The sequence below is a fragment of the Phlebotomus papatasi genome, chromosome 3, assembly GCF_024763615.1.
Source record: "Phlebotomus papatasi isolate M1 chromosome 3, Ppap_2.1, whole genome shotgun sequence".
In the NCBI taxonomy this organism is placed as follows: Eukaryota; Metazoa; Arthropoda; class Insecta; order Diptera; family Psychodidae; genus Phlebotomus; species Phlebotomus papatasi.
In genome coordinates this window covers 762,191-834,279 of record NC_077224.1, presented here as the reverse complement: position 1 = coordinate 834,279, position 72,089 = coordinate 762,191, and the positions used below count along the sequence as shown (strand labels likewise).

The 72,089-nt window shown below is 34.3% G+C and overlaps 2 protein-coding genes across 3 annotated transcripts in view; both read right to left on the bottom strand.

Annotated features, from left to right (window-relative positions):
• Nucleotides 1-11,079, bottom strand: part of LOC129806330 (ubiquitin carboxyl-terminal hydrolase 16) — an 11,893-nt gene extending 814 nt beyond the window's left edge. Inside the window, exons 1-4 of one of the 2 annotated variants that reach the window (XM_055854856.1) lie at nucleotides 10,924-11,079; nucleotides 9,682-10,470; nucleotides 4,536-5,233; nucleotides 1-606 (exon numbers count right to left, since the gene is read on the bottom strand). The exon at nucleotides 1-606 is cut by the window's left edge and continues 814 nt beyond it. In XM_055854856.1, coding sequence (XP_055710831.1) covers nucleotides 1-606; nucleotides 4,536-5,233; nucleotides 9,682-10,454 — 2,077 coding nt within the window. In that variant the 5' untranslated portion in view covers nucleotides 10,455-10,470; nucleotides 10,924-11,079. The remainder of the gene's footprint in view (nucleotides 607-4,535; nucleotides 5,234-9,681; nucleotides 10,471-10,923) is intronic. The other variant, XM_055854855.1, reaches the window with a different exon arrangement.
• A 13,325-nt stretch (nucleotides 11,080-24,404) lies between these two features.
• On the bottom strand, nucleotides 24,405-66,453 carry LOC129806343 (frizzled-3). Its single transcript, XM_055854894.1, has 3 exons — nucleotides 65,775-66,453; nucleotides 31,776-32,006; nucleotides 24,405-27,935 (listed from the first exon to the last, which is right to left on the bottom strand). Exons 1-3 carry the CDS (start codon nucleotides 65,949-65,951, stop codon nucleotides 26,730-26,732), a joined length of 1,614 nt encoding a protein of 537 aa, XP_055710869.1. The 5' UTR covers nucleotides 65,952-66,453; the 3' UTR covers nucleotides 24,405-26,729.
• Between the last annotated feature and the right edge of the window lie 5,636 nt (nucleotides 66,454-72,089).

The window sequence follows — 72,089 nt, the reverse complement described above, 5'->3', positions numbered from 1 at the left end:
TACATGCATCGCAGCCTACTTTGTTATTGCCCGTCATCAACTCAAGTGCTGTGAAGTTATTCAAGCACGATTGCACCGAACATTCACCATCTTCACACTGATACCTCATGGCCAGTGTCGTATTCCAATCTGCATGACTGATTGTCCTTGTCCGCGTCTGCTTTCGCCTCAGCGATACACTCTCCTCCTCCCCATCAGCATCAACGCCCTCTTCCTCCTCTTCGTCCTCCGCATCCCCATTACCACCCTTCCATTTAGCATTCAACGACAAACCCTCCATCTCTCCCTCAAGTCCACTTGTTCGTGTCTTACTACTATTCTGTCTCACTAAACTATTTGCCCCATCTTCACTTATTCCCACCTCCACCAAAACACTCCGCGTCACATCCTCCTCCGGTTCATCTTTGTTGGGATTCTCCGGAGCATCGTCCATCTTCTCCGGATTCACCGGACTCTTGGCCGTGTCATTGCCATTTGAGTCATAAACCGATTGATTGCGTGTCGTTGAATCCTTCGATACTTTCGGTACGTCCTCCAGGCAATTGTCCTCGACATCGGCGTCCGATTGTTCATTAGAAGACGACTCGGCATTTGAATCATCATTCACTGAAACAACAATGAAAAAAAAAACCAGTGATAAACCCAGATACTAGTCCCCGGCGAGTGACCTTCAAAGTTGAAGCCAATTTCTTAATTTCACATACAAATGCGTATGGGAATTTTTCTGCACTCGTGATCCTTATGCTAAATATTTAAAAAGTGAGAAGTTTTTCCGTATTATAAGATACCTTTCCGTATGGAGGGATAAATATACTAAATTTTAAGTTTAAGTTTAAGTTTATTGAAAAACCACGAAATAGGTTACAATCCTCTTACAATTGCGTGGCAGGGAAAAAGAAAAGAAAAAAAAGAAAGTGAGGAAAAAAATGCGTCAATACTAAATTTGAGGAAGAAATGATGAAGAAAGCAAAAATATTAGAGAAACCCAGCCTGGAAATGCCTTTGAATTCCCAAGCGAGAGTCACGAGCCTCACGGGGAAGTGCGTTGTACAAAGCTACTCCTTTAACAAAAAGAGTGCGGTAAAAGGTTTCCCGCTCTGCTTTAGGCACAATGAATCCCTGAACCCTTGCCGAACCCCCCCTCGTCAAGAGAGAGGCCAAGTATTCCGGAGTTCCAGTCGAGACGAGACGATTAAGAAAGACAAGGGCACGCATTTGAAGGAAGGATGGTAGGTCGCACCCGACAAAAAGTCCCTATGCGGACTAATGTGATCACGGGGGCCTAGAGCGCAGATATACCTTACACAGTTATTGAAGGCTACTGTCAAACGATGCATCGTCTCACCATCTGCTAAAAAGAAGAGCTCAGCTCCATATGAGAAAATGGGTTGAAGTAGCGCTCGTGAGAGGAGCTGGCGGTGTGATGTCCCGGTAGCGTCGGAGGGTGTACAAAGAGTAGTTAATTTTTCGACAAATTGAGGTTGTATGATCAGACCAAGATAAAGTTTTGTTAAAAACTATACCAAGGTTTTTCACCTGATCTGCATACAGAATAATTTCTCCGTGTAGGAAAAGGGGAAACGAAGGAAAATTTAAAGATCTTTTGGAAATTATGAGGGCCTGCGACTTATTTGGATTTAAGAGAAGTCCATTAGTGGACGACCAGTGCTCGATCTTGGATAAGTTCTCATTCATGAGCTCAAAAGCTGAATAAGGGTGTAAGGGATCGCCCTCCACGTTTATCTGCAAGTCATCCGCATACAAATGATACGAACAGCCATGCAAGACAGACGGGAGGTCGTTTATAAATAGTGAAAACATCAGGGCACCAAGGATAGATCCCTGGCAAATTCCCTTAGTTAAAGAAGCAGAAGAAGATATTTTATCAGAGTGCCTGACAACTTGGGAGCGACCGTTGAAGTAGGACTTTTTGTTTAAATAATTTTTTCTTCGGAGCACTGTGAGCTGAGTCCGAGATCAATTTAGGAATTGGCTTCAAATAGCTCCATATAAAAAGGCCAACTTGCCAGGTGTTTGCCCAGATAAGCTTATGGTAGCTGATATTCTTTACAGTCGACCTCTCGAAATTGTTGGAAACGCGAGCGCTAACTGGCGGAAATATTTGAAGATTTATTATGTAAGCCCTTCCGGCACATTTGTCAGTCTTTTTGTAGAAAGCGTGGCGTGACGTGCATTTGTGAATTTTCATAGGAAAAGAATTTGCGTAAGTTAGGATATTTCCTCATGTTAAAAATCTATTTAATTTAGTAATATTTATTGGTTAGATTTGGCTGAACTCCTTGGGAGACGATCAAGCTGAGTCCTGAGTCAGGAAAAAGAGTTATATAACTTGGTAGGTTCGATAAACGATTGAAAGAAATTTAAAATGGCGTCAGGATAAAAATTATTAATTGAATTACAGGTTGTAAACTTTCAAAAAGCTTGAGGTTGGTGGAAGCAAACGGAGGCCGTTTGAGATTAAAGTAAGGATTGAATTGTTTGAATTAAAGAAATGAATTGAAGTGTAGATTTATTTTAGGGACCACCAACATTCATTCATTCATTTGTAATCAGCCATTTAGTCATCGCCAAAGTAATCAAGTCCTTGCAGTCCGCCACGGGGAAATTGAGTTAATAAAAATAAATACAGTCCACTATCTCTTGATTTGTTTGACCCAGGGGACTTGGTTCCCAACAAGCCCGTGGAATCAAGTGCAGTGAAGCTCACTGGATGCAATCCGAACACCTTTAACACCAGAAAAATTCCTGGTGACCTAAAGGGGATTCGAACCCGGGACACTTGCATTATAGAGCGAGTGCTCTACTACTCGACCCATTGAGTCAAGAATCAGAATGTATCTGGGGGAATCGAGAAGGAGGATGGCACTTACCACCGAGAAGAGGAAGCACCGGACTGGAAGGTGGTTGCTATAGCCATTCAAAACTTGAAAACCTATAAAGCTTTTGTCGTGGATAATATCCCAGCAGAGTTGATAAAGTATGGAGGAAAAGATCTTTACAACTGCATTCGCGATCTTATCCGTGACGTCTGGGAGTCGGAGACGATGCATAGAGATTGGAACGTGACCACAATTATCTCAGTATAGAAGAAAGGAGACAGACTGGATTGTAACAATTACAGGAGGATTGCTTTTCTGGATTCAGTGTATAAAGTCCTGTCGAAGTTGATACAAATAAGGCTGAAATTGTACACCGAGAGGACTATAGGAGAGCACCAGTCGGGATTTCTACCTGGGAGATCCACAGCGGACCAGTTGTTTAATGTATGTCAAGTGCTAGAGAAATGCTGGGAGTACAGAATTACTGTACATCAGTTATTTGTTGTTTTCAGACAGGCTTATGATACAGTCAACCAATAGAGACGGACTGTCGCTGCTTTTAGTGGAGCTCGGCATTTCTGCAAAACTCACGAGGTTGGTTAGAACGAACTGGAATGTTTTGCCCTAGTATGTCATTAGAATCTTTGGATACAACCAACTGAACCAACGATCATGCATCCTATACAAGTCGTCACAGTTATTTGCATATACGGATGATATCAATGCCATGGGTCGGAGTGCGGTAGCGCTGAAGGAGACGTTCATCAATTTAGCCAGTTCCGCGGAGAAAGATGGGATTCTAAGTCAACGAGGGAAAGACAAAGTACATGGCAATCTGTTCTGCAGCACCATGATACCACCGGAACATAGCAGTCGATTCGTGGATCTTAGAAGTTATCATACACTTCAAACTCCTTCACAGAAGTAACAGAAGATTCACGTGTTCGTGTTATGCGAGTTAATGTGACGAACAATATTAAACGGTCATCTTGATGAAAAACACCGGAAGTAAAAGAAGTCATTGGAGAGAAAAAGGAGGCTTACAAGCTGCGATCATTACATTGAAGCGAGAAAGGCTGCAAAGTGGAAGAAGTTCGGTGAGAAACTGAAGCCGGACGGCAGGATAGCAAACAAGGCTTTCTGGGAAACGATCCGAAGGCTCAGAGGGAAGAAGAGCAATTCCATGCAATGAGAGGAAGAGGTCTTAAGTCGCTGGGAAAAGTACTCCTCAGAATTGCTGAATTCTCAACGCACTGATTGTAAAGGCAAGGAAGAAAGTGGTCCTTCAGAGAGTAAAGTTCTGTATGCGAGCAGTAAATTGAAGGATGGAAATGCTGAAACTCATGGGTGTAGCGACGGTCTATTTGCTTATGTGTGTCATTAAGGCGGCTTAGCAAAGTGGAAGAGCACCAAAGGACTGGTAGATAGGGGTCATCGTACCGATATTCAAGACGGGAAACAAGAACGCTCCTATGATAAGAGAATTTCCCTTCAAAATTCAAAGTGTATGCCAAAGTCGTTGAGAGAAGATGCCGAGACATGATCGAGCCCAGACTGAGTGAGGAACAATGCGGTTTTAGACCTAGTGGACCTAGTAGACCTAGCACCACGGAGTAGCTTTTCAACCCGAAGATGATTATCGAAACACATTTTGGCAAAGTCGGCCGTTCGGAGGCAATTTTTCAAAAGACCTACCTGCATTTGTTGCTGAATCCGCAGCAGCTGAAGCATCTCCTGCCACTGCATTAGCTTGAGCCTTCTTCCTCTTCTGCCGCTTAGCCTTTTGCTCCTTCTCGCGTTCCTTCTTGGCCCGATATTTAGACACGGTTGGTACCTTTTCCGGTTCCGGGCTGTTCTTCCGCCGAATCGGCGGCTGAGGCTTCTCCATGCTCACGGGCAGGGAAATGTCCAGGAAGTACTCATGGCGCGATGAGGTATGATAGCATTCTTGGCACATGAGAGTGGACACAAGAAAGCCCCGGAAGACACGTTCGGGCTTTAGAATACGATCAGCCGCTTGCTGCCCGTAGAACTTAATCTTCTGCTTCATATCTCCCTCAACGGTTTGCGGATCGACTTTGCTGCTGTAGCCGAGGGAGTGCAGGATGACAGTTTGATAGCGACGCAAATCCTCACTACGAACACTCTCAAGCAGATGCCTCAGCAACTCATGCGAATCATGCTGATCGCCGCCTGAGAATTGCGGCCACTTGGCAATGAGTTGACTGAGGAGTTTCCGTGGAGTGCACACTCCACCTCCGCTCCTCAGTTCATCAATGGTTTCAGCCAGAGTGGACGTGAGATTGCCCCAAGCATTGAGAGTGCCCGTAATTGGAGGTAGGTTCACCTCAGTTCCGTCTGTCAGCTTCAGTAAGCCGCCAGGAAGTTGAAATCTGGAAAATTTACGCGTTCGGATCAGATTGTTTTTCGGATCCTTAACTACGGTCCTCACAGTAAAAAAATGTGTAAAATTTTACTACTACACAGTAAAAAAATTTACAACCACTACGATTGGTAATTTTTGCACGAGCGCTATGGTTTTGAAGTTTGTGTATTGGAAATGTTGTGTATTGGCAAAGTTGTGTATTGTAAATTTTATAAAATGGCTTCCTGTCTATAATTTTGATTGTAGAGCAATTTTGTTCGGTTTATGTGTATTATCTGTGAAAAGTCTTTGTATTAAACAAAGAAAAAAAAAGAAAAAAAGAACAAAAAGAGAAAAAATATGAAGAGATGGTCTGAGACTTGAACCCATAATCTTTGCGTTGATGGTCTCGTGTTTTCTGCCTGCGCTACCGACTTGCTTACTTCCCTTCAACAAATGGCCAAGAGTTGTATCGTCAATTTTTCTAATTTACATGATGCTTCCTCTGTTTTCTGTTATTACATAATTATTCCTCATTTTTCACGACTGAGGCAAATTTTAAGAATCCAATGAATGATTCCAGAAGACAATTAGGCAGTTAAAAATGCAAAAACTGTCTAAAATCTTAGAAAAATTGCAATAGTAAACAATGAAATTTTGACAGTTCTCACACAAATTTTCCCATACACAAATTCCATTACACAAAACATAATTTTACTGCCATTATGTTAGTATCGTACCACAAATATGATGTAATTTTACAATTTACAACCATATTGCTTGTGAATTTACACAACTTTTCCCATACACAACTTTATTTCTCACACAATTTTTTACTGTGTATAATAGTGCAAAATCGACCATTTTAGCTGTTTAATTTAAAAATGTTTAAAAAATGCACAACATTTTGGTAATTTATTGTCACGTGATTGAAAATTAGCACTATTATAGTTGAAAAATTTTCAACAATATTGTTTAATTTGAAAATGCGTAAAATTTTAACACTATAATAGTGTGAAATCGGATAAATTAATTATTTAATTGCGATCTGTGTAAAATTTCTGACTGTTACAATCATAAAAATTTCTCAACAATGTTTCGTGATTTAAAACTGTTTGACAAGTTTTAAAAATTACCACTATTATAGTATGATTACAGTTTTTCACATTATTATAGTGTGAAAAAATACACAACTTTATGATATTTTTTGTCACATGACCAAAAATTAACACTATTATAGTTTGATCATAATATTTCACACTATTATAGTGTGAAGCCTTGTGTATTTCAACCAAATTTGTTGAATTTTTAAACAAAAGTTGTGTAAAAATTGTTGAATTTCCAATTAAGACTTATACTTCAGTCGAGATGCTTTTCATTGGGCAAAAGTCATATAGAACATCAAATATTTATATGCATAATAAGTATATCGTGAAGATCCGAGCATCAAACGTAATCATTTCGCATTAGGGAGGATCCCGAGTACAGGGAAAACCAATAAAAATATCTAAAAATCTTTATTACTTTGTTATTTGTTTTTATTCATCTTGGTTAAGCCGTCTTCTGTAAATAAAATGTCAAATTTGTGAATTTTCAGAAGGCTATCGCTAATTTACAAAAACCTGACACTCCTTTTTGACTTAGGTCTCGGTAATTTTTAAGTCATACACCTATACCTACAAAATGGGCCTAGTCCTATCTCTGGCGAAGTCTTAGACCAGCTCCCATACATTTCTGCCCATTGTCCTTTCTTTTCAAATCCATTTGAATTTTTTAAATGGAGACTGGGGCACATGTAAACATTTTCAATAGATGCGAATATGAGGTGATTTTCCAAGCACACAGTGATTTTTTGGAAAATATTTCTTAGCTCATGTTTTACACTTGGGTATAGGCAATACATCGAGGGTAATGCGGATGCTGGAAAACAATTGAGTTTTCCATAAAAGTAAAATTTGTGTCACTGTGCATTTTTCTCTTTTCACAAAATAGGGTAGAGTCAGTACTTTTTCGCCAGTAAGCCCTTTTTCGCCACCTAAATTAAAATCACATTTTAAGAAAATTATGAGTTTGTGGAACTACGAAATGAGTGTTATTTCGTGACCTCTAGCCAAATGAATCAGAAAACCATATCAGATGCTCCACCGACTAGATTATTTGTAAGTTAATTAAAGAAATTGTCGACAAGGTGAACAGTTACCAAAAAAATATGGAGTTCTTAATAAACTTGTCAACGCTCAGACAAATTGTCTTGCATTATTTTATGTTTTTTCAGTACAGTATTCGATATTTTTTCACTGAAAGTCAATCCGTTATTAACTAATCTTTGTTCTAATATCATTTTTTAATAACTTTTTTCGGCCGTGTAAGTACTTTTCGCCATTCATTTTTCCAAGCATTTTACATGTGGCGCACCTCGCGGAATTTAGTTGAAACAGGCGTAATTTTCAATTGATTTTAGTCGCAAATAAAAAATGTGCAAAAAATCATTCGAAATACTCTAATAATTGTCAATATCGGTGTTAAATAAGAAAAGTACTGTGCCGTGTATTTTTGTGGGTTTTCGAAAGCTGCTGTTTCTTAAAAGTCAGTTGAAAACAAGTGGCGAAAAGTACTGAAACATGCATTGTTGCAGGAAATGTATTTTTTCAACTAGATGCCCAAAAATTCCCGGAAAGTCTCCTGGTTCATTTTAAGCTATCTACACATTAGACAAATTATTGAAATAATAGCATTTCAAAGTGACATTGAAAAGTAACTTCAATATTGAAGCGAATATTGAAACCAATATTTCAATAATTGCCTACACACTGAACAAATTGACTTCAATATTAAAACTTCAATATTAAAAACACCAGTCTAGTCAGGGATTTACATATCTTCTGGGATTTCTTCCGTATTTTGTCAAGAACACGCAAAAATAACCAAAGTTGGTCTGAGGATTTCTGGAGCTTCTCCCAGGAAATCCCAGATCTTCTGGGATTTTCTTGTTCATTATGCCCAAAGCACTTCAGATACATTCTGTAGTCATAGGATTCCTGGAGCTTCCTCCAGGAAATCCCACTTCATATAAGTATAATTTTATGATAAGAATTGGAATCCTACAGAGGGAACGAAGGCTTGTGTTTATAGCCACACGGTATGATACGAAGCATGATCCTGAAAGTCTGTGAGAATTCAAGTTATTAATTCAATTTGGCTTTTGTTTCCAATCTGAAGTGTTTTTGACATAATATACAAGAAAATCCCAGAAGATCTGGGATTTTCTGGAGGAAGCTCTAAGAATCCTCTGACCACAGAATGTATCTGAAGTGCTTTGGGCATAATGAACAAGAAAATCCCAGAAGTTCTGAGATTTTCTGGAGGAAGCTGGTGATTACTGCTGACCAAATTGGGTTCTTGAGGAGATTGAACAAAATATATAACCAAACTCCAAGAATCTGGGATTTTCTGGAGGAAGCAGGAGATGTGTCTTGACTTGGATTTTGATCTTGGATGTGTTTTCATTCATGAACAAGGAAAATTCAGCAGTTTTGTGATGTTCTGAAGGACGAAGATTCCTGACCATTAAAAAATATTGAAGGAAATATCAAATCAATTTGATATTTATAATTTCTTTGAAATTTTATTTCAATGTAAAATTTCAAAGTCACATTGAAATGATTTGGCCTAGTTTGTAGCCATTCAAAATAATGAAATAAAATGTTCCATATTGAAACAAATATTTCAATTTTTGCCTACACACTGGACAATTTTCTTCAATATTGAAACATTTATGTCAATAAATCTTTGCAATGTGGAGGCAATCCTTGTCAATATTTGACATTGAAAAGAAGTTTTTCAATAAATTATGTCTAATGTATAGCCAGCTTTATGGCCTCTACACACTAGAGAAATGTATGTCCATATTAAAGTTTGTGTTACACGAACGTAGGGAATTTGCTTCAATATGGACATATTTTTTTCTAGTGTGTAGAGGCCATTAGAGAGACAATGCTTCAAAGCACTTGTACAGAAAATTTCTTTTTATTTCGACAAAAATTGGAAGGATTACAAGGGTACAAAACCTTAAGGTGGCGAAAAGGGCTTACTCTACCCTAAATCGACTCATTTCAATCTTGTGCCAGCTGGGTTCTTCACTAAAAATTTTCGAGCAATGATATTTTCGCTTATGACAGCTAGTTGATTGAAAACATTTATTTTCCTTGTGAAAAAAGTATTTTAAATCCAAAGGTTTAATTAAAAGTGAATTAGAGAAAAGGCAACCCAGTTAGTGCACGCTGACTTATTTCAGTATTATCATAATTTTATAAATTGTCTTTACCTAATATTTTTGATTTTTTTTTTTAATTAAACAATGTAACGTTTCGCAGATATTTTTCACAGGAATTCAATTAATTCCGGAAATATTAAAATTGGCAATCTTTGATTGGAAATATTTGGCTGAAAGAAAGGGCAATAAAGAGTAGGACTTACTGTTCTCCAGGCTCTGCTGATTCCTTGAGTATTTCGGCCAAGTAGGGCGTCTGGGCCAGACACTGCAGAACGGCATTGAAGAAGCACGTGTTGCCAAGATTCGTGAGGCCACGGACACGCGGAAGGTCATTGACGTTGCAGCTGCGATTGACAGAGGAGGACTGTACAGTGTTTTGGGAGGATGCTTTGGCTGGGGCTGATGCATTATCGGCAGAATCACTGAACAGGGGCCTAATTGTGTCCAGGGTAGCGTTAATCTTATCCTCAATGCTGTTGACTTTGGCCGTTTGAGCCTTGGCCGTCTCCTTCTTGAGGAAGTCGATGCAGTCGAAGAGTTTCTTGGGGCAGGATGGATTGACTTCGTTGTCACAGAGGTAGCACCAGACATCGAAGGTGGTGGTGTTGACAACGACGGCATGCTGGTCAGATCGTGGCGTCATGTAGTGCTTGAGGGCGTGCTGATTGCGCGATCGACCACACAGATGACTGCCACACTTGAGGCACATCCACAAAGACCTGTCGTACTCAAAGTCTCCTCCTTCGGCAGTGGAATTACCAGTGGATCCTTTGCTGCATTCACTGCAATCCTCCATGTCCAGACCATTGGCCTTCAGGAGCTTCCGCAGACGATTCTGATCCACAGATTTGGCTGCATGCGGACACGATGGAACAGATCCACTCTGATTGCAATTTATCTGCTTTTCATCGCAGGACTCCGTCGTAGATCCGTCATTGTCTACGACAGGGTCAGCTTGTCTTTTGTTTTTTGCCATTTTCACGGGTGGCAGACTGCAGAAAGATCGAGAAAATACGCGAAAAAGACAGTAAATTGTCACATTCTCCAAGCCCAAGCACTTATATAATATGCTCACGAAGGCAAAAATGCCAGAAAATGCAAAATTCAAGATAAAATGCGAAAATTCCATGACACTTGTCTCATTTCCCGTGGCTCAAAACTAGGGCAAAAACAAAGGGAAAAAAAGTTGAATTGAGGTTATGGGATAGCCCACCCTAGAGAGGAAAACTCCACGGTTTCTGGCACCTTTTGGCCCCACAAAAGCCAATTGCAGATAGAATATTTGTGTGGAAAACCTTCAACAGCCTGGCCTTTGCTCATTTATTGCAGTAAATGCGTGATTTTGCCAAATATTTGCATAAAAATTTCAGATCATGGCGAACGCACACGATGACTTGGATTTCTCACAATTACCCCCCAATAATCACTATTTTAGCACAATTTACTCACTTTCAGTGCCGTTTCCTTTGACAATGGAATATTTTTCACAAGTTTCTTGCAATCTGGTAGGAAGTATTTTGACTAAAATGCAGAAAATAGAGAACCATAGAAAAAATTAAGATTTCTACATCACACTGAAGTATTTACCAAATGAATTTTTTGTAAAAAGGTGTTGGGAGGAGCGCCATCTAGTGGATATCTTGAGGTCCACACTACACTGCATGAAAATAAATTTAAAGAAAAAACGTTAGATTACAGAAAACGTCTAACACACTCAGAAAAATTTATGTTAAAACACTAAATGGATGTAAAGTTTGAGGCCTCTATCTCTTATAGTTTCCGAGATAATCGACTTTAAAGATTTTCAGACACTTTCATGCATTTCTCATCCAATTTTTTTTCATTTTCAAGTGAAATTATGCACATCTCAAGTCTGAAAGAGGTTCTAAATGGATGTAAAGTTTTAGGCCTCTATCTCTCATAGTTTCCGAGATAATCAACTTTAAAGATTTTCAGACACTTTTATGCATTTCTCATCCAATTTTTGTCACTTTCAAGTGAAATTTTGCACATCTCAAGCCTGAAAGAGGCTCTAAATGGATGTAAAGTTTTAGGCCTCTATCTCTTATAGTTTCCGAGATAATCAACTTTAAAGATTTTCAGACACTTTTATGCATTTCTCATCCAATTTTTGTCACTTTCAAGTGAAATTTTGCACATCTCAAGCCTGAAAGAGGCTCTAAATGGATGTAAAGTTTTAGGCCTCTATCTCTTATAGTTTCCGAGATAATCGACTTTAAAGATTTTCAGACACTTTCATGCATTTCTCATCGAATTTTTTTCATTTTCAAGTGAAATTTTGCACATATCAAGTCTGAAAGAGGCTCTAAATGGATGTAAAGTTTGAGGCCTCTATCTCTTATAGTTTCCGAGATAATCGACTTTAAAGATTTTCAGACACTTTCATGCATTTCTCATCCAATTTTTTTCATTTTCAAGTGAAATTTTGCACATATCAAGTCTGAAAGAGGCTCTAAATGGATGTAAAGTTTGAGGCCTCTATCTCTTATATTTTCCGAAATAATCGACTTTAAAGATTTTCAGACACTTTTATGCATTTCTCATCCAATTTTCCTTATTAATAATGATAATATGTAAAATATCGTTGGAAAAGTACCCAGGTGCTGATATGACTGGTTTTACTCGACTACGTTATTTAAAATAATGTCTAAAAGAATGTTCTTACAAAATTCAATCATTTTTTAATACTGTTGTAGGTTGTCGTCACATAATTAAAAAATGTGTTCCAGAACAATTAAATTGAACTATGTTGACTACCGAGTAACCGATAAGATCATGTTTTGGGTCGAAATTATAGAGGACAATTGAATATTGAATAAACTGAATATTGAGATGTTTGATTTAGCACACAATACAAATGATAAAAATAAAGAAAACAAAAACACCTAATAAATTGCAAATTTTATCTAATTTGGGTTTTAAACAAGTGTTATTTTAACTCATAAAAAGCATTATTTTAACTCTTTAAAAGAGTTATTTTAATTCTTAAAACGAATTATTTTCACTCTGACAAAAGAGTTATTTTTCAGTCTTAAAATGAGTTATTCTAGAGTGACACAGTATAAAATCATAATTCGCTCTAGTGACACAGAAAAATTGCACACCCACAGGAAAGATTATAAGGTTATAAGGTTGGAATAAGTTACAGAAACGCCGTGATGTATGCAAAAATTTTGGCGCTCATTTTTCAGCCTATTTTCAGCGCCAACGATTCATAATGGCTCCGGCACACCTTTTAGATCAGGAAAATTTCATGAAGTTGAAATTTGGATCCCTTTCTTTCTCACATGTTTTGCATATGTCTATATCTTATTCTCTGGCACTCTTCTTCTTCTCTTAAACATCAATTTAAATTCAATTTAGCTCAATCGAATTTGGTATGAGAAAGAATGAGATAATCATATGCAAAACATGTGAGAAAGAAAAGCTTTTGAATTTCGATTTCATGAAATTTTCCTGATCTAAAAGGTGTGCCGGAGCCATAAGAAATGCATTTTAAATTCATGTTCAATGTTCACTTAAGCCGGAACTCCCTGTAATTTAATCAGCTGATCGGTAAATTTTGTAATAACTTGCGTTCTTAATTTCTCATAAGCATAACTATTTTTGTTTTCTAGCTAAAAAAATCAATTCAATTCAATTAAATGGATAAAATTAATGCGGTTTCAATCATTTTTTTTTTATTTCAAAGCATTATCCTTAAGATAAGTTACATCAATTCTTTCGGGCCAAGTCAATCTTTTTATCAATAAATAGATAAAATTTTATTAAGTGATTCAAAGACATATATCACCCAGTTTTGAACGCATATTAGCTAAAATTTATGTAAATATCATTAAAATTTTAATGAGAAAGTGTGATACCAAGTTAGATAATATTAGTCTTATCACAGACTTTTATAGTCTATCATACCCAAACGTTCGACAATGCATTCGATGTTCAATTTTGCGTTCAGATAAATGATTTCTTGGGGAAGATAATTAAATTAAACAATCAGTTTTACGGTTTATGGACATAAAATATTTATGACTGCTTTTATTGAGATTTCAATTTTATATGCAGGGATTGAAATCTTTGGAAAAAATAGTAATTAATAGTACTTCAATGAATTTAAAGTATTCATGAAATCTGAATATTGCTTCAGAACACGCGGATTGGACGCAAAAAAGTTCTGACATTAATAATATTAGTACGTATAACATCATATAATGTGTGTAGTAATCAATAAGAAGGAAGATGCAAACAAAATAAACAATTTTGAATATCTGACCGCCCCACCAATGTTTTTTTTTAATGCAATTTAATTCACTCTTCATTTATTTCTATACCATAGGCATACCTTTTGTTTCTTCCCTCTTCCTCTGATGCTCCTTTTTTGTATTTATTAAATAAAGGCAATAAGACATCATCAGCGTCGGCACCTTTCATCTTGGAGTCATTACAGTCTTTTATAATGGTGCTCTTCGTTTTTCTTGTGGCCTGTGTATTATATCCATATTATTTCATTATGTATCTCGCCTCGCCGCTCATATTTTTTCACGTTTCATTTTCACAGTTTTTTTTGTTCTTTTTTCCAGCATTTTCAACTGAATTTACTGTAATTTTATGGAGCCCAGTGGAGATGGCTTCACTTGCCAGAGATGCTTCACAAAATGCACAGCCAAATACCTTTAAAAAAAATCTTATGTCTCAACATCACCAAGCAAAAATTATAAAGTGTTTCGTTTCCCGTTCTTTCTCTTCCATTCAGATTTTTTTCTTTGGCGGGAATATATTGTTGAAATATTCATAAATGTTTTTTATAGTCCATATATTAAGTGTTGATAAAAAATTAAAATTTATATATAGTAAAACCTGCCGAAAATCACACCTCTTGACTACATTCCAACTAGATGAAAATTTACCTTTTTTTTCGTTAAAGCGGTATGCTCCAGGAGGTTCGAAGCAAATTACTTTTGTCGATGTTCGGAGGTATAAACACAAAACAGGATATTATAGGAAACATTAAAGAGCAGTAAAACTTCAGTGAAAAGAAAATATTTGTTTTGGACTGCAATAAAATTGTGTGCTGAGAATAGAAGCTAAACGATTTGAGATAGTCTTAGAATTTTAAGCAAACCCCCACATTAGTTGTTCTGCCCTAGACACACTTACGACTTAAGCCGAGAGACGAGTTAGTGGAAAATTATGAAAATGCACTTTAACCATTATTTCTAATATAATTACGCTAAGCCGTCTCTCGACTAATCCTCATCTTTGTCAAGACCTTCACACGCAAATCATGAATAAATTCCAAAATCAATAAAACCATTAGGAGGAAGTGGGGCACCTTTAAAAGTGGGGCACTTTTGAAATTGAGATTTTTCACCTATGTTTAACCCATTCAATAAATGTACCAGAAATACTTGAGATAGAATGTTCATATTTTGGGATTAGTTTCCTACAGACTAATAGATGAATTTTTTGAAAAGAAAAAAACCTTTCATGGGGGCGCGGGGAGCCCCTGTTAAACACACGTCTTAACGGTCGCTGAATTTAAATTCTGTGCATTAATTCATTACAAACTCTATTGCTTTAGATAGAGGAACTATCCAAGAAAACAAATTGGCAACTAGAATTCAAATCAGCAAAGAAGATGAAGGACAATTTTAACAAATTCGACAGAATGTCGCATTTTCCGTCCGCCATTTTGAGCAAAAATTTTGCATGACCTTCCGAAAACCAAGAAAACAATAACAAAATGTATTCCCATCTCTGTCGGACTATTTTTCTCAAGAAATTGAAGAACTAAAATTACTAAAAATCCATTCCCGACAGCAATTCGGATTAAAATTGCACGGGAATTAATCATCTAAAATCACTCAATTTGCGTATGATGTATAATACCATGGTAAGGAATGGGTTAAGTGGAACTGAGCCATATCATAAGATAATTTAGCTTCTCAATATGTTTGTGCAGCTAAATTATATCACGATAAGGCTCAATTTCATTTAAAAATAGGTGAAAAATGCCAATTTCAAATGTGCCCCACTTTCAAAGGTGCCCCGCTTCCCCCTATGCAATTTTTCGAGACGATGATTTTGAAATGCGGCTCGGCACATTCATTTAGATCAGGAAAATTTCATGAAATCAAAATTCACATCCCTTTCTTTCTCACACGTTTGAAATATTTCTATCTGTCTAGACATTACGACGGATATTTCCAATCACTTCACCCTTGAGGACTCCTTTTTTAAAAGTGAAAGTTCCTTAAAGTCTTCTAAATGTCTTTTTCAAATATTTGAAAAATTTCATCATTTTTTTTTTGCTTGTGTTCAATGAAAATGCTCTCAAGAAGCCTTTAGTGAAATCACAAAGTGAAATCTAAGTATTCGGTCTAGAAATAAAAATTTTATGCAATTTTACAGCGCGATGCAACTTTACAGATCTCGTCTATTAGTCTATTAACTTAAGAGATTTGCGATGCAACTTTATGAACGAGATGTCAAATCTCGTAATTTTATTGACAGGCTCTGTTCAGAACGAGATTTTATATGAACGAGATTTGCGATGCAACCCTGAGTGGTGAATTTTATAAAATATGAATTCCAACCTCAAACCTCAAAAACTCTCATTTTTGAGAGTGACCCTAAACCGGATTTGAATGGTTTTAAGTTCGAGGAAGCACGATGTTAACGGTGCTCCTCCTTCGGAAACTTGGAAGATTATTCGTTATCGTGGCTCTAGCATTTTCCCACTTTTTCGTGATTTATTGAGAGATTTTCCAAGTTTTTTCAGTGATATTCATCAGTGGGGATCCTTGGGCATTTCACTGATGTGCGGATTTAGTATTTTCCATGGAGAAAATAGTGGTAAGAGCAAGAAATAGTGTTTCAGTAAAAAGAGTGAAAAGTGTTTCTGTGAATAATTTTCAGTTTTTCCGGGAAATTCTGTAGTAGGTGGTTGGGTTGTGCTAAGTTTGGGAAAAAATGTACTGTAGGCACTGTAGAATATCTGTGATTACAAAAGCAATTCTGAGTGCTGTTAATTGCTTCCGAAAAAGAAAAGGAAGCACCTTGCGGGTTTTCCGGAAGTGAATAATCAAACACCCTTTACGCTTTTCTTAGCCAGTTAGAGACTCCAAAAGCCAGTATTCTGTGGTCTCCGGAAGCTGAGTATCTTAAAGGCGGGACGGGGTTCAACAAAGTGTAGCATAAAGTGTATAAAGAGTGTCTGGATCACAGTTGAGTACAATCAAGGAACACCGGGAGCTGTTGGTGGGAATTCCCCAGCATCTCCAGCGAGGATCTCCAGAAGGCCTGGTGAGTCCAAAGAGATTCTGCTTATACACTCAGTCCCGGCATTAAGTCTTTCGGGATTATGCACCTGACGGAATTATGCACATACAATTATGCAAGTTTACCTACCATTGGGAGTCAATTTATGAAATCATTTTTGAAATGATATTTTGCTACTTTTTCAGAATAAAACTTTAATTTCTTTTATTAAGGTAAATTTTTTTTAAATATTCTAACCATTTACTGAAGAACTCTGGCCAAAAATTACTGTTTGTTAATGTATTTCTATTAAACAGTGTTGAATCTTTTTGTTTGAACTACATTTACTCCGCGCGAAATTCGTTCTACGCCCGATTTATTGAAAAGATAGCCCCTGCGGATATGCAAATTTTCTCGATGTGTAGGGGGAAGTGGGGCACCTTTGAAATTGGGATTTTTCATCTATTTTTAAATATAATTGTAACATATCGCGATATAATTTGACTGCACAAACAGATTGAGAAGCTAAATTATATCACGATAAGGCTCAATTTTATTAAAAAATTGGTGAAAAATCCCAATTTCAAAGGTGCCCCACTTCCCCCTAATGCCATTTCGCGCGTTTTTTCGGTCCCGAAAATGTGTTTAATCCCGGAATTGAGTGTACCTGAAAAATAATTGTGTACTATTGGAGTATTCCTGTGATAATTTTGGGTCGATTTTCCGGAAAAATAAGTGCACTTTTTTCTTTCTTGTAGACTCCTAGTGACAGTGGCAGATGATCAACTAGGCCCGAGGTAAGTGAGAAAAAAAATCTTATTTAACCTTTCATTCCGGGGGAAAGTAATTACACCAGAGGCACCAGAGGTGTGCAAGAAACCGTTGAAACCGAATTAATGTCAAAATAAGTTTGTTATAGTAGCGTTTTGACCATTGATGTACATGTTTCATTTGACGTTAATTCGGTTTCAACCTTGATCGAACTTCCATTACTTCTTACTAAAATTTTTGTTTGTTCACGACTCCAACACTCCTTCTAGGACAATTTTCAGAAACACATTGCCATTTATTTTGACGGTATAGCCTAAAAACCTTAGTGGAAAGCGATAATTTGTCTTTAAGGAAGACCAGACCTTCAAATAAGGTGGTCCTTGACTTCCGGTGGCCATTAGCACGTCTAAATTATCGAATGATCTTTCCTTCAGATAGACACAATTATTTTGTTTGAACATTAATTGCTCAATTAAAAATTTTTCTTATCAGAAAAGATGACATTTCTGAAACTGACCACTAACGTGCAAGGGAATTTACTCTGTCGTCGATTGAGCATAACTTCTTTATGAGGATCGACGATGTCTCTTCATTTTCAGGATTTTTAAGGCCTCATATAGAGGTCCTTTAACAATATTTATTTCATGGTTATTTGCGATCTATGCGTCTCAGAGATCGTTTGATTGCAAATGTGACGCAGATTTTGTTCAATTTGCTTCTTAACTTTAAGGACGATGACTATGGAAGAAGCAATTTTTTTAGACCTTCATCCAATTCATCTTAAAATGCTGCTAGTGTCTCTGTACCAAGTTATGTTTCGAAAAACGGAAAGTTTAATTACATTCCGGTTTTGAAGAGCCGTAACAATAACTGCTTCTGCATTTCCTGCAAAATATACCGACATTAAATTGTCACGTTTGAGTTCCATTACGGTTTAAAAAAGTTTTACAAAATATTATCGAAAATGCTTTTGTAGGCTTTTAGCCAATAAAATGAACTACCACTATGCAAGATACGAAACCGCTGTCACCAGTGGTTTGACAGCTATTCGCTCTGAAAGTTGTTGCATTTTTTTTCAGCCACCCTGTATAGTGCCTTACTTAGGGAATTCTACAAGACTATTTTAAGAAAAAAATTGCTGCTTGGGTTGAATTTTGATGGTAAAGAGTCACGTCGAGTAAACTCAAAAGAGATTCAGTGTTCCCGACCATTTTCTGCATCTTCTGTTATTGAACACTCCATCAAACCAAAAGTCTTCCGAAAGAGCGCGATAATTGTGACAGATCGGCATGATCGGAACGATAATTGCGATTTTTAGGAGTGATTGGCGTAATCAGCCGATCATAGAGACCGATCGGCGCTGATCAGCAGATGTGTCACTCACGGCCAACTAGACGGTACGTTTCCTTGTTTCTAGTATGACACTGATGAGATAAATCCGAAAAAGTTAAAATAACATTCCGGAAATGTTAATTTTATCCTGGCATTATTGATACGAAATCGGTGTAAATATTATGCTTATTAGGTGTAGTATGGGTTAAAGTTACCCTTTTTCATGTTCATTTTACACTTATAAAAAGGTATAAAATTAACATTAAAAAATGTTGATATATTTTTTCACGTAAAAAGTGTTAAAGTTACGAGGAAAAAAAGTTAATCTCACCCTCTTTTTTTTCTCAGTGTGTAGGTTTCTTGATAAAATATTTTAAGATCGAAAATACATAGAAATTAACCTTTAATGTCTGTATGAGACATAAGATTACCAGAAACATAATTCTGTACCAAGAAAAAGAGCGAAGAGTGGTGGAAGCAGAGAGAATAATAGGAGAATATATCCAACAAATTAATACACAAATTCTTCTTTGGAAGAATTTTTCCTTTTCGCGTCTAAGAAAAGATGAAGAAAAACGAAGAATTTACTTTGGGGCCTTTTGTGGGACGGTATCTTCTTAAAAGTCTGTAAAATTTATTTAACTTAAATGATACACTTTGGACAAATGAGAGGCAAAGAGCACACCATTTGGGGTATAAAGGGTACTGGGATACGATAATAAAAAACTTTAATGTTAAGATGTTCTTGTGCCACTCTCTATGAAACATTGATCGCACCATCGTGGCTGAAACTTATAATTATGGGTGCAATTACTGTGGTAATTATTTAGTAATTGCTTGGACACACTGGTAAAAATAAAAGGGTCAAATTGACCCTTTTCAAAAGGATGGATCGTATTTGACCCTTTGAAAGGTTCACTTTTGTATCACTTGCAATTTAGTATGCACATTTATCACGAATAATCATGTTTTATTGTAAACTTACTACTGATATCATATTTCTCTCATCTGAGCGAACACCAAAGATCACTTTTTCATTGTTTTTTTATTCGTTTATTCCGGAATTAAATAGATGTCAAAACCGTGACCCTTTCGAAGGGTTCCTGGTGACCCTTTCAAAGAGTCAAATATGATCCATCCTTTGGAAAAGGGCCAATTTGACCCTTCTATTTTTACCAGTGCACCTACCGCAATTATGCTGCATTTTGTTGTTTTTTTTTTCTTGCCCTGGTGAGTTGGGAAAATAAGCAATAATGAAAATGAGGAACTCCGAGACGAGTCTCTGGAATCGAATGATCTTGTCCGTGGGAGGTGTGTTTATCTCCTTCATGCGAGAGTGATGCGTTCCCTTTGATGAAAACCATCGCAATCTTCGGCTCGTGAGATCTTCATTGTGGGTGGCAAAAATGACATGCATTCTGCATTTTACCCATTTCATCCTTCTATTCCAACTTTCCAACCCCTTGGTCTCCAGTTAAATTTCTGCAATACTGTCCCATCTTTCTCGCATCACACCATTGTTCCTCTTTTATTCTTCTGGTCTGCACCAGGAGACATGCCTCAAAATCTTTCATCGACAGAGAAGACTGCCATTATTGCGATGAAAACCAGACATTGAAGGGCAACTCTGCATCAGCAATGAATACCCAAGGATCAGCCATGGTGCAAAAAGTGAGAATTCATGCGTGCATAATTTCTGAGATAGGGCAACCAGCAAACATCCAAAAAAGTGTTGGTGGCGAAGAGATGGTGTAACAAAGGCATCAAACATCTAAGTTCAGGAAAAAAAGTGAACAAATAAAACAAGTGTCGGTTTGAGCCTGTGAGGCAAATTTCTTGTTTCCTCCTTGTACCATTCTTCTCTTCAGTGGCTTCATCGTGGGCCATTCATCAGGCTTGGAAGAGAAGAAAAGCACCTGACCCAGGGATTCTCAAAGTATCACAAATGCCTTCTTCATCCATGAAGAACGCCCCGATTTATGAGATTTGAGTTGATAAATTACAAAAGGTCAGATTTTATAGTTAAAAATTATGAATATTCATTTTTGTGCAATAAAACTAAGTAATTTAATGAAAATATGAAAAATTATCATAGGAATGATGTGAGAGAATTGCATACTGGCGGTGAATAGATGAAGTTTTGGTACTGAGAAAAGTTGTAAAGCTTGAAGTTGTGTTTTTATTTTTAATTTAATGCTAAACGAAATGTGATCCAACAAAATAGGGAAGACCGGGGCAAATTGGTCACAGATAGGATTAGACGGAGTATTATAGATTTATTTTGAAAGAATATTGAGCTAACTCTTATTCGAAGTCATAATCTTCCTTCCAGTATGAGCCATTTTCAGGAGACAGTATGAAAGATTTGGTGTAAATAATTATGTCAATTTAATGTCTGGACCAAAAAACAATTATTCGTTTGAGTATCAATATAATCATCGGATCTTTCATATGTATTTTTACCCTTCAAAATATTTTTTAGTTGAGATTCTTTACAATCTCAGCTTTTATGGTCCTAGGTGAAATCCGATCTCGTCAGATCGGGCTCAAATTTTGGGTTTACAGTTTTGACACTCGTAGATCATGAATATCATGTGTCATAAAAAATGGATTTTCGTTGACAATATATAAATCGTATAACTATTTCTGGAGAGAGAACGGAGAGAAATATCACCAAGTGGTTTTCGGGAAAGGTTAAATGTCGATGGGCGGCTAGAAGTAGGTGATGTCAGATCCACCCTCCAGCCCCTTCCGCCATTTTGCAACATCTCCAAATTTTGTTTTCTCAATAACTGAGCCCCTATAGCATCGATCGGGTTCAAATTTTAGTATGTTATAGCTGGACCTAAGAGCTTTCGATTAAAATGCTTGCGATTCTTTACCCCTGAAATTTAATTCACAATCGAATTTTCATGCATTTTGAGTTGCAAGCACCCGGAATTGCGCGAATTTCGAGGTCACCTAGGCTAATCACTGGTTTTCTGAGCTAGATCCTTTTTAATCAGAATGACATGGTAATTTTTCTGGAATAAGAATGACGAGAGATCAACTTATTTGAGTTAGCCCTTGTTTCACAAAAGTGTGAACGATAAATCTATTTTGTTTAATTCAAACAAATCGCAAAAGCAATAAAAAAGAGTAATATTTTGGAAGAAATTAAATTAACGTTTTATGACTTATATGATCTGAAAATTTATTAAGTTTCATTTCTAATTACATTAAAGCCTGGAAATCACAAAAAAATTGAATTACCCACCTGTAATATCCAAGGAGCGAAATTTGGCTGTAGAAGAATTATATTTTTTTGTAATAATCTGTTGTATTGGAATCACAAAACTTAAACTCCTTTTCTATAAACGTTTTTCTTTGAGTTTAGTTACAGTTTTTTGTCAAAGTTCAGATAAAATCGATGTTCTGAATTTTAAATATCCAAAGGTACGATTTGTGTATCATAAATTCTCTTTCTGTGAAGTTGAAACAATAATATGTAGCAAGAATTGCTACGGGCCCACACCAGAACATGCTGGAGCACCCTTCATCGCTTGTCTCCGGGAGTGAGCCCCCATAGCCCATTCCAAGAGAGACTGTCATAGTAAAAATATTTATCCAAAGAAAATTCTCTTATGTAGTTTTTCTAAGACTAAAAATATGAATGAAAATATTCTGTAAAGTCAGGTCCTAAAGGAGACGAAAGTAACTTATTAACGCTATCTAATATAACTTAACGCTATCTAAACGCTTTTGGAAAATGTATTTATTCGCAATTGATATCCAAATTCAATTCAATGCAACTCATTAAAACTCGTAATTCTTAATACATTGGCAGCTAAACATAATTTTTTTAAAGTAACTTTGGTTCTCAATGACGTTGGACTAGTGGTTAGAAATAACCGGGTTTTCAGGATATATGCTTAACTGATTTTGAGAGACAGTAAAAACGGGTTTCAAGTTTAAAATCAGTTTGAAAATTCGTATTAGATCATTGAATTGTGAACAATTTTTTTTAGAATCTAATCTTTGATATAAGATTAAAGAGTGTATTGCTATAAACTAGTCTCCGACGAATGGCCTTCAAAGTTGAAGCCAATTTCTTACTTTCACATACAAATGCGTATGGGAATTTTTCTGCACTCGTGGTCGTTATGCTAAATATTTAAAAAGTGAGAAGTTTTTCCGTATTATAAGATACCTTTCCGTATAGAGGGATAAAATATACTAAATTTTTATTTAAATAAATTTTTTCCTTGGAGCACTGTGAGCTGAGTCCGAGATCAATTTATGAATTGGCTTCAAATAGCTCCATATAAAAAGACCAACATGCCAGGCGCTTGGCTATAAAGATTGTGTACGAGCTTCTGCACGGAAAGTTTGACATAGCGTCAATTTTGATAATATTTTTCCTTCATTCTATTTAAGGTCTGTAATTAAAGGTCTATATTTAAGGTCTGTAAGACCTTAAATCATTCTGATTTAAGGCTTTTTTTTTGAAATCATTACACTATATAAATAAATGAAGTTTACAATGGTTCAATGTACAGAATCTCAATTCAGTGATCGTTAAAATATATCTTTGATTACGTCTCTTCTCGTCTCCTTAATAAATTTTTCTTTTCTTATCAATAATCATCTATTAATCTGTAATGTGCTGAATACACTTACGACATAAGCCGAGAGACAAGATTAACGTAATTATTTGACGTAATTATTAACGTAAAATTACATACTTTAACCCTTTAAGGACGAGAGGGTCAAAAATCGAGGGTCAGAAAAAATCACTTTTTCTGACTTTTTAGAGCAAAATATACCTTTATACGGCCGTAGGAAAAAATTCATTTTTGGGTCACCGGTGACCCAATCGTTCTTAAAGGGTTAACAAACATATTAATTGAAGTTTCTTACAAATACTTAGAGTAAATTAAATTATTTATGAAAACATATCTGTTACGTAGATTTATATTTTCTCATGAATTATGACCAGCGCACAATAACTTTTGCTTGCAAACATGTTTTCAAAATTTACCATGAGAATGAGCGGGATGACTAGAATCTAGATCTTATACCCAACGCACAATAACTTTTGTTTGTAAATATGTTTTCAAAATTTCCCATGAGCGTGAGCGAGATGACTAGATCTAGATCTCACTCACTCTCATTGAAATGTCAAAAACATGTTTACTAAACAAAAGTTATTGTGCGTTGGGCATTACCATGAATTACCTTATCTATGGGGATGATGATCTATGATGGCATCAACTCTGATTGCAGAATGTTGAGAAGAACTGATTCACTATCTTCATCGTATCTTTTTCGATTATTACACCTAAAGAAGTGATCTCCAATTTCTCTAGAAAAAAAATCAATGGGGCGTTACGGATGTGGGATAAAAGGGCACCTATTCGAGAGGCACTAATTACCAACACCGCATGACTTTATATGAGGATTCTTGGGAGTTTTATGTGGAATTTCTTTTCAAAACGCAGCAGATTGTAGCACAAAAGAGGATTTCGACGATGACGAAATAAAAAAGACCATTTCATTTTCTTCATTTTTCGACTTGTCTATATTCATAGAATTCTTTCTTTTCATCATTTTCTCTCTATCACTTAATACATATATATGTATAAAGAAAATTCACATGGTGTCGATATTTACATCAAAGTATCATCAGTTGCAAATGTACAAAAGAAATTAACAAATAATTCATAAAATAAATAAATATTAATTAAAGCTTCGTCTGACGAAAAATTTCGTATTCTTGCTTTTGTACCAAAAAATGAAATCAATGCATTTTGTATGCATGTGGTATTTTTGGACTCTTTCAAGAATTTTTGTCAATATACCAAAAAAAACGAAATCAAAGTAGAAAAAGAATACAAATGCCTCGTTCACAAAAATTCTTCTTTTCTCTGAGCCTTGTCCTCTTTATTTAGCCAAGAGTTTATGTTTGCTATATTTTTATCAAATGCGTGATATTTAACCTCAAACCTTTTTATTGCGGTCAGTACTGATTTAGGTGCAGAGATTGGAATTTGATGAATTTAAAAATTTAATAAGATATTTAGAGTGATTCAAGAAGTATAAAACCTCTTATGCTTGTGCCTCAGTTGGTTAAGTGGAATAATTTTGAGGTTAGGTTGAACATAACCTATTTTACTGCTCGAACTCAAAGAGAGAGCAGTTATAAATATAATCGACTTTTTTTTTCAACTTTGCACTGTTCTGGAGCTTAAACGGTAAGAGATATTGACTTCCGGTCTTAGGTGATCTTTCCTCAAATGACATTATCTCGTGCCCAACCTCTTTATTTTCCCCCCTCCCCTTTCATACGTTCCCTATCCCTCAAAAATAGGTCAAAAATGAAGTTTTTCCAATTTTGCAAAAAATTGGCCCAAGCTTTTTCAATGATTTTTGGATATGTCTTAGAGCTAGTCCTGGCGAACATTTCGTCCAAACATATCTATGACCGGAAAATTCGCCATTTTGAATTATTGAAGGTCAAAGTTCAATCACTTTGGAGGACCCGTTTTTCAACCGATTTGGTTAAATTTGGATTTTTTGGAAAGATATTGAAATTTTGAACCCGATTGCATCGGTTATAATCGGTAATGAACCGGTTAATTACCGATTTTTGAATAATTTTACATCCCATATTATTAACATTCCCAAAAAACAAAGTTTTTCCAATTTTGCAAAAAATTGGCTCAAGCTTTTTCAATGATTTTCGGATATGTTTTAGAGCTAGTCCAGGCGAACATTTCGCCCAAACATACCTATGACCGGAAAATTCGCCATTTCGAATTATTGAAGGTCAAAGGTCAACTTCTTTGGAAGTCTCATTTTTCAACCGAATTGGTTAAATTTGGATTTTTTGGAAAGGTATTGAAATTCTGAATCCGACTGCATCGGTCATAATCGGTATTGAACAGGTTAAGTACCGATTTTTGAATAATTTTACATCCCATATTATTAACATTCCCAAAAAACAAAGTTTTTCCAATTTTGCAAAAAATTGGCCCAAGCTTTTTCAATGATTTTTGGATATGTCTTAGAGCTCGAGCGAGCGAACATTTCGCCCAAACATACTTATGACCGGAAAATTCGCCATTTTGAATTATTGAAGGTCAAAGGTCAACTACTTTGGAAGGCTCATTTTTCTTTTTGCTTAAAATTTGATTTTTTAGAAAAGTATTGCAAATTAGAATCCGGCTGCATCGGATTTCATCGGTAATGAATCAAATGTTTTTGTGATTGATTTATGAATCAATTTAATCTCTAGTAGATCAGTGATTCCAAAAGATTATGCAAAAAGCTAATTCACAGTGAGCTCTGTCTCGTGAGTTCGAGTATTCCGCAAAGCTGGGACGCTTTGCCATCTCTTTTTTTTTTAAATAACCAATTGACTAAAAAAGAGAATAAGGACATCTATCACTATATTCACATTATTTTCGTATCGTTTTTCTTTCTTTAATGCCTACGTCTTCTTATCTGCATTGTTCAACAAAGTGTATAAAATTTATTGTTTTTACAAAAGTGATTTGTAAAGGTTTGTAGAAGTCTTTCACAAACGCATTTATAAGCTCTCCATAAATCACTTTTCCCAGACAGAGTATACTACTTGTCCGGGTTGGTGAAAGAATTGCGCCATCGTTTCACATGATCACTAATTTCGTGAGAATTTTTTTTAGGATTTTTTTTGTTGTTGTTGGAAAGAAGCGCAGACTGCCTAATGAAGTGATAAGAAATCTCCTGAGCATTCACTTCAATCTCAATTCATTGCATAGCAGTAATTCACACAATCTAGCACAATTCACACATTTTCTCTCTCTCACGTTCCCTCTGCCATCTCCACGGGCAGCCCCCGGATGGTGTTCTAAACACGCGAATGAGCACTAATTGAGGCGGTTTGGTGTGGTGCAGAGAACAAAGGTGCCGTCACACTGGCCGATGCTATTGATCCCTTGGACTTGTATTTTGGTAATGACGCCGTAGTGGACTTGATGACTACGCAGGAGGGTGCCGGAGTGGCTGAAATGCGACTCCGGCATGAGTTGCATGTCTTCCTCGACCACACCCAGATCCCCGTTAGAGATCCCCCAAACAGGATGAAGAACAATCGAGCTAGGCTCACAGCCGATGAAGCCTTCTCTGGCGGAGCACAAGCATCCCCTGGCTGGCAGATCTTCACCAGAGGTTCCCGGTGCTCAAAGAACGACAGTACAACTGCCAAAGTGGCGGGAACGAAGTAAATCCCACCAAAGATGAGGATCCTAGTCATCATCTGCTGCAGCTTATCGTAGTGGCAGGAATGCTGCAGTCTGTGCAGGGATACAGCTGACAGGACGATGAGTACTGTTCCCATGAGGAGGAGTATCAGAGCAGGGATCTCTGTAAAGCCAGGTGCTGTGCACATGGCTGTGAGTTCATGAGGTCTCACAGCACCCCACAGAAGTGCCCCAATTGGTGGTGCAAGTGGTGGAACCCAAGCAAGTACATGGAATACTCCAGACTTTCGTTCCAGTGCTTCCGATGACCACTGTTTCTCCGTACTGAGATACCAGCATAGCCCGAAGATCAGCCACCAAGATGCGGCACTCAGGGTGAGGTAGCTGGTGGTGATGTACGAAGCTAAGCATGGAGGATTCACCTCACAAACCCCACTGCCACTTTCCCCATCGAAGATCTCCAAACCCCGGTTATGAAAGACAATCCTCTCGAGATAGCATATACTGAGGAGATTGTAGCAGAGCGTGAGGAATAGCACAGGCCGTTCTGGGAAACCAAATCGTGTGGTCTCTGTCCAGAATGTCACCAGGGAGAAGAGAGTGAAGAGGAAGCAGATTGCAGCTAGAACCAGAATCCATGTCTCAGCTGCTTTCTTCTGTCTCGCCGTGAAGAGGGCATCAGCTCGACACAGTGGCACGCACTCGTCCACAGCCAAGGTGAAGTTCACGGGGCACGTAGCCACAGATGGCAACTTGAAGAGGTGAGTGTTTGGCAACTTAAGATTGAGCCACGGCCAGAGATTTGGCGCCTGATGCGAAGACGGCTGTTGCTCCACATCGCGCTCTTGGGGAATCTGCAAAGAGCCATCAAACACCACAAAATGCTTATTGACTGTAATTTTCTCAGGTGAAAGAAGCATAGCTTGGAGGGGTACCAAATGATAATTGCGAGTTTAATAAATTGCAATTCTATTCGTAAATGATTCTCTCTTTGCATATCTTTCCACCATGGATATTGCCTTGAGGGCCTATGGAGGAATTCTTCTGACCATGCACACTACACTTCGAATTATTGACATGAAAAGCGAGTCTCTTCTGGGAATTCTGCTTCTGAACTCAGAGAAAATTTTCTTTTGCTAATATGCAAACATTACATTAAATTCTAACTAAAATCCTGGAAATGTGGTTATTTCTCAAGCTTAAAATCTTCATGAACTTCTTGAGTCTGAGTCTCACACTTTGCTCATTAAAATTTTAAAGCAATTAACGTTAAATGTCGCGGATGCGTGTTTAAATATGTGATTTATGTCTTTCAGTTACTTATTTAGAATATTGAAAAAAAAAGGTAGACTTGGCCTGCAAAATAGGTTTAATTTAGCCTGCATTAATATGTTATTACATAAGAAAATTATGAGAATCACATTAACTCTTTCGTCTCCTTTTGGGACTCACAAAATTGATATTATTGGCTTTTGGAAAATTCAAGTTTGTTTCCTTTTCGTCCTTTTGGGGACGAGAGTACCCATGAGTTTTCCAATTTTCTAGAGGCGGAAAAAAATTTTTCTCTACAAAAGTATCATATTTGACCACTAAGACTTACAATAAAGTGAGTTTTACTAAAATTCGTTCGTTGGATATGTTGTGATCCGGAAAGAGTTAAATTTTCGTGTATTAGGGAAAGGTTTTCAAGTTTCGCACACACTCTGGCTTCGAACACTTCAATTTTTTCCTAAGTTTTTTTTAATGAATTCATACATTTCCTGAAAAAAAATAAGTTATATCATTAAAGCATTATGAGAAAAATATAAAGTGTTCAAAAACGGAGTATGTTGCGAAGCCTGGAAGCCTTCCTCTCAGTCTGTTTATATCAATTTTTTTGACCCAAGTCTATCTTTTTAACAATAAATTGATCAAATTCTAAATATTAAGGAGTGTCGGAGACATATATCAACTATTTTTGAACACCTATAGGGTAAGTGTGCCAAATTCCGGCCGGCTTGCAATTCCGGCCACTTTTTTTGTTCCTTGATTTTCGATTAATTTTAGTTTTTGCGTACTCCAGAGATCATACAATGCAAAAACATAACAAAAATGTCGTTTCGACAAACGAGATAATGTGAAAAAGACACTGGAAAAAATCTGGGAAGTCAAGGAACTTTAAGAATGTAGGTGGCCGAAATAGGCCACCAAAGCTGTGTCTACATTTTTATTTATTTTAAAATGGAATAAGAATGACTTGTGTAAAAATGAAGATGATAAACTGCGTATAAAGTCCCAAGCAACACTCCTTAAAAAGAAGGAATAAAAATAATCAATTTGTATTAAATATATTACATTTCAAACTTGAGACTTTGGCACTTGCACGCAACTATGCCGAAATTTGGCACAGTTACCCTAAGTGAAAATCAATGTGAATAGCATAACATTTTCATGAGTAAGTTAGGAATATTGAGTCTTTATGAATTATGAATGAATATATAATATGCAGTGAATATATAATTTAGTACCTTCCACACAGAACAAACCAATAATTTATTCTTGTGGTACAAGATAGGAATTTCCTTAATTTAGAAAATACTAGTGCAAATTGTCAGGCTTCTTAGCTAATTTGGCCGTTACCATAAATCTAAAAACGGATTATAATTTTAGTACACATTTTTTAGTACACACAATTTACTATCTAAATCCATTGCATTATTGTAGGTTGTGTGAATTGCAATGAAAAAAGCTATGGTGCTAAGTTGATTGAAAATGAAAATGTCTTTCCCCTAAACATTTGTTTTAGAACATGACTGCTCTCTTGTGCTTCTGTATAATCGAACTTTTTAGTACTGGTTCCTGTCATGACTGTTTTATAATTCTTTTTGTGTTGTAAACCACAAAACTGTCGACCAACAGTAAAGAATCCTCTATACAGAAGCATAAGAAGGCAGTCATGTACTAAAAAAAATGTTCAGAAGAAGATTTCCCATTTTTATTTTTATTCCAATAGTACCATTAAGTTTAATGGAAACGGAGCTTCACAAATAATTTTCAAGATTTAATGATTTGGAGAAAGCCTCAATTAGTATAAATAAAAAGTTGTAATTCTCAAAGAGAAGCCTATATTTTATCATTTCTTAAATAATGTCTTTTTCAATTTTAGTCTATTTTATATTCTGAAACACTTAAATCTGTTCTCATCCCATTAGGGAATTGGAATTTCATCTCATTTCTGGCGTTATTATCTTGAAAGCACGAAAAATTCACTATATACTGTACATAGTAAAATTTAAAATTTTAGCACATAGATGTACTAAACTAATTTTTTCAAAAAAATTACCAATATTTCTTATAATTTATGCAACTGAAAATTATTCATTTCATTATGCTTAATGTTCGAAGAAAATCATGTTGATTTAAACATATTCCAGAATATCTTTTAAAGTAATTTATAATAATCATATGTACGATATAGTTTTAGTTTAACAACATCCAAAAGAACCGAATAATAGTTTGCTTGAATATAGTTTATATTAGTTTCACAGAAGAATAGTAAGTAATATTGAAGTACGTGAAGCTGTTTCCTTCACCTCTAAGTACTAAAATGCAGGTGTCTATTGTATGAAAGTTTGATTACAAAAGGTTTACAATAGAACCCCGCTATGGGCCATCGCTCTATAGTCCACAATTTATTGACTGTTAATTTCAAAACACTGATTTTAAGTTAGGTTATGTTTTTTAGTACGCGACATCCAATGTTGTCATAATTATTTTAATATTTTTGGCAAACTTTATTGAGTAGTTGTGATAATTGTGATCCATAATGAAGAGAGCGAGGACAAGTACCACAATCGCAAAAAAAGTGGAAGCCGTCGAGCAATTTCAATACTAAAAGTCGTTGATAATTTTAAAAAATGACATGGACTATAGTGCGACCCAAGTGTCAAATCTGGAACCAAATATGGCCTATAGCGAGGCTCTACTGTAATTTTGTAATGGAAATATTTGAATATGTATATTGAAAAATGTCTAAAGTTTGATTTTAGCACAAGTTTAGCTAGATTTGACATACTTTACATGTTTATTAATTTATTTAACATATTTTGAATCAATATTAGCTCTTTTAATAATGTAGTCCAAAATCAGTTTTCAATATTTAGCACATGCGTGTACTAAATTAATACTTTTTACCAATGTGCTAATTTACATGTGAATGTACAAACGCATTAAAATTCATTGAATTAAAACGATAAATTTAGCAAATCTTCTTTCGCAAGTGACTAAGTATTTCCCATGAGAAGAGACTAATAATTCTGAGTTAGGCTATCTTAGTACTAAAACTAAGGCATTGTCATAAAATTTCTTTTGCAATTTATTAAAATAAATTAATAAAGATGCAAGATAAATATCCGAAAGATACGCAAAGGAGAAAAAAAAACATGATATTAAATTAACAAAAAAATGTAATAGGGGAAACTGGGGCACCACCATACACGGGGTACCACCAAACAGTAATTTTTATTTCTAAACTACTTGGACTATCTCGACCATTCCTTCAATGGACAAGCATTCCTATAGTGCCTATAAATTCCTATAGGTCTTATCCTCTGATATCAAATATCCGATTAAAAAATCGCACTGTTTGGTGGTACCCCGTGTTTGGTGGTGCCCCAGTTTCCCCTAGCTCTATAAGATTTTTGTTAAATTCTTACCTGCATGCAGAGTTCATTATTTCCCGGCTGTGGTAAACTGTCACAGTCGAGGAATTTCGGCCAGACCCCAGGGATCTCTGAGCAGTCACTTCTAACAGTTTCACAGAGATTTCTGCATGCCGGAACAGGACGTGGTACCTCCGGTGAGCAAAGTGGAAACATTGTTGCGCAGAAGAGAAATCTTGCCTGCTTTGAGCATCTGGACTCCAGAATTGGTTCCAATTCATTCATCTGGAAATGGAAGATGAGGAAAACATTCAAGTACCATCATTAATTACAACGAGAGAGAGATATAACAAAAATTTGAGATGGGGGATGTAGAGAAGAAAAAAAAAACGATGCTTCATGAAGAATTGACCAATAAAAGAATAGAAATATGCTCGAATGGAGCTCAATTATTCATCACTGGACTCAAACATATCGAATCAGAGCCCCCTTCCTCCTTTAATAATGTTTTTGCTCCTCAACCACGATAATATTGCTCAAGAGACGGCAAATTTTGAACAATGTGTAGGCATTATAAATGCTCTTAATACATTTTGGTCTCTTCTTTCGAGGAGATCCATTTGGATGTTGGGCTATTGTGAGGCCGCGGAGTATATATGCCTTTTCACCAATGTCATATTCTCCTTCTCTTCAAGTCTCCACATCACGTTTCATCGTTTGTCTTGGGCAAAAGAAGTGCGGTAACTATAGGGAATAATTCTTTGTGCAAGGAAAGATGGAGAATCCCTCAGCAAAAAGTGACCACATTGCAGAGATTCGCATGGACAGTCGTCTACTTTGGCCGGATGACGATGGAGAAAAAAACCAGCCCAAGAGGAATTATTTGCGCGGTGACTTGGCGATTGATGTCTTTTATAAAAATTTTGACTGACTTGAGACTCAGAAAATCTTTTGATCGCATCGCATTTCTCTAAATCATCATCTCTCATCAGTTCATCGAGGAAAGATCACGTTAATATTCCTCTTGGTCATTTTATTTTCTTTTGTCTTTGCAGAACGATCAAGATTGTCAGGATCATTTAGGTGCTTTAATTCTTTTCCCATAATATTTCAGAAGATATTTTTTTTCTTAATAACAGTAATTGCTATATATTTTCGGTAACGTTATGTCCTCAAAAGCTTTCATGTGAAATCGTTAAAGAAATGGATGAATCTTAAAATGGTCTTTTATTAGCTATTATAGTGTTACGCTTTTGAACGCAACACAGTGGTCGTCAATGGGTTAATGAGCATTTTTATATCACTTTGAAATGGACTTTCACGTTTTATTGATCCATCAAGAGTGTGCGACAATAAATATTTAAATCAATTTCATTGATACGCACTCAGTCAACAGGGTGTCTCAAAAATCTCTTTTAGGTCTTTTGCATTTTGAAGTGTTAAATATAAAAAAAAAGGTTTAACCGTTTAGAATCAGCTTAGGTAGGTCCGGGATTTATAGACTTTTCTAACGAATTCGAATTTTCTAGAGCTTTTTAATCTTTGACCTTCAAAATTTGTTAAGAGGAATAATTCAAGGTAAATCTTGTATTTGAAATAAAAAGTATAAAAGTGGTGTCACATATACGAAAAAGTAATGCACTTTTTAATGCACTCAAACAGAGAATTTAATAAAATTTCAGATGATATGAGTCAATAAATTTCGTTATTAGAAAAGTTTTTCAAAATTTTACTCTTTATGATTGCTTGCGCGGTTTTGTTTGAAGTCAAAGGGCACAAAATAACTTTATCGTTCAAATTTTTGTGAAACAAGGGACTAACTCAAGGAAGTTGATCCCGTGTTATTCTAATTTCATGAAAATTTGCGCATCATTTAGAGTGACAAAGAGTTAACTCATAAAAAAACATATTTTGAAAGGTAAAATTATGTATGTTTCGATGTTTATAATAATGCTCATACAAATAGAAAAGAATTAAATTGTTTTTATTAACATACTTAATTGAGATAATTATTTATACAGAGTTGAATCTTTCATACTGTCTCCTGAAAAATGCCTCAGATTGAGTTGGCCCCTTGTAATTTCCAAGGAGCGATATATGCAAAACGTATGAGAAAGAACGGGATTCAAATTTCGGCTTCATGAAACTTTCATGATCTGAAAGGTGTGCCGGAGTCATAAGGGACGATTTAAAGTTATCGCTGATTTTCATTCAGTTCTTTTCAATTGATAGCGTGTTGTGGCAATGATGAAGGAGGATTGACAGTTAAACGGTCAACTGGGTTAATAATTGTGGAATAGGTCGTACTCTCCTCAAACGTTTCTAACATTCTGCGTCAAATTAGAGCATATTTTAATATATTTGGTATTTATTTTTTATATTGTTTAAATACTTTTATCATCTTACTAAAATTAGATTTCCCAGTACTAAATAATCGCACTCAATGGGTCAAGTGGTAGAGCACTCGCTCTATAATGCAAGTGTCCCGGGTTCGAATCCCCTTTAGGTCACCAGGAATTTTTCTGGCGTTAAAGGTGTTCGGATTCACTGCACTTGATTCCACGGGCATGGGACTGACAACCTCATCCCGTACAAGAAAGAATAATAATGTGTGTCTAGAAATCCCCTTGCGGGAAGGCCTAGTTCCTTCATGGAATGCTGTGCCAGCATTATTATTATTATTATTAAATAATCGCACTTCTTGAATACCCTGTATTTATTCAAGTTATCAAAATTAAATTATTCATTGATGAAAATACGTCCCATTGAGTTATCTACATCTTGGTTAGTTTGATTATTGACAGCAATTATACTGAATTTATTTGGAGCGATATAAAAAGTAAAGAGGAAGTTGTAAATGCAAATAGTTTCTTGTAATTATCAACGGAGAAAGATGAATTTCTTCAAGTCTCTAAGCATAACTCTCTTCATTCAGAGATTTATCTGTGTGTCACCGTTCAAAATTAATGAAGATTCCAGTGTTTGCTATTCAAAGTGGCATATAGTTAATGGTATCCTGCAAATTGGGCTTATTTTTGTGATTTATTTTACGGGCATCAACATTTTAATCGAGGAAAATCTATTTTCTCTCAACAATCCCCTTCTAACGCGCCAAAGTCGATTATCAACAGTGATTGGAGTATTTGAAATGGGAGTAACGTATATTGTGTTTATCACTGTTATCGTAACAATGAACGTCCGAAAGAAGGGCCAAGTGGATTTCCTCAATAACATTAATTCAATTGACAAAATTATTCAAGAAGAACTCAATATTTCTCTTGATTACAAAGGACCAATGAGAAGGAGAAATATTTTTCTATTATTCTTCTTTGTTTATCATTTTGCATTGGAATACGGATCACAATTTTTTTCCTACAGCTTTTCTTTAAATTTTCACAAATTTTGCATATATTTCTTCTACAATTACCAAGTGACTGTGGCGAGATTTGCTAATTTCTCTTTTGTAATTTATGCCAATATTGTGAGAAAGCGATTTGAAATCCTTCGTCAATGTCTCACGAAAAAATCTCAGGATTTCAATACTGAAGAAAGTCTCCTTCTTATCACGGACATCTTCAAGAAATTGCAGAAAAGCAATGAGATTCTAAATGATATTTTTGGTCCTGTAAACTTATTTACATCAACCCATGATTTCACATTAACAGCATCACAACTTTTTATGGTAATATGGATTTTAAGCGAATTGGATGCTTCTGTTGCACTCTTCAAAGTTTCTTTAATGTTCATGTGGTTTGGACCGAATCTTCTGAAATTGATCATAGTGTCCAACATTGGACAAGCAACAGCCAATGAAATGAAGAGGTGCAAGCGTTTGCTCTTCATCGATGGAATGAAGAACAAGGACACAATGGATATTGTTGAAAATTTCTCTCTCAGATTGCAACATTTTGACGATAACTATTCAGCAAGCAACTTTTTCCCTATCGATAATACACTGTTATACACTGTAAGTATAAGGACGAAATAGGGTAAATACATAAACATAAAACTATTCATAAAGCTAAAACTATTCTAGGGGGCATGGCTTAAAATTATGTAGCTTTGGGAAAGTTTGCACTAAATTTTACTCCCTCCGTTCCGAAATAAGTCGTACGTTTGGGGACAACTAGGGATTAAGTAATGGTTTCGGAGAATGTTTATTTGTTTACTTGCAAATGTCTTATGTATGAACTATCCTCCGTGTTCAAGGATAATATGGGGTTGGGGATCCTATTACGATGGTAGGTTGAGGAATCGATATGTTGATCGATCCATTTTTCGCGTTTTTTTTAAAGAGCTCCGATAGTGTTTAAAATTACCCCGTGTTTACTATTACCCTAGTCTCCCCTAAATTTGTAATATAAAATAGTGGGTATCCCACTTCTGAATTTGTGAGTCCTAAAGGGGTGCTTTTAGCCCCTTCAAATAACATGGATCTGTCATTGAATTTTCGCACGCCCCTGGCAAGTTGCTTGAGATTTGAAGCCACTTTCTCATACTTCGATTTAAATTTATATAGGATTTATTTTGCACTCGCGACCATTACACTAAATAACAAAAAAGTGAGAAGGTTTTCCGTATTATAAAATACCTTTTCATATGGAGGGATAAATATACTAAATTTTTGTTTAAATAAATATTTTCCTCGGAGCACTGTGAGCTGAGTCTGAGATCAATTTAGGAATTGGCTTCAAATAGCTCCATATAAAAAAATTAACTTGGCACATGCTTGAATTTTTGTATGGTGTAGGGGAAAGCGCGCTACATTCGGCTGACACAAGCTTCGAACAATTCATTTTTTTATTATGTTTTTTTTTTTAATAAATTTGATCTATTGTAATACTATATTTTAATAGCTAATCCAATCCCTCAAATTTCCGGGAAAAAAAACTATGGATAAAATCTATTATGAACATAGAAAAAAAAATTGAGTTGTCCCAAGCTTGATTCGTCCGAAAGTAGCGCTCTTACCCTACATTTTAGTCAAATTACTTTTTACTCTTCCTTCTGTTTTTTACGCTTAACTCACCGATATCTGGGACCATTGTTAGTGAAAATGGCAGAGAAAATGACATGTATAAAAGGTTTTTGAATTTGTTAAATCTCTGACAGCTGTCATCTGAATATCTGAGTATAGTAGACTCTCGCTAATTCGGCTCTTTTAAGATCGGGCTACTTTATAATTTAGGCGGCAGTTAAATTCGAAAAAAGTTTGCTGACATTTTTCAAGGTTGATTAGGATTATCAAATTTAGCAAATATGCTCAAATTTGTCATGATTTGTCTTAGCTTTGATGTGATTTTGCATTATTAAGAGGTTTTCATGAAATTTATAATACCAATGAGCATATAAGCTCAATATGAGTATGCAGATGAACAAAAAATCGTTGCATTTCAAACAATTTGTTGCCCGAATTTGTCTCTTATTCTGGTTAACATTTCGGTCCCAAATGCCTGATTTTGGGAGAGTCTACTGTATTTTGTATTTAGGATACTTTCTTTTAAAAGTTTTGATGATCACCGGTTTTCTAATCCTTTCACTCACCTCAATTCTGAGATAAATCTTTAAACATTAAATCTTTAAATCGATCTTTAAAGATTTATCCGTATTCTCCGGTTAATATTAGATTAGATTAGATTAGATTAGATTAGATATTTAATATTAAAGCTGGCAGAGAGGATTCTTTAAACTTTTAAACCCAGAAAATTTTGAGACAAGATTAGAATAGATGAAGTGTCATTTGTACTTAACACTAAACCTACCAAGCCCTGGTCAAATTGACCGGTTTAAGAACTTTTTAAAATTAACACACACGATATAATGTCAAAATTAAACTTTATGAATTTCTTAAAATATGCATGTAATGCATGTAATATATTTTTTAGTGTTTAAATTTTAATTTTTGGCTCTTTTCCAAGAAAAAATTGTTGATTACCCTACCCTACCGCGGTCTGTTATTTGACTGAACGCGCTAGGAAAAACGACCAAAAACAGTCGGTAGGTTTAGTGTTAAATCCGATTTAGAATTTTTTTTTGCATACAAAATATTTAAGTTCAATCTTTAAGCTTTCTTTATCTCAGAATTAGGGTAATTGTGCCAAATTCCGGCCAGTTTGCAATATCGGCCACCTCTTTTGTTCCTCGAATTTCCATGAATTTCTAGTTTTTACATACCCTAGAGATATCAAAAAATGCTTTGTAGACCTGAAGAATTAAAGAGTAAAAATCAAGAGAGGTCTATTTTTCCATCCACTATCTGCTACATTTCATCAAACCGAAAATTCATTCAATACTCTAGAGATTATACAATGCAAAAGAATAACAAAAAATGTAGCTTCGACAAACGAGATGACGTGAAAAAGGCATTGGAAAAATTCCTGAAGGGCAAGAAACTATGAGAATGAAGGTGGCCGAAATAGAGCACCAAAGCTATGTCTTTATTTTTATTTATTTAAAAATGTATTAAGAATGATTCTGGAGTAAATAAAGACGATAAACTATCTACATAAGGCTCTAAGCAATACTCCTCAAAAATAAGTAATAAAAAAATCAATTTGTATTAAAGATATTACATTTCAAACTTGAGACTTTGGGGCTTGCATGCAACTATGCCGAAATTTGGCACACTTACCCTAATTGAATATTTTAATAAATGTGGCCAAAGTGCCTAATCCACCCTAATTTTTAGCTAGGATTTTGTTTATGCTTCATCTTACGCCTTGTAAATTTTTAATCCTGAGTTCAAAATTGAAAAAAAAATGTTTTCATTTGAAGACTTGAACTTGTCAAGATACAAAGTGCTTACAATAGTTGATAAGAATAGCTGAGATAGGCGGTTTCCGTTTTAACTTGGTTCTATAAAAGGACTTCCAGTTCAATGGAAACACTGTATTTTGTATTTTCATTTTTTTTTCTTTTAGATGGCTGGAGCTGCAACAACATACTTGTTTGTTTTTATACAATTTAGAACATTTGAGGACAATCAGAACAATTATGCGAATGTCAACAAGTGAAGAGTTAAGAGGGCACCAAAGCTTACAACTTATAATGATGATTGCAATTCTGTGTTTTCGCACGGAAAAAGAAGCAATAAAAGCTTGCAATTATCGTTCATTTATATTTTGACGTTGAGATATCTCCTGTGGATTGTAAATTGTCGCAGTTTTACCAATTCTTTTGTTCCATCTTCAACTTTTTTTTCTGTCCCATTCGGTCCAACACCGAGATCGGCGGTTGGGAAGAATCAACTGCGACATCCTCTCCGTCAACCAAACGGACAACACGACGGTGCAATGAAATGCACATAATTATTTTGAAGGCATTTCAAAAGGGGTTGACATTCTTTTTTGTTAAATTCCCTTACTTGCCATCATTCTTTCGAGAGCAATTCTGTCGTTCTGTACTTATGACAAATATTTTCTTCAATTTTTGTCCTCCTCCTCCTTGTGTAAGATCTCATCCGCAAACAGCGGGAAATTATTTGGCGGTGACCTAAAGGATTCTTCCTTAATTGTTGGTGGAATCACGTGAAAAGGAAGAAGCCCATGCGATACGAGGGAATTCTTGTGGTATTAAAACTGGCCAACCAAAATGCCTAAAATGATCCAATATTGTAAAGTAAAAAAGCTGCGAATTTGAGTAGTGGAGGAAAAAGTTGCTATTTTTCTTTATTTTCAATTCAATTGTTGTTTTTTTTTCTTTCGAAAAAATTTCCGAAGAAAAAAGTTTTCTTTCCATGTTCCATCTCCTCTAAATTATTTGCAAAAACCAAAGGCAATTTCGCCAAGTCATTCCTTTGTTCAAGCCACTGGATTTTTATTTGTCCATTTTATTCAGTCACCAGAAGCTAAGAAAACTTTAACATAAAAACAATCAGTGGACCGACGACGGACTCATGTCAAGTTGATGGATTTTTTGTCTGCCAGACTTTTTGGTGAGGAGCTCACAATGTCTAGAAATGGAGCTGCTCCATTAAATTTTTGTGCGGAATTATTTAAGATGTGACCACAATTTTTGGAGATAGAGACGCACAAAACCAAAAAAAAACCAACAAAAAAAATTCGGGAGATATAAAACGAAGCTTTGGGCCAATGTCTCAAAGACACGATTTCGCTTTCTGGAGCATCATCTTGCTCTCCTAAAACTTCGACATTGGGATTTTGTGCTCTCTGTGAAGCAACACTTAAGAATTCATAAACCTTTTTTTTACAGAAATAAATAAACACAGGAGGAAAAAAAACATTAAACTTATTTTTTTTAATGAGATGAAAAAAAAGTAATAATAAAATTCAATTAGACCTTTAGTGGCTGTTGGTGTATATTTTTAAAAGTCTCATAAATTGCAACAAAGTGCATTTAACTGCCTGTTTTTTTTTCACCTAAGAGGTAGTAATTAAGCCCGAGAGCACTACTTTTAAAATTTATTAAATGTGTGAATAATTCATAGCCCACGGACAAATTACGAGAAATCTTTCGTTTTTTTTTCACGCAAAGGGGGATTTACATTGTTGTAAAAATGGGTAAATTTATCTGTCGCAAGTCTCAATGTGAACGCATGCAGTGTTAGTTATGCACATCTCACATAAACATTATGTATACACGGTGAGAAATTACACTAAGCTATTAGACTTCCCATTTTTCAGACTTCACAAGTGCCGTTCTAAAGCAAAGAAGACCGCCAAGTACTGTACCGGTAAGAAAGAAGCCATTCACTCCATTCATTTGGCAAATTAAAGAGTCATAAATATTTAAACTTTTGCATTGTTTGTAAAAAAAAAATCCAAAATGAAAAGTACTTTTCAATACTGTTCAGTGGAGTATTTTTATTTATTACACTTGAGAGAAATCCGAAAAAGTTAAAATAACATTCCGAAAATGTTAATTTTACCCTACAGTTTTGATCCGAAATCGGTGTAAATATTACTCTTTTTAGGTGTATTATGGGTTAAAGTTACCCTTTTCATGTTGATTTTATCCTCAAAAGGTGTAAAATTAACATTAAAAAATGTTGATATATTTTTACACCCAAAAAGTGTTAAAGTTATGACGAAAAAAAGTTAATCGTAGCCTCTTTTTTTTCTCAGTGTAGGGTAAATTGAGCTAATTCAAAACCTGCTGCAAATGGAAATTTTTCGCTATTCCAAATGGAAACGTCATTGTTTTCATGATAAATACAGTACTAAATAATTATATTTATTTATTTTCTATACCACAGTTTCATTATTTAGTTAATTTTGCTCCAAATAAAGCTAAAATCCATTCATATTCACAAATTTTAATTTGTTAATTTCTCCGAAAAATTAAAAGTGTACCTTTTCACTATCGAATTTTTCATCGAGCGACCATGTTTTCCAATGAAAAACACAAAAAAGTGACTGTTGTTTATTCGTTTTGTTTAACATTTATGTCATATTTCTGGCTAATTTTAGTTAAATTAAGTACTAATCTTTATTGTTAACGGTACGTGAAGTTTTCAAATGAAATAATTACCTATTTCGTGAACAAAAAGGGTTTTTCTGAAGTGTCTGCAAATGCTTCAATAGGAAACCCCAGAAATATGATTTTTTGGAGAGATTTTCTTATTGTTTTGGATTTGGAAAGGAGAAAAGACCAGGAATAAGAACAAATCCTGTACTCAGGAGCAACTCAACAAGGTTTTGGAAGCCTTTCGTCGCGGTTTCACTTACACTGTTTGTCTCCAATTAGAAACTTTCCCTTGTCTCCATTTGTATTAATATGTTTCCAATAGAAGCATATTACGCTCGCGTATTTCAACAAGGAAAAAATGTTTTTGGCACTATTCTCACGGTGCTGTATTTGATGAGACAAGAAAGTTTTTCTTCGACGATCATGTGATCAGACGCCGTTTAGAGGTGGCTGAACGACCCTCTCTGTAGTGTAAAATCTGAAAAATGTTCCACAGAGAGGGTCGTTCAGCCACCTCTAAACGGCGTCTGATCATATGGTCGTCGAAGAAAAACTTTCTTGTCTCATCAAATACAGCACCCTGAGAATAGTGCCAAAAAAATTTTTTTCTTGTTGAAACACCATGAAATATACATGGTTAAAGTACCTTCCATTACCCTTGATCCTATACCAGGTTTGTGATTTCTACTTCTTTCCACAGAGGAGTTATAGTGGGAAAATTCATTATTTTGCATGGGGACTACAAGAAGGAGTGGAGGGGGAGAAGCCTGTATACATTATTAAGGAACCTCTAATAAACCTTGATCCTATACCAACTTTCAGCTTGCTACTTCTTCTCAGAGGAAAGTTATAATGAAAAAAGTCCACATTTTATATGGGGGCTACTGGAAGGAGGGGTGGGGGGAGGAGGTAGTATCACTGGATAAATTGCTTAAGTCATACATTAACTCCATACCGAATTTCATGAAGATCCGTTTAGCTGATGTTGAGTAATTCGATGTCAAAGTAGTATTTTTTCGAAAGGATAAAGGCGTTTTTACAAGGACTCCCGGCGAATATCGTCCTGGGTCTCGGTAGTTTTTCATTCTACACCATTACCTATAAAATGCGCCTAGTCCCATCTGTGGTCGCTACATAGACCAACTCTCATACATTTTTGCCCAATGTCCTTTGTAACCTCACTTTCATTACCAAAATTTTAAAATTTAAGACTGTGTATAATGAAATCATTGGGCCGGTTTGTTCACGTTCCGTTCCTATCTTTTTGTATATGCGTAGACCTTTAGCCACAACTTTTAAAATACTTCTTAGTTCTTTCAGTGTTATCAGGAGTAAAGATATGGAAATGCATTTAAAAATGAATGAATCGTGCGAATGTGTGGTATTAATGTGGTTTGAGCTGCGATTGAGAGGAAGAGAAATAAAAATACTGATTAATGAAGACAAACAACATTTTAACGAAAAAACCTTTTCTTGGTTTTTCTCCTATCTTAATGGTCCTCCGGGGAGAATTCTCCTGGCTGAATGTATCAACATCGCTAGATAATTACAGTTAAAAGCATTTTAAGCGCAGATATTTCGATTGACGCCACGAAATATATATTTTTTTTCGGTTCTTAGACACAAATTTTCAGATGTTGCCGACAGTTTTTTTTCTCTATGTTCCAGCACCGTACTGATAAATTCAATTAGTAAATAACGAAATATATCGCACACATCTCGCGTTCTCTTTCTTTTCATCATGCCCCATCAATGCGAAATCCCTTGATCACCTCGCGGTTCTTGCTTGTGCGTAATCGGAAATAATGAGGGAATATGTAATTTTTCACAATTAACCGCAATAAAATGTTGCTAATCCCTGGCATTATACACTCAGAAAAGAGCTTATTTGAGGCAAGGTTTAAAATCGACTATAAACAGGGTTAGTCACGGTTTGATTTTAAAAAGGTTTTAAACTGTAAACATGAGTTAACCCTGTTTCAACAATTTTAACTCCTTTTTTTAGTGAAGGATTTGACTATTAACCTTAACACATCGGTTTAAATCTTGCGCAAGGTTTGAATGGTTTTAAATTTCTATCATGGCGAGATTCTTAATGCATTTAAGGGTTTCTCGTGTAAACTTGTCAAGTGGAATCAGTAAGAGAAGAATGGTGTTTAGTGTTCAGTGTGCCTCAAAGAATGGAGGCATTCGCGTTGACATTTCTGGGATTGGGGCTCAATATGAGCCCCCACAGTGACCACCCAGGGACATATCAGCGACAAGAAGAGTAAATTGTGAAAAGTTCTGTGGTAAGTGGTGCTTAATTTTCTTTTCAAGTTTGTAACCAAACGTGCGCGTCAAGAATCAAAGTGCGGAGTTTTCTCTCTTTTTCATGAGATTTTCACTGAATTTAGGGTTAATTTTACCGTAAATGTGTAAATAAATGGTGAGCAATATATTTTCTAAAAAAATCTCGGTGAAATTCTTGAAGATTTTAGTGGAAAAAGCGTGAAAATTCTGTTCACTGAGGATTATCCGCACGCCTAAATTTTAAACCCTGTCAAGATTAGGATTTTACCCCTGTTTTAACCTTGAGTTAACCGTGTTTTAATCTCTCAAGGGTTGATTTTCATCCTTGCCACGGTTAGTATTGGTGCAATGTGTGCGCGTCTAAAGCCATTGTGCGGCGTTTCCTCAAGTTTTCACAGAATTTATCCCAATTTTCCACCATCAATGCCTAAATAAACAGTGAGAAATTAATTTTCATAAAAAATATCGGTGAAATTCTTGAAGGTGTTAGTGGAAAAAGCGTGAAAATGCTGTTCACTGAGGATTTTCCGTACGCCTAAATTTTAAACCGTGTCAAGATTAGGATTTTACCCCTGTTTTAACCTTGACCCTGTTTTAATCTCTCAAGGGTTGATTTTCATCCTTGCCACGGTTAGTATTGGTGCAAAGTGTGCGCATCCAAAGTTCAAGTGCGGCGTTTTCTGTATTTTTAACGGGATTTTCACGAAATTTTAAAAATTATTATTTTCTTATCTTTATCTTTATTTTCTAAAAAAATCGATAAAATTTCTCGTGATTTTAGTGAAAAAACTGTGAAATGCTGTTCACCACAAAATATTCTAAAGACTTTTGAATTTTAAACTGTGTCAAGATTACGTTTTAACTTCTTTTTTTAATCTCGAGTTAACCGTTTTATACGTTTTCTATTTTCCACGGGATTTAGCCTCATTTTTTGCTAATTAATAAACAACTATCTATCTATCTATCTACATGTCTAAACGGTTAAGATAAATTTTGTAATTTTAGTTTATGTTACCATTTTTTCTTAGATGTCGGAACTACAGATTTGCAGAAGTTCGAACGAGAGGATCATACTGAAACATGGAAATTCTACCTAAAATTTCAAGAGGAGAGAGCAGAAGCACGCCAGGGAGCAGTGGAAAATGCAAAATAAAATAATTGCCACCGTCCTGCTTACACATCCTTTGAAGTGGTGCAGGCTGAAGCAGGATTGATTAATTTCAGGAATTACGTAGGTTTCAGAAACCAAATAATATGCCCTCTTTAATTTTTTTTAAATATAATAAAGAATATTTCTTCAAATCCAACTCTGAAACATAAAAGTACAACATTAGAACAATATTTTCTAAAATTTTCATTTACAAATCTTAAGAGGCTGATCTTTTAAAATGATTTTCGGAGACATAACTCACATAATTTTTCTCTGAAATCAGAAAACTAAATATTTGCTATTAGCAGTTGAGTAAAAGTTATATTTCAACGAAAGTTTAAAAACATGAAATTTGTTTTCAATAGCATTATTTAAAAGAAAAAAAAATGGCGTATTTTACACTACATTTCGCCGTACAAAATAAGGTATGATCAAGGAAAAAAAACAATCCTTGTTTAAGTTTTAAACAATCGACTCTAGAAGTATGCAAATTTTTGATGAAATTGATGCATTAGTTTTCGAAAAAATTTGCATATAAATCTCACAAATTGAGATTTTAAAAAGAGCTTTTACAGTTGATGCTTCTCAATTGGCTTTAAATAAATTTGTAAAGGCTCTATCCTAAAATTTCTCACTGGCTTGAAGCTTTGAGATGAGAAAATATTCTTCACATGTTGTACTTTGTTATCAAAGAATATGTATATACTTTTTTTTAAAGTTCCAATACTACAAAAAATTTCTACTAGGGTGTATACCCCATGCTGGCGTATACACACTAGTAGAAATTTTTTTTAAAAATGCCTTTTTAAAGCAAATTTCCCATATCCTTGTAGGAAGAAACGTCAGAATTTTTTAAAAAAGGCATTTAAAAAAAAATCTACTAGTGTGTAGACGCCATAAAGCTGTTAAGGTAATCTAGATATATTTATTTATTTTTCATTGAGATAAGATTAAATATTGAAAAAGAATATATAGGTAAACAAATACTGTCAATTTTTCTTGATAGATTTTCTTAAGTTTTTGCTTAATTATTTTGAAAATAACTTTTCTCATGCTGTTGTAAAATTTACTCCCTAGTTTTTGCCAATATTGTTTAAAAAAGCATAACAGATATTTTTATAATACCTTAAAAAATAATAATATAATTAAGTTTAAAGTAATGAAATAACTAGGAGTTATAAATTCTTATATTTGTGTTAAATTGTAATTATTTAATAGTAAAATAAGGAATTATAATGATATATTGTTAGAGAAACAAGTACTATTTTATTGTAATAAATTCTAAATGTTTACTTAACCTAATTATAATTTTTTTATACTTCTACACTGATGTATGTATATGAGAAATTCAAATCTCACTTAAGTAAACTTCTTGGAGATCATTTTTCAATCTGTGTTAGAATTTAAGTCAAATTTACATGTAAAACAATTAAATAAGGCTTAGAAATTCCTTTTATAATATTAGATGAGATCATATATTCTGTCAGTAGAAGAGGTAAAAAGTTTGGAGTGGTATATCTCAGCTCCTGATGAACATAATTGGATGAGTGAACTATTGTTGGAAAGATTGGTTCATTAGCTTTCAGAATCTGGTATATGTAATTGGCTATGGGTAAATTATGGTCATCCAGAACCATTTATGTCGAAGAAGACACTTTTTGCAGCGTCATTTTTGACCATCTACTGCTGGGACCAGGAGTGACCCACAATTCTCGCACTTGGACTGTGCGTTAGAGGAACTCAAAGGGTATAATTTGTAGAAGAAACTTTTTTTTGGACATCTTACTTTTTTTTATTCATCGACTTTTGCAAAAATTTTAACATTTTACACGCATAGAAAAAAATGACAGAAATCCTTCTATCTTATTTTCTGGACAAACTAATGAAGATATCGACTTGGAATGTTCTAAGTACTCCCCCATAAGTTGATCCAAGGAATCCAAATATCATATCAATTTCATCCCCACGTCTATCCTTCCCCTCCAGAAACCACTCTTTTAGGATTTCAGTAATTTTTTCCTTGCGTTTAACACTTCAAAATTCTTGCAAAAGTCGATGAATAAAAAAAAATAAGATGTCCAAAAAAAAAGTTTCTTCTACAAATTATAACCTCTGAGTTCCTCTAACAATCAGTCCATGTGCGAGAATTGTGGGTCACTCCTGGTCCCAGCAGTAGATGGTCAAAAATGACGTTGCAAAAAGTGTCTTCTTCGACATAAATGGTTCTGGATGACCATGGTTTACCCATAGCCAATTACATATACCAGATTCTGAAAGCTAATGAACCAAGCTTTCCAACAATAGTTCACTCATCCAATTATGTTCATCAGGAGCTGAGATATACCACTCCAAACTTTTTACCTCTTCTACTGACAGAATATATGATCTCATCTAATATTTTTCTTCACTGAGAAAATAAGAAAATAACGACTAAAGTATAAACTTTTTATTCTAGCCGTTACTTTTTATTTCCTTAGTGATGCAAAATATTATAATAAGAATTTCTAGTTTTATTTAATTATTTTACAAGTAAATTTGATTTTAATCTTAACAAGGGTTAAAAATAGTCATCCAGGGGTTGAAGGAGGCGAGATTTGAATAAACTCATGACAAGGGTTGTTTTTCCGCTTGCCAGGGGTTGATGGAAACAAGGATTGAGTGTAACCCGTGTTACGGGTTAAGCCATACTCCTTCCAGGGTTTGACGAAACAGGGTTTAAAATATAATCGTGACGAGGATTGGTCTTCATTCCTGCCAAGGTTTACTGACGGCAAGGTAAATCAATATCCATAACAGGATTTGACTTTCTACCTTTTCAGGGTTTGGTTGAAACAGGGTTTAAAAAATACTTGTACGTCAAACCTTGTCACGTTTAGGTTGAAACAGGGTTTGGCATCAGTTTGATAGACAAACCCTGTTTTACATACCCATTTAACCGTGGATTTTTTTGAGTGTATATACATTATATCACCTCTTATATGCATATTTATACCACCAGGTATATAATCCATGTGCTTTGAATTTTTGCTTATATCTCTTGCCTGGGTGCCAAGGAGAGAGTGGACTCTCTCTCTGCCAAGACAGAGCACCCAGAAAGATGATGATACAGCTTAATGGGCGGACTTGGCCGGAGAACACAGACATGTAATTTATATGCATTTTGTTATTAGGTATTATTTGAAGCCGGTTTCTTCTCAGGTTGTGTTTCGGAATGAAAATTACAACAGCACCTTTATATACCTATATCTTCACTCTGTAAGCTTCTTACTATGGGGCTCTTCAGAGGTGAATAAGACACGCCAGATACGAAAGCGAGGGGTTGATAATTGTGTTGATCCATGGTTTACTTGACCGTTGATATGGTAATATTTTCAGTTAAATCAGCAAAGATCATTTATATTTTGAAAAAATCGGCATAGATTGCCGAGTTTTTATAAATATCGGCGATGTTTGCCAATATTTTGCAGAAATCTACGTTAATCTCCGATCTTACTATTCCAAAAGATCATGTTTGATTTTTGAATGTGTATTGATACCGTTTGCCAATCTTTATAAAGATCGAATATGAATACCGATAGTTTTTGAAAGTTGGCATAGAGATCGATCTTGAACTGATCTCAATCTCTGATCTTATATTTGCAAAGATGTACTCTAATTCTCAATTTTTCGTTAACGTCGTCATAGCGACCGTTTCAAAATCGGACTTCGGATCATTAAGTCTCAATCTAAGGCCGCAATCTAAACGGTTTCACTGAGGCCATTTAGAGTGTCGCATTAGATTCAGACTGAATTGTCCCAAAATCCGATTTTGGGACAATTCAATCTCAATCCAATGCGGCGGTGTAAATGGCCTCATAGTTTTCTAATCATTGTGATGATCGAATTTAAGTACTGTTATTTTGTTTAATTGGTATAGAGATTTCCTTTCTTGTTTAATCAGTGAAGTATTTTGGCGATCACTTACAAAAATCGATCTTAATCTCTGATCCTACATTTGCGATAATAGACAATATTAATTTTTTTCGTTAACATCGGTGTATATTGCCAATCTTTACGAAGATTCATTTTTATTATCGATATCTTTGAAAATCGGCATAGAGGTCGCCCTTCTTTTTTAATATCTGAAGTAATATTGGCGATATTTTGCGAGAATCGCTCCTAACCTCTGGTTCTAAATTTATCACGATGTACTCTAATGTTCAATTTTTCCTTAACATGTGTGTAGATTGCCAGCTCGTATGATGATCGAATTTAATTGCCTACACTTTTAAAAAGACGGGTATATATCACGTTTCTTCTGCAATCGTTTTTGTAGATCGCAGATCTTTTCAAGAATAGATATTAATGTTTGATTCTATATTTGCGCCTTAATTAGGTGAATTGACGCTAAGAGTGGTATCGATTGCCAATTCTTTTTATGCAGATCAAATTCGAAATTTTTGTTTTTATTTGATTTTGTAAGGTCGATCTTTTGTAACTAATGCCAACGATAAATAATGTCATTTGTATAGAAAAACAACTTAACTTCCTTCCCGATATTTTAGAAGTATCGACTTTGATTATCGGAAAACTATTTTCGATCGGTAACAGTTATTTTTAAAAAATTGATACGTTATATTTAGTAAAGATTTTACGAAAATTGACAATATTTTATCAAAAGATTGACGCAGTCAATTAACTTTTTTTGAATAGCCAATCTAACTATCGATGGTAGCATTGACGGAAAATAACAGTCAATGCTAACATCGATAGTCAACATTTCACAAAGATTTCTGCCAACGACAAGTTCATGTTGAAAAAGATCAATGACAATCAATTCAATTCAATTTATTTTCATCTTATTTTGTCTTTTTACTCCCCTTCCCATGCGTCCATCGCCGTCTTAGTGTTAATTCCAGTCTCCAGGACTAAACGATGGAAACGTCTTTCACAGACTGTATGTTATTTGTTACAAAGTCATTGTTACAGTTACATTGGGAATAGGCCAGACATAATAGAGAGAGGAGAAAAACCACTTCCGAGCCAAAAGACTGTTTGGAAAAGTGGGTGTTTTTTTACATAAAAAAAACTACAAAAAAAAATTAAAACAAAATATCAAGATCTATAAACTAAATAACTAATCACCATCTACTAATAACTAATGTCATGTTTGTCTAATTCAATTTAGTTTAATTTACAGTATATTTCTTCATGTCATGCTTGATTACGGCTACAACTAACTTATTGCGATCGGTTTCAGTATGAAAACGAAAATTCTGGTATCTTGCGTTTTGGATAACTTCGTGTTTCAACACTTTCCACCATTTGTTTTAAAGATGATATTGATTAAATACGATATGTAATAGGCAATAACTCATTATATTTATAGCAAATGATAACCCATTTTATTATTTACAGGGACTTAGAAAATTGTACTGAATTGACGATTTTGTTATAGATGGCCATAAGGTATTATATCCAAATAAATATCGGCCATTGTAGAAATTGTCGTAAATTTTAGATCTTAATGATATCGGTGCTGATCACCAATTGCATTGCAAATGCTTGACTTTTGTTGCCGATTTCTCATATTGGCTCCGATATCAAAACGATCTTTGTTGATATGAAGAATTTCGGTCGGATGGGGTGTAGCAAGAATTGACGGAGAACACTAGACCTTTCTTGACTTTCGCAATTTTATTCTTTGCCACGTTTCGAGGATGAATGTCCTCTTCATCAGGTATCGAATTTTGTTGGGAAAATCACGTACAGGCGGGAAATGGTTACACTTTTTTGGACTTGGATCACAGATTGCACTTTTAAGCTCATCATTCGACTGATCGACACAGAACTGATCGACATTCTGTGTCGATCAGTCGAATGGTGAACTTAAAAGTGCAATCTGTGATCCAAGTCCAAAAAAGTATAACCATTTCCCGCCTGTACGTGATTTTCCCAACAAAATTCGATACCTGATGAAGAGGACATTCATCCTCGAAACGTGGCAAAGAATAAAATTGCGAAAGTCAAGAAAGGTCTAGTGTTTTCCGTCAAAAGGATCTTCTACAAAAGAGCGCATACTGACGATCTTTGAAATGAAATTGGCGCCGATTTTTTGATCTCGAACGATCGACCAAGAAAATATTACTTATTCACCCCTTAGTACAAAAGAGTGAGAGACAAGAAAGGTGGTTTTATCATAAAATACTGAGGAACGTATTCACGGCACCGTCAATAACAATAATGACGATAATCGAGGCTGAAAAAAGGAGATGAAAATTTTAAAAATAACACCAGAAATGTAATCAATAACCATAACATATTTTCCACAGTTCTCTTAAAGAGAGACTTTTCCTGGCAAATTTTCCAGGAGCCAATAATATTGGCCATAACATCAAAGAAACTGAACAAAGATATTTATCCAATTAATAACCAATGAAAATGGTATTGGTAAAATTTTCTGAGAAATGCTAATACAGCCCTGACTCCCATCAGCGAAAACCAAGACCAAAACATACGGCCGAAGACGACAAAGAAGAAGCCAAAGATTACGTATAATGATGATGACGCCCGCATGGGCGATGGTGTTCGATACAAATTATTATAAAGGCATTAAAATCACCTCAGACGGTCAATTACGCGAAATTAAGGTTTTCCATCTTGAATATTCCATGAGAGAATCATAGATGCTATATACAATGTTTAGGAGATGATGCCCCCCCTTCTACCTCAAATCTATCCAACACGGAATCTTCTTATCTCCATCCACATGGGTATACTCCCCTCGTCATTTGTAATTTCCACAACACCCGGATGAATTTCTCGTAATGAAGTCATACGCACTAAAATTACCACCACAAAACATTAAGTGCTACAGCTCAAAGAATCTCTAGTTGGTTTACTTCTTTTCCTCTTCGAGGTGGTTGGATATGGTGAAAAAAAAGAGGTTTTCGGTGTTGTTTTGTTATTAAAATACAACGCGGATGTCTTTGAACTCATCTCCATTAAGTCTGTCTCTTTTTGTTGTTATTCATCTCCTAAATATACGATTATTCCTTTTTCTCACCCGTAACACCATCAGGCACTTCCCCTGCAGATTGTGTATATGAGAGACTGTGGAGGAAAATTCCTTTGATGTTTTTCCTCTAGCAGAAATGGCACATGGTATGTATTGCGGAAATTTTTCCATACACTATAACTAATACATTTTCTACGCTCAATTCAATTTAGAAAAATCGAGACTACACAATTCAGACTTTGAGTACCATTTTGTGAAATTTTACAAAATCAAACTTAAAAAATATTCACTGAGTTTGCTGAGAATATATGAAAATTTTTAATATTTTAATTTCAGAGGAATTTTAAATTAGTTTATGCATATAACATGGAGAAAATACTCGCATTAAGATAGGGTAAAGTGGTACAAGTTGGTCAGTGGTATAAGTTGGACAATGGTACAATTTGGACAGGGCTTTTTGTCTTGATAAATTTAGTACTTCATTTTTATTTGTATATTTTTAATGCTTTAATTTTATAATTTGGTTCCTTGTGCTTAAAAACAAATTTTGTACTGTATTTATCAAGAAAAAAGCCATGTCCAACTTGTACCGGCGATTTGTCCATCTTGTAACACTAATTCCAAATTATATCACTTTACCCTATTTGTTTTCCCTAATTTATAATTACATTGGCTTTTGAGACACAATTCTGTTGAAAGCAGGGTGCAGTTGGATACAGGTCATTGGTGTCCACCGCCGTCTTGGCGTTGGTGACCAACTCCCAGAGCAAAAAAGAATAAAACAGCTCTTTAGCAACGAATGACAACTATTTTAGACTCAAAGTTAATGTTAAGAATTAAAGAAAAAAAGTTCAAGATGCTGCAAAAACTTCAAAAAGCCACTGCCTCTTCTTTGTGAGTAATTTATTCCAGAGATTAATAATAATATTGTGAAGGACTAATGTTACGTACGTATACTGAGAAAAAAAAGAGGCTACGATTAACTTTTTTTCGTCATAACTTTAACACTTTTCGGGTTTAAAAAATATATCAACATTTTTTAATGTTAATTTTACACCTTTTGAGGGTAAAATCAACATGAAAAAAGGGTAACTTTAACCCATAATACACCTAAAAAGGGTAATATTTACACCGATTTCGGATCAATACTGCAGGGTAAAATTAACATTACCGGAATGTTATTTTAACTTTTTCGGATTTCTCTCAGTGTATGTATTTTCCTTAATAATATCACATTATTGATATAATTATAACTATTTTATGTGAACATTAAAAATTTATGGAATAATGGTACAATTCCAAAGTAAAATAATTTTTTAGCACTTTATTGTTCTCAAGTGCTTCTACATTATTGACTATTCTTTGTGTTGGTTCCTGTCTCTACTGTTTTTCCCAGTTCTCGTCATGTTCTAAACCTACAAAATAGAGTCGTGATAGGAACAAATATAAACAAGAGTCGATTATGTAGAAGCAATTGAGAATAGCTATTAATTTTTCATTGGAAAAGCACGAAAACTCACTTTAGTACATGTACTAAATTAGTAGCTCTTCTTCTTTCTCTACCGAGAAAGTTCTAAGATTCTTTACTCAAAGCTTCACTTATTTTAATGATAGTTATTATAATTTTTCGTGAATATGGAAATTTTTTTGGAATAATGGTGGTATTTAAATGAAAAGGAACATTTTTTAGCACATTATTGTACTAAAGTGCTTCTATATAACCGATTTTTGTGTTTGTTTCTGTCACGGTCGTTTAGTAGTTTTAGAACGCGGCAAGGACAGGGGAAAACAGTTGAAACAGAAACCAAAATAAAGAAAAATCGATTATATAGAAGCACTTAAGAACAATAATGTGCTAAAAATGTTTTTTTTTTTCATTAAAATAGCACCATTATTCTAAAAATTTTCCATATTCGGTTAACAGGGAATATTTAGTTTTTTGATGTCAGATCAATAAAATCTTGAGAATTCTTGTCCACTGAAAACTTTGTAATTTTTCAAAAAACTGTTTTAAAAACTCAGATCCCAACGGTTGAATTTTTAAAATTTTGAAAAGAAAATGTCAGAAAATGTATTTAAAATGTTATAGTTTTAAATGCTTAAGAGCTCGAATTAAACTTTTGTTTATTATGTTGAAAATACTTGTTAAGAAAATATGCTGTTTTTCTTAGAATGCGCGACCGACATAACCCCTTAACGATTTTCTTCAGTTTCTCTTGGTTTAGATAATAAAGAAAAACATTCACAAATTTTCTTTTACATTTTTTGTTTTCACACTGAGAAAAAAAGTGTGTCTGATTAACATTTTTTCCTCAGAAATTTAACACTTTTTAGGTGTAAAAATATATCAACATTTTTTAATGTTAATTTTACACCTTATTAAGGGTAAAATTAACATGAAAAAAGTTACATTTAACCCCTAATACACCTAAAAAGGGTAATATTCACACCGATTTTGGATCAATACTGCAGGGTAAAATTAACATTTCCGGAATGTTATTTTAAATTAGGGACTGCTGCGACAGGGCGTTCTAGTGAACTAGTATGCCATTTTATATATATTTTTTGTTTTTCAAAAAATAAAATAAAAAATTAAGCTCCAGAAATACTATGTAATATTTCATATACCAAAAATTTCATGAAACTTGGTCTTTTTCTTCTCCTCCTTTAAAAGAAAAAAATCGGGAAAACAGATAGGTAATTTTTGGCCTCATAATTCAGACTCCCCCCTTTAAAGCTTGATTTGGGAAGTAATATTTGGAAATGCGACACCCTATTAGTTGTCATATATAATACATTAATGTTTTACATGTACAAATGTAGTGCCTTAGGTAAACACATTGAATGACGATGGTCTCTTTTAACACTTAAATTTAATTATCTTGTCACAAGAGGAAGCCGCCTATTGAAGTGCCGGAGAAAAATCCAACAAAAGTATTCATCTCTGCAGACAGTGAGAAAAAAGAGTCGCTTTCTTTCACCGCGAAAGTCAAAACGGACAGAGAACGGTGTAAATGACGAGCAACAATTAAATTAATGGTGCTAAATGGCAAATGTGTTATTTATCACACTTTTTCGTGGTATCATTTACCATACAATATAGCCAAAGAGTCAACCTTCACAGACTTTTCGCGCATACAATCAACCATCATATTCCACCTATGCATTACGATGTTTGTCACTCAATTTAATTCTCACATGTTGAGTGTTTCTTTGCATTTGTTATCTTCACACTTTGATAATGGGGACGAGGCGTCGTAATAAAAACTCTTTGTCGGTGTCTCTGGCTCACAAAAAAAAATTAATACATATTGATAGTGTAAATATACAATTTATGATTATTGCCAGTACTAACATTCTTCTTATTTATTGGGATAATACTCGTATAAAAAAGTCAATGCTGTAAATAGTAATTAAATAAAAATGAACCAACATATTTCAATGGGGCGTCAAATTTGTCCACACGAGAGATAATTTTAAAATTTGACTGATAAGACATCTTCTTATAAAGAAATAAAACGTTAACGAAAAAACAACGTTGAATGGTTAAATGTGTAATATTAAACATTATACCGGTATCGACTAAATACAATTTTTTGTATGAGTATATAGTTTCAAATGTTATTAAGGAATACACAAATCGAATGTACAAACGCATAATATTTAATATTTTGTTATTGTTTTCATTGAATAAATACTGTTTCTAGCAGTTTTGATATGTTTTTTGTACCATTTAGTCTTAGTATTTAATGCTAGACTGCAAGAATTAGTGTTTCTTAGAACAATTTGTCACAAAATGTAATTTTGAGAAATACTAATTCTAGCAGATTAGGCTTTGGTTATCTTCATGAATCCACATAAACATATAAAGAGATCGAAATATTCCTCTTTTTGTTTTAAAATTTAGATCAAATTTTTAGAATTAGTATTCTTAAAAAAAACTTAGATCAGCTATATTTAGCAATTTTTATTCTAGCAATTTTTATATTATATTTCTTCTTTTCATGAGCCTACAGAAACGACACATTTTGCTCTCTGTATATAAAGTTCTGTACGAATTGAAGAAGAAAATAAGGGTTGTTCAGAGTAGCTTTCATGAGTTATTTATTATGAAATTTATGTGTTATAATTATGGTAATCTAATTCTAGTACTTCATACATTGGTTCTCTTCAAGAAGGTACAAAAAAGCAATAGGGTAAGTGTGCCAAATTCCGGCCAGCTTGCAATTTCGGCCATCTTTTTTGTTCCTCGAATTTCCATGAACTTTTAGATTTTGCGTACTCTAGAGATTATACAATGCGAAAGAAGAACAAGAAATGTAGCTTCGACAAACGAGATGACGTGAAAAAGATATTGGAAGAATTCCCGAAGGGCAAGGAACTATGAGAATGAAGGTGGCCGAAATAGGGCACCAAAGCTATATCTATATTTTTATTAATTTTAAAATGTATTCAGAATGATTTTAGAATAAATAAAGACCGTAAACTCTTTACAAGGTTCCAAGCAATACTGTTTCAGAAGAAAGAATAAAAAAATCAAATTGTATTTAAAATATTACATTTCAAACTTGAGACTTTGACGCTTGCATGCAACTATGCCGAAATTTGGCACACTTACCCTATGTGCCGTTTTTTAACTTTGCCAAAATGTTGATAGACTTAACATTGTCCAGAATTGCTTGTGATATAGCAGGATCAAATAATCTTAATTCTAGCAGTTTAGGTAGATAGATAGATTTATTTCCTCTTATGGCCTCTACACATTGGGAGCAATTTTTGTCAAAAATTGCTTTTTTGAAGGAAATTCCCTGCAGCGTTGTAGGGGGAAACGTCAAATTTCTGTCAAAAACGCAATTTTTGAAGAAAATTGCTCCCAATGTGTAGAGACCTTTAGACCATCTGCGGCTGCCGCCGATTCCACAATCGACCTCAACGGGCAAGACGGCAGAAAATCCCGAATTATTGGACGTATAGGCCATTTTTACTTTCACAATTCATGATTAGTCTTTAGTGTTTAGTGATTAGTGTTAGTTTATATATTCATTATCTTATAGAAAATAAAACGGAATTTATGCTTTCTGTAAATTATATTTAGTGCTGATCTTATAAAATAGGTATTGCCTGAAATAGCTTATTGGAGTGTTTCGCATGAAGTGTCAGTGCTAGAACTAGGGAAGTCTTAATTCTAGCACTTTAAATATTTATATTCTTACGAAAACTATGGGTAAGTAAAAATATTTTTGAGGTTTACTGACAAACTAGACTAAATACTAACCAGATTTATCTAAGCAGATTAACACAGAAGCACTTTTATAAGCCAATCCTAATTCTAGCACTTTAGATATTTGCTCTGTTATCAAAACCTGATACAGTGATACCTGTTCTCTGACCTTAACAAGCTGATAGAGTTAGTATTACCACAGTCTAAAAAAGAACAGTCAAATAATGCGAGTATTTGGTATTACCCAAAGCAGCTCGTGCTTTACGGAAATAAGTAGCAGCTTTCTGAAGTCATTCTAGCAGTTCATTCAGACTAAATTAGTTTCTTAGTGTTTAATTTTTATAATAAAATTGGAATTTCGAACCTATCAATATGAAAGTCAAACGAGTAGACTTAAGGTTGTACAATGCAATTCTTGAAAAAAAAAGTTGACTTTTGTTCATACAATAAATTAATTTTATATTACTATAAGATTCTATGATACATTCATTTGTTTGGTTTTAATCTTTTCATGCTTTTCATATACAATTTCTGCTCATAGAATTTTGCTTTTCAATATCAAATGAAAAAGAGGAGGAAATTAAATGTGATGCCGGTTGAATATGGTATTCATCAAAAGGAAATCTGTGGTTCTTGTTCTCAAGTATATTCTTTTACTTGCTCTTTTTTCTCATGGTTGTAGGATTAAAGCTTCTGCGAGTGGAAAACATGAGATTCATTTTAGAGTTATACTGCATGCCATATACACACCAATAATTCTCAAAATAAATTTTTAAATCTACGTTGAGTGTGCTGTAAACATGAAGGCTGATGGAGAGAAGAAGAAGAGAAAAAAAAACCTTTGAAAGCCATTCGGAAGAAATTTTCGGCATGTAAATAAACATAAAGTTGCCGGTATTTCGTAAAAATTATTACATTTTTTTCACCAAGATCATATACTGTATAGAATTATGAATAGAAAAGTCAGAAAAAAACAGAGGGAATGTTCATTTGATTTTGAGAATATTTTCAACAGTAATCTCCACAATATTCGCATATGCCCAGGAACATTGATTGCAATACGATTACGCCAAGTTACAAATTTATAGAACCTCAATATATTTGCCTTTATAGCGATCTGATGGATCCTCGTGAGGTGTTTAAGACCCAAGGAGATGGTTTTGTTAAGTGAAAGGTATATGAGGAGGCCTGAACACTTGGTAACAGCTGCATGATACACCACATCCAAATTACCCATCCTAATTTAGTTATTCTTAGTGTTGTATTTATAGGTAAGATAAGTGCTACAGAGACCAACATCAAAATACCACAATAAAAGACATCAACTGTCGCTACCAATTTTCAAATGAATCCCTACAATTTTCCCCGTCCTCGGAGGCATTGCGATCAAAGGAGATGCGCAAAAGTGTCACGATCCTACTCTCTCAGAGTTTATGTCCCCCCTCAAGAACTTTTGAGATAAAAAGACAAAAAAAGTAAAGAAAATAATTCCAACATGTTACGCCAATGAAAATGATAGTGCCGTTAAGTCGACTATCATAAATCAAATTTGCGAGTATTCCTCCTATCTTCTTACTTTTCTTCTGGACATTTGTACTACTTTTTTTTCTGTACGTCTTGCATGTGGAATTTGCCTTTTGATGATAGCGAACCGATGGGATTACCATGGCGGACAATCTTCAACTGACTTGAGGATCAAAATAATATCAAACAAACTGTGGAATATTCGTTCACGGCGGTACTTAAGCCACACACAGAGGGATGTAATAAAACCCTAATTCCGGGAAGGGTATTAGCTTCAATGAAAAAAAAACTAAATATAGGGTAGGGGAATGGTTTATGACCATATTATAAACTTATATTGACCTTAAGCTTTAATATTTTTGCTGAACTATAATAAAATTTGTGTAACATATAAAAAAACTATAATAAAAAAAAAACAAAATAAGATCTATGAAACATTCCTTTTAGATTATAGGGGAAGGCTTTCGAGTTTCGCACACACTCTGGCTCAGAACACATCATATTTGTGCTATATTTCTTTTATTTCGGGAAATGTGTGACTTAAGACTAGCTATTAAATTTATTTTTCTTTAGAGAGGTCAGATTCATTAAAGGAATATGGGAATTATATGAAGTATTCGAAGCCAGAATGTAAGCGAAGCCTGAAAGTTTTCCCCTACTGATAATCTGACAATGGAAATTTAGTTCAAGTCGGTAAAACTACTAGAGGCATATGTTTTTCAAAATAAATGAATTGGAAAAGAGCATAATTTGTCAAAATACCTGTAGAGGAATTCCGTAACGATATGACAATGTCATACGACAAATTCTCATGATGAAATCGACATCAGGACGACATTAAAGTCCTGTGAGCATCGAATGGCTATTGCTAGATGATCCATGAAGCTCTCAGTAACTCATATGAATCTGATTGATTTTTCCAAATTTTCCTCATAAACATTTTAAATTTGCCATATGACATTGTCATACTGTTACAGAATTCGCCTACTGGCCATGAGTCTAGAAATCCGTCAAATAAATCTATACTTATGACTGTACTCAATAAATAATTTCTTACAATAAAACTATAATAAATATTCTTGAGAAGCGAAATTATGTAAATTTCTTGACGATTTGTTAATATTTTAATTACCATTTGTTTTTAAATGAAATATCTCTCTAAAAACCCATTTTTCAAACTAAATAATCGAAGGAAATAAGTTTCAATGTTTTCAATTTTATTTAATATTTTAGCAAAATAAATATTGCTAATTTTCTAAATAATCGAACTAAATTTTCAGTTTAAATTAAAGACTATTTCAAGATGACTATTACTATAGCGCTCACTCATATCACCACCCTAAATTTGGGAAAAAATGTCAAGAAAACGGACAAATAAGAGCATTCTCTCTATTGCAAAATCAAACTTTAAAGCCAGTGAACTTCTAAAAGTCAGAGATTGTGTACATATAAAATAGAACCAAATGTCCGATTTTAATTGAAAGTAAATATTAAGATTTCTCCCCAGTCCCTCGCCTTAAGTTATTTACACAAATACAAAAATCAATGACATCCTCTTTCAATTGAAAGACAGAGATATATCAAAGGAAATACCGCTCCATCAACAAAGAATAATGCATTATACCTAAAGTACATTTTGTATGGCAAATAGATAACCAAAGAGTCGCGCATGCTTTTATCAATTGAAATAATCGCGACATTTATACACAAAACTACTTGTCAATACCGTTTCAATGGTGACAAATAGCTTATGAAAGAAACCATACATGATGGAGTGAAATATAATATTTTTACATGGATTAGAGTCAAAAAAAAATTTAGAAAATTCTTTTTAAGGTGTCTTTATATATTGCGGCTTGTTTAAATACACGGTGACCAAGAAAATTAGTGTCATAAGAATTTAAAACAGTTTTGAAAGCATTGTTATTTGTTTTTTTAAATTGATTTAAATTTTCTTAAGTTACAGAACTTCTATTTTTCTACATAAGATTGTTCTGAAGTTCATCGTGAACTTACGTGTTAAGAATTTAAGACAAAAAAGTCTCTCAAATTTCAGGTAGTTTGACAGCTGTCAAAACGAAATTGAGCTTATAGGGTTACCATAAGATAGTTTTCGAGTTTTCTATACAGTACATTCACTCAACAAATTCAATTAAACTTTCTAATTTGAGAGAACATATATACGATAATAGTCAATAAAGAGAAATATAAAATATTGAATCAAATAATTTCACCTGATTGGAAAGATATGCGAGATTAACCCTTTAAGGACGATTGGAACACTGGTGTTCCATAAAGAAAATAATTTTTCTTGACTACCTAAAGTTATTTTTCTCTTATGTCTGTACATAATTGTAAAGCAGAAGGTTGAAGGAATCTAGAATATTTTTTGCAAATCTCTATCTATTTGCCATGTAGTAAATATTTAAGCTAAAAAATGGCGAATTTTTAAATTCTCAAATTCATAATTGATTTTATTTATTTTTTATACTTCCAATTTTTTTTAAGCAAAACCCTTTTGGCAATAAAAACTAAAATACTCATACGTAATATTTTTCATTAAAGCGAAGAATATTATTCATTGGTATTGTCAGAAAAATTACTTAAATTTTTGGGCTATTTTTGTCCCTATCGTCCATATAGGCGCAAAATGCACCAAATCAGACTCTGTTAGCCTTTCCAAGGTTAGATGTAAGACTTATCATTGATTATGTTTACCAGTTTAATTGTTATTGTTGATTTAGTCCGTTAAAAGTGTCTCGTCGTTAAAGGGTTAATAGCCTTGAAAACGTAAATTAGATGTGTTTGCTCTCAAATATAACAAAAAATCATGTATTCTACTAACTGAAGAACAAACAGAAAAAACTTTAATCTCAGTTTTATTGAGTACGAATGACAGGAAATTAAATATTTTAATCCCATAAAATATTTTAGTCCCATAAAATATTGTCATGAACTTGTAAGTTTTTAAAACAGTCAAAGCTTTAGGCTTTAGGCTTTAGGCACTCAAAGAACGCAACGGGTTTAAATTTTTTTTATGAGAATAAATATTTAATTAAATGTTAATAATGCTCAAGTCATAAATCAACTTTATACGAATATGTGAAAGACATATTCGCTGATAGCTCAAGTTATTAAATTTTTATTTAATAAAAATACCATTAACTTAATTAATGATTACTAAGGATAAAACTAAAACTTTATGTGATTCTGCAATAAAACAATTTCATATGGGATCTGTTCTGATGATGCTTTTTTTTTAATTGATCCGCAGGAGATATTTAATTGCTATTCAATGACGGACAATGGACACATGAAAGATGCTTCAAGCCTTTTTCTCTCTCCGTAGTACCGACTAAGAAAGACACTTGATCAAAGGTGTGCCGAGCGAGTGCAAATGCACAAGAGCAAAAGAGAGGTCACGATGAAAAGAGGTATGAAGTACATAAGATATGTGAGTGCAAACATATAGTAAAAAGTATGTATTGTTGTGAAGTGCATTTAATTCATTCTCCTCCCAGACATAGAGTACTGTCGGGAGGAGGCATCAGCCGTGCTGCAAAATTGCACAGAACAACGCATCTATTGCACAATGAAATTTGCAGTGCATGTGTTCAGGGACTGAAATAAATACAGGTAGCTCCAGGTGAAATTCCTGCGATTTCCAGTGTGAGCCCAAAAATAAAAAAAAAATTGGTGGTTGGAATTCAAATAAGTAAGTTGGGAAGTGTCATTCATTTATTCATGTATAATTAAATATTTAAGTTTCACGGAAGTTTATTTAAAAAGACTTTGTTTTTTTCTTCTTTTTATTTGAACAACACGAAAGAGGGTAACTAATGCAATAAAATATGAAAATTTTTGCTTTTTGTCTCTTGTGCATTTTTCACACAAGTATTATGGTCATCGTTTTTTGACTCTGCCTTTTTCAATGCACCCATCTTTACCTCAAGATCCCCATTGAATTGGTACCAAACACTCGGGATTCACCGTCATGCAATTAAATGCATATTTGCAATTGGTGCTTTCAATGCAACTTGAAAGAAATTGACTGTGCATCTGGTATTGAAGACACCGTAAATATACAATGGCATTGGCATCAAATTAATGAAAATCCCTTTTACCCAGTTGAATCGGCACAATCTTCTTTGAAATCAAATATCACATAACTTGAGCCAAGTCAACTGACGAAAAGACTGGAGATATCTACCTCTTGCCTTCTCCATTCTTATTTCAAAACATAGTTAAAGTGACTCTGTCGACTGACATATATAAAATATTTGCAGAGAGATTTGAAGTACAGGGGATATAGGGGCAATGTTGGACAGTAATTTCATGACTTTGAGACTTTTACGCAAAAATTGCATAATCAACTTGCACTTTGATTGCATTTTAAATGCAGTGTTTTAGGGTAAAACCAGGGGCTTCTCGACATTTCATTTTTCCATACGTTTTTGCATAGAGGCGCTGACGACAATTGGCAAGTTTTTTCCTAAAGAGAATTGACTTATCAGTCTGATATATATCGAAATCGTGCATTAAAAGCTATCTAAAAATACATATTTCATTATGCTCGCCGAAATAATACAAGAACTATGAGGAAATTTGTTTAAGTCGCGGTGCAATAGCTGCAAAATTTTAACAACGAAAAGTGAAAAATATCTTCACTTTTTATTAGGCTTTGGTGTGCCCCTGAGTAAAACTAAGATCAAGGGAACTTTTATCTGAAATATAGTAGGGATCTCAGTGGCGCAATATGCAAGATCATTCGATCTTGCCTAAAAACTCCGGGGCACGGAAGAAGCATTGACTACGGGGAAGGCTCTCACTGACGATCTACGATCAGCAGTAGGCAGTACACTACTGGGACCAGGAGCATGACATTTCCTATGTTTCCCATATGTTTCTAGCGAGCCGAAAAAATTTTTGAGTTTATTAGCTGTTTTCTGTCATTGCAGAATGAATTAGTAAAAAAATACTAATACAAAATAAAAGCCAATTTAATACCGAGATTCTTCCAACACATGTAATGATTACATTTTATTGTAATACAAATAAAGTGTCTCGACACGATTAATAATAATAACTGAAATATAGCATAGCATGGGGCAGTTTCGCCCTTTCATTATTTCAGACATTTTTATATTTTGTAGAATTCATGAATAGGGGAAACTGGGGCAGTACACTACTGGGACCAGGGGCATGACATTTCATATGTTTCCCATATGTTTCTAGCGAGCCGAAAAAATTTTTGAGTTTATTAGCTGTTTTCTGTCATTGTAAAATGAATTAGTAAAAAATACTAATACAGAATAAAAGGCAATTTAATAACGAAGAGGCAACCGAAAACCCTAAATTGGCAATCTACATAGTTTTGGAGATATCTCGTGAAATGTTTACGAAAACAGGGAAAAAATTACACTAAAACCGGTCGCATTTTTCAGAGCTAATGTCACCCCCTGGACTGGGACTAGGATCTCAATAGCATCTAGGTCTCGTCTTCTGAAGTCTAATATCTCATTAAAAAATTGCAGTCTATATAACTACCCCGTGTTTAGTACTGCCCCAGTTTTCACTATTCGAGACTTTTTCAAGTTTAAGAAAGTTAAAGCTCCTGAAGACACGAGTATGATACAATTATTTTAAAAAGGGGGAGTGGAGACACCTTTAAATTGGAATTTTTTCTCTTATTTTGAAATTGATTTGATCCTTATCGTAAACCCTAATGGGGCTCACCTAAATAAAATTAAACACTTACAGAGAAATTGGAGATCTGAAGGTACCACCCATTATTCACTTCACAAGAGTGATGCTCACTCACTGAAGACTGAGGACATTTATCTAACAATAAGAGCCCCAAAGTAACCTTTCAGCACCCATAAGGATGGTAGGAATTCGACGTGTCAAAGGCATAAAGGATCAGGATTGGTGGGTTATGTCCGTCTACTGGGTTGACATGTGTCGAATAGGCCACATTTAGGGGAAAATACTCTCCCTTCGAACGCTCATGCCTTCGAATAATGTCAATTTTCTTTTATTTTTCCTAAGGGACTTACACATTTCTATTAACTATTAGTTAGCTTGTCATCAATTATTGATAATTATGTGACAATCATGTGGAAATCTCTTAGGAAACGTAAAAGAAATTCACATTATTCGAAGGCATGAACGTTCGAAGGAAGAGTACTTTCCCCTACATCATGATTTATTTTAGCTTCACAAAAGGTCTGTGGAACTAAATTTTGCTATGGTAAGGTCCAGTTTCATTTGGAAGTAGGAGAAAAAACCCAAATTCAAATCTTCCCCACTTTGAAGGTGCCCGACTTCCTTCTATTGTAAAATTTATGATTTTATTAATCTATGGTTAAATATTTATTTTTGTATCACAAAATTAGTTTTAAAACTTCTATAAAACTTTATGTTGCAGTTAAATACTTGTTCAAAAATTTGGGTTGCAATAGATTGAACGGTATTTTTCTAAAAATTGTCAGTAAAAATCAAATTTTCAAATGAAAATCTGAATTTTTAAAGAAAATTCGGAACATTAGTGTTAGTAAAATTACTTAAATACTTCAGAAAATTCTTAAACAAATATCATTGTACATCAAAAGTCTTTTTTCCTACCAGAAAATCAATGAAAGCCTTTTTTTTTAACACATTACTAGTCAGATTTCTTTTATATTGGATATTTTTGAGACGGTTTATTTATATTTATTTATTTAATAAAGAAAACCATACAATAGACTTTTAAGTCCCTCACGTATAGTTACAAACAAAAGAAAATGAAAAAGAAACAAAAACAAAACAAAAACAGAAAAAAACGTTAAATCAAAACAAGAAAAAACAAAATTATGGAATGGCAAAATTATGGCAAATTTATGGAAACTTATTGTATGGATGGTATGTTGTATATTTTTTTAATTTATTTTTTTTTTTAATATTGGTCACGAAAAGTGAAATACAATAGACTTAGTTTATTTATCCCGTCCGAAACGGCCCCACATGCCCTTACTCTTATACAATGGATGATTCTGAAATAATGTGAATGGGTGCACTTTGCAAAGGCAAATCATTATCGTGTTTGAAGTTAAAAAAAAAACGAGTGTCTCTAGTTCCAAAATTACCAAGCACGACACTCTAAAAAGTTCCCTTATCAAGTTTGATTGCTTTTAAATTGATATATTATCTCGGAATTTCTTTTGAGATTGTCGCAAGGTTCAATCGCTTAAAAATCAACCACACCGTTCCGGCAGAGATAGAGTGGCGAATAAAAAAGAGGCCGTAACTTTTTCATATATAGGTTCGGCAGGTACAAAAAAAAGAAACCGGGGAATCAAGAAGTATATAAAATAATAATTACGAAATATAGGAAAATATACGAGAAAGAGAGAAGAGAGACTAGTTACGATAAGATAGCTATTTTCTTTTCATATGTATATATACCATTATTTCTGCTTCATGTTGGGTTGTATGACCCGCCAAATTTGGCATTGCAGTTAAATTGTAGCCTAGTCCCTGGCAAACTGGAATAGCAATCCTTTCGCACTGAAGCACAGCCATAGTGATGTTCAGACTTAGGCAAATAGTCAATAAGACACCAAAAACCAATTTCTTGGACATATTTTTGACTGATTGTGTCTTCTAACTCAAGGAAAAACTTTACTGAATTGTTCAGCAAAAAAAAAATGAATCACCTTCATTCACAACATCTAACACACAATCTTTCAGTCACTTTTTGAAATCAACCACATTTATCAAGACATTTTTTTCGCCATTTCCTATCAAGAAACGACACAGATTTACTTCTCAATCAAACACATTCTACGCACAGGTATTGATTGATGAGTTTTTATGATAGAAATCGTTATAAATCCATAAGTTTATTTGCCAGTACAAACAGTTCCAAAAACAAATTTTTGCAAGAAAAACTCTCAAGCTGGCAAATGCAGTCACTTAACGTAAAATAACTGAAAATAAAAGATTTCGGGAGAGAGCTCAAGATCCCAACCGAACCGAACAACGTGTTCAACCTTACTAAAGCAACTGCCGTAGTCGGTTCTTCGCGATTGCTAAACACCGCGCCGAGTCTTTCGGAAGGCTCGCTTTTGAGTTGAAATTCGTGTACGAGTGATGGACGACTGTGTGTAAGAAATACAAAACCATCTATAATACGAGAATTCCTCATAAGCGAGCGGCAAAAGAGCTAAGGCAGCTGAGGCGAGAGATGGCTAGGGTGGAGATAATACTTCTGGCCACTATAACCTTATACGAACATTATACGAGGTTCAGACCTAAGGCTTAGACAGGGGGGTCACAACGTTAGCTCTGAAAAATGCGACCGATTTTAGTGTAGGGGAGACCGGGGTAGAATTAGCCAGCAAATGCAACTTTTTATTGTGTATATAATTTGTACAAAAAATATTTGTACCATGCTGAAAAATATTTCAATGAATAGGAAGGGATGTATACTTTGAATAAGTAGTGCTTTCCTCAATATTCCTTCTAAGGCAGGCTATAACATCCCACTGTCTAATACCATAAGTGGATAATTCTACCCCGGTCTCCCCTATTTTCTTCTCTGTTTTCGTACACATTTCACGAGATATCTCCAAAACTACGTAGATTGCCAATTTAGGGTTTTCCGTTACTTCTTCGTTATTAAATTGACTTTTATTTTGTATTAGTATTTTTTACTAATTAATTCTACAATGACAGAAAACAGCTAATAAACTCAAAATTTTTTTCGGATCGCTAGAAATGTATGGGACACACAGGAAATGTCATGCCCTTGGGCTTAGTCATATGGCTTTAGTGCTTTTAATTCTTATTAGTGAATATTTTTGGAAAAATTTACCTTAGGATTGGATTGTTATGCCTTAGTCACCCTCACGACTTGGGGTAGAATCACATTGATAGTAAAATGCTCGCCGTAGCCTCACCGTATTTCGTTGATTTACGCATTTTCATTGCAATTCTTACGCAAATTCTCAATTACCGTATTGCCTTATCTCATACTCGGTGGCACTAGGTGAAATTAGTATAAGAAAATTGAATAAATAAAACGAAAATGCGATAAATGCAAAAAAATTGTAAGATTTTTTTTGCTACAGTTTTTCGTACAGTTTTTTTTACTCACCATTTATCACATTTTCTTTTTATTTTTCCAGTTTTTCTTATACTATTTTCACCTAGTGCCACCGAGTATGAGATAAGGCAATACGGTAATTGAGAATTTGCGTAAAAATTACAATGAAAATACGTAAATCAACGAAATACGGTGAGGGCTTTGACGGCGACGGTGAGCATTTTACTGTCAATGTGATTCTGCTCTTAAGCCGAGAGACGGCTTAATGTAATTACAATCAAAATAATAATTTAACTAAATTTCCATCAATTTCCCATTAATTAAAACTTTTTTCGGCTTAAGCCGAGAGATGGATTACTCAAAAACCGATGGATATTTAGTCAAATCATTATTTTGATTGCAATTATGTTAAATCGTCTCTCGGCTTAAATCGTGTCTTGAGGGCATTACGGACAAATGACCTAATAGATTCTGGAAAAGCAATAAAATTTGTTGTTATTTAGGATTTTGAGACCTTCAGGAGCTGAACTAAATCTCTAGTCTGAAATAGACAAGGGTTGATTCAGATTGAAATTACAAAGGTAAACGCTTTATGCACCTCGAGTCCGAATTTAGAGTCGCACTTCAAGCTTTCTTAATTATCAATGTCGCCTGTTTGGGGCAAGACGAAATTTTCTGTGTTTTGGGGAGTTGGCAGTATCGCCTTTGGAAGTTATCACTAGCAATAGAGGACTCTCCGATGATGGCCAGTGGATTTGAAGTCACTTCAAAAAGAAAAACACTTCTTCAATCTTGCCCAGAGCTTTCGGTCCTTCCTTTCCTTATGAACCTTCTTCAGTGGTCGACTAAACTATGTTTTTTTGTACTTTATGAGGATCGTCATTTTATGTGGTATTGGGAAATATCATCACTTTCAAGTTATCAATTAGGAAGGTTTTTTTTTGGGAAAATTATTTTCAGTGATTTTAATCAATTGTTTTTAGCAATTTTCTTTTAGGTAACAAAAAATAACAAAAGTGTAAAAAACAAAAGGGAAAAAACGAAGATTCCTGATCCCAATTGTCACACACTGAATGCTTACACTGAGTGAGAGAAATCCGAAAAAGTTAAAATAACATTCCGGAAATGTTAATTTTACCCTGCAGTATTGATCCGAAATCGGCGTAAATATTACCCTTTTTAGGTGTATTGGGGGTTTAAGTGACCCTTTTTTCATGTTAAGTTTACCTTCAAAAGGTGTAAAATTAACATTAAAAAATGTTGATATATTTTTACACTTAAAAAGTGTTAAAGTTACGAGGAAAAAAAGTTAATCGCACTCTCTTTTTTTATCAATGAGGATCATAGATTAGATGTCATACATTTTTTACTTAATCCTTTACTTCTAACTTTTACTAAAAAATTAAATTATTAAAAAAATACGGCATTTTTCTAGATGATCAAAGATGCTTATTGGTGAAAAGTTCTTACTCCACTCTATAACGAATTTTATACATATTCTCTCATACAACTCTGGTGCACCCATTGAAAAAGAGGCAACACAACCACAACCAATCTCACAGAATGTCGGCAAAAATAAAACAACTTTTTTTGTACTCCAACCTTTCAACGCGCTGAGCATTACACAGCGGTTTCGATTCTCTGCAGAGAATCTTGATGCGTTGGACTTGACATATTAAGAATTAATATCAAATATATATAGTCATCTCATATGTTACGTAAAATTTTTCAGTTTCACATTTCTCATGCAATTAACACACTATTCTAAAGCCATTTCTTCACCATTCAGTTTTCGTGTAATTCGATCCAGTGCTCAGATCAAACACACCCCCGAGCAGTGGACTATTAGTCCTAATGAACCACATTACATTAAATAATTTTGAACAGTTTAGAGATGAGACTTGTTTTCTGCACAACAAAATAACTATCGAGACACGTTATAGCTTAAAATTTTACCACGATTAGTTGATGATGGCAGATGGCATTATGACTTTTTAACATAGCAGAAATAACCTTGATGAAACAGATTGACATAGCTACTTATACCTTAAGATTTTCTGTCTAATGCAAAAAAAAAAGAATTCAGTAAGGGGTAGGTGGGGCTACTTTGAGCTGTGGGGCTACATTGTTATACGATTTTTTTTGCATAATTGTGGATCTATATAAAATAATTGTAATTGTATAAAATAACTGTATAACAATCTAAGCCCCACAGTTCAAAGTAGCCCCACATCCCCCAACATATGTTTTAGAATTGTTATAGTGTTATTTACTTATCGAATATATGAGGTAAATCTTAGTTTTATTATGACTATAGTTTAGATTATGCAATCTGTAATAGAGCTCTTCAATAGTTTTGCTGTAAATGATGGCTAAGATGACCAAAACAGCGATGAACTAAACGAAGATGGAAAATGTCTCAAATAAAAAAATAAAATTTCAGACAACGTGGTATTCCGGACATATCAATTTGGAAGTTCGGGCTTTGATAATCTAGCAATAATTTAGTAATTATCCCATTCTAGAATACTTTGAAGACAATTTCCATAATTGATATTATCTAGTTTTTAGAAAATTGTCCTAACTCCAAAGTGCTTTGAACAAAATTTTACGTTGTCCGGAATGACAAATTTGACCCTACTATGCAATAAGATTATTGTATCAACTGAATAGTATGAGATTGGCCAATACAATAATTCAATTCTATTTATTTATCGATTTATGTGATTTCTTAGAAAAGTTAACTTGCAACCTTTCAGCCAGTTCTGATAAGGGTCTGTCGGTTCTGTTATGGGATGTATGACAGTAGAGTGTTTCTTTGAGCATTATAAAAAAATATTTAAATCTGTATTATTTTAAAAGGATCTCATTTGTCGGACGATCCCTTCTTCTAATATGGACTTCTAATATGGTTTTAATATGGACGATGCAATATGCACAGTACATGGTTACAATTTTATCTATTTTTTACTTTTAATTTTTTAGAAATTAAATTACAAAATTATTAGGGTAAATTAAGATAATTCAAAACCTGCTTCAAATGGAAATTTTTCGCTATTCCAAATGGAAACGTCACTGTTTTCATGATAAATACAGTACTAAATTACAATATTCATATATTTTCTATACCAAAGTTTCATTATTTAGTTAATTTTACTCCAAATAAAGCGAAAATTCATTCATATTCACAAATTTTATTTTGTTAATTTCTCAGAAAAATTAAAAGTGTACCTTTTCATCATCGAATTTTTCATCGATCGACCATGTTTTCCAATGAAAAACGCAATGAAAAACTCAACAAGGTTTTGGAAGCCTTTCGTCGTGGTTTCACTTACACTGTTTGTCTCCAATTAGAAACTTTCGCTTGTCTCCATTTGGATTAATTTGTTTCCAATAGAAGCATTTTACGCTCGCGTATTTTTCTTGTATATAAAAAGCTTTCAAATTATATCTAAAGAATTTTCACTAAACAGTAACATTCTAGGAGAGTCAAGGAGCAAATTTATGTAATTCTCTTCAGAAAATATATGAACTTAATGTGTTGAATCTTCCATCAAAGTTAAAGCATCTGAAAATGGTTTTGAATTAGGACCCTACTAGATTATTAAAGTTTGAACTTTTAAATTGGTTTCTCCGGAATTACTGCGTTTTTCGGAATTTTAACTTTTATTCTAATTCTGAGATATATGCAAAAAATTTTTTTACATCTGTTATTTCTTTCTATACGACAAATGGAGGAATTGTTGAACATCTTCGATCAGATAGAGAAAGTGTCAATAACTCATGACACGAGTACTTCAACAGGCAATAGATGTTCCTCATAGAACCTAAAAGCAACTCAAATAATTAAATTTTGTTTTTGCATTCGAGTAAGTTTTTGCTGATTTGTTAAATTTTAAAAGCTCTACATCTTAGACGCAATTTTTGAAGAAAATTATACTCAATGTGTAAGAGCTTTAAATTGCAATTCCGAAACTTTTTAAACTATCTGTATTAACTTTACTTAACCCTTTAAGAACGAATGGGACACCGGTGTCCCAAAGATAAAAACTATTTTTCGGATCATTTAGAGGACAAAATGACTTAGTCAAGAAAATTGTTTTGGCTTTTGGAATACCGGTGTCCAACTCTTCCTTAAAGGGTTAATATGCGAGCATACATTTAGCCAATTGCCGAGAATACGTTTCGGACCGTTATAACAAACATAAGCTCAATGTGTTAATGTGTTTTCACGGTGAAAAATAAAATGAATAATTATGTATAAGACTGCAGAAGCTTGTTTCAGCCAGAATTAAACTAATCATTTGTAATTGATACCATGTTAAAATCTTAGCGTGAAATTTGATCACATTTTCCACTGAAAGTCTGTTCGAGATGAAACCTTTTGTCCATGTCTAATTCCACAAAATTTCTCATCAAAGAATTCTGCTTGAAATTCGTGTTTCTATTTCAAAATTTATTTTTTTTGCCTCTTCACATGAATATTTAATCGTGCAATTTAATCATCAAAATTATTACTTAATTAAAATAATTTTATATCAGAATGACTGCCCATTTCTCTCTAATTTTGCCATATGATTCATTAAGTTCTATTGTTGTGTAGATGAAAAAGAAGAACCGGCAAGTGGACAAACTTATTTCATATTCAATTGTTAGAAAGCTGCTAGAAAAAA

Coding starts and splice junctions, on each gene's coding strand:
- LOC129806343 (XM_055854894.1), bottom strand. CDS start 65,951: ATGTCCAAGAAATTGGTTTTTGGTGTCTTATTGACTATTTGCCTAAGT. Junction 32,007..65,774: donor AACATGAAGCAGAAATAATG/GTATATATACAT, acceptor TTCCATTTCCAG/ATGAATGAATTGGAACCAAT. Junction 27,936..31,775: donor ATAATGAACTCTGCATGCAG/GTAAGAATTTAA, acceptor GGCTCTTTGCAG/ATTCCCCAAGAGCGCGATGT.